The 51,199-nt window shown below is 43.4% G+C and overlaps 2 protein-coding genes across 3 annotated transcripts; one reads left to right on the top strand and one right to left on the bottom strand.

The window, feature by feature from the left end:
- Positions 1-5,806: 5,806 nt before the first annotated feature.
- LOC306939468 (complement component C7-like) lies at positions 5,807-16,491 on the top strand. Its single transcript, XM_079524055.1, has 16 exons — positions 5,807-5,820; positions 6,110-6,251; positions 7,701-7,845; positions 8,230-8,368; positions 8,486-8,614; positions 9,181-9,424; positions 10,297-10,410; positions 10,534-10,703; positions 10,899-11,127; positions 11,847-12,018; positions 12,214-12,301; positions 13,389-13,521; positions 14,146-14,340; positions 14,612-14,714; positions 15,556-15,734; positions 16,103-16,491. Exons 2-16 carry the CDS (start codon positions 6,152-6,154, stop codon positions 16,279-16,281), a joined length of 2,319 nt encoding a protein of 772 aa, XP_079380181.1. The 5' UTR covers positions 5,807-5,820; positions 6,110-6,151; the 3' UTR covers positions 16,282-16,491.
- Positions 16,492-18,705: 2,214 nt separating this feature from the next.
- On the bottom strand, positions 18,706-45,117 carry c6.2 (complement component 6, duplicate 2). Of its 2 annotated transcripts, none has more exons than XM_079524114.1 (18): positions 45,034-45,117; positions 37,471-37,629; positions 36,222-36,381; positions 34,641-34,785; positions 33,940-34,081; positions 33,149-33,308; positions 32,157-32,354; positions 29,463-29,703; positions 28,537-28,659; positions 26,761-26,927; positions 25,940-26,165; positions 24,243-24,411; positions 24,030-24,141; positions 22,923-23,055; positions 22,064-22,261; positions 21,490-21,577; positions 20,597-20,832; positions 18,706-19,622 (listed from the first exon to the last, which is right to left on the bottom strand). In XM_079524114.1, exons 2-18 carry the CDS (start codon positions 37,620-37,622, stop codon positions 19,444-19,446), a joined length of 2,829 nt encoding a protein of 942 aa, XP_079380240.1. In that variant the 5' UTR covers positions 37,623-37,629; positions 45,034-45,117; the 3' UTR covers positions 18,706-19,443. The 2 variants fall into 2 exon arrangements, with proteins under 2 accessions (XP_079380240.1, XP_079380239.1); XM_079524113.1 differs by lacking the exon at positions 45,034-45,117 and adding an exon at positions 38,480-38,618.
- Between the last annotated feature and the right edge of the window lie 6,082 nt (positions 45,118-51,199).

Raw genomic sequence — 51,199 nt, 5'->3', positions numbered from 1 at the left:
CAAAAAGAAACTTTATCAATAACTTTATCAATGATCAATCAAACTTTATTTATAAAGCACATTTCCAACAGCCAAAGGCCGACCAAAGTGCTGAACAAGAACAAATTAAAATACAACATGACATTGAAGGCAAAAAATAAAAAACTAGAAAAAGTGCCCTTCCGGGCACAGGTCTCCACCAGTGTGTGTGATGTTTGGCAAAATGTGTAGGAGTAATATATAAACGTGTGTGTGTGTGTGTGTGTGTGTGTGTGTGTGTGTGTGTGTGTGTGTGAGACGCGGCTTGGCCTGTTGTAGCGCCACCATGAGGCTGATTCGAAAACTGTCAAGTGGCATTTCTTCCTCAGCCTAGTGGGAATATGCATGCACAGTTTCACCGCAATCGGACGCTGCGTTGAGTAGTTGTGGCGATTTGTACAAAACGGGTACAAAGCAGGCTACTCCTGAAAAGTTTAGAAGCCAATCGTAGCCAATGAGGGTGGATTATGATAAATCAAACAAACCCGTCTTGATCACATGACTATGGAGAACATGTGTACTGATTTGCGTGAAATTTGGATAAAATCTGAAGGAGTAATATTAGAAAATGTGTTTTACATATGTCGGCCTCCTGGTGGCGCTATAAAGAGCAGATTTTTTCCTTGGCCTCTAGGGAGTTGGCATACAAAGTTATCCACAGATCCATGCAGTTAGAGGTAAAAACACTTTTCGGCCAGTTATAGCGCCACCATGAGGCTGAGTTGAAAATGTTCATGTGGCATTTCTTCCTCGGCCTAGTGGGAATGTGCGTGCACAATTTCACGGAAATCACATGATGTGTTCATGATTTGCAGCATTTTGTTTGAAACTGAGCACTCCTGCGAACTTTGGAAGCCAATCTTAGCCAATCAGGATGGAGTCTGAGAAATCTGAAAGACCTGTTTCGTTGAATGGCTCTAGAGAGACTGTGTACCAATTTGTGTGATGTGTGGACAAAATCTGTAGGTGTACTGTCCAAAAACTTGTTTTGCACAAAGCGGCCTCCTGGTGGCGCTATAACAGGCCGTTCTGGAAAATGTGGGGCAGAGGTTCATCGTTGGCATCCAGGGAGTGTGTCTGCAAAGTTTGGCATCGACCGGGTTAACGGTGCCGGAGATTAGCTGGTAACAGACGGACGGAAGGACACACACACGGACACACGGACACACACACACACGGACGGAGTGCAAAACATACTCTCTCCCCATGCCTTCGGCCTGGTGGAGACAACAATAGCATACGTAGAGCAACAATAAAAAGTAGAAAAGGGAACTCAAGAGCAATTAAAGGCAAGGGAGAACAGATGGGTTTTGAGTAGGGATTTAAAAACACCGATCCACTGGGCAGATCTGATGGTGAAATGCAGTGCATTCCAGCCGCAAAGGCACGGTCACCACTACTTCTCTTGCTGGTCGTAGGCTCGACCAGCAGCAGCTGGTCCGCAGACCGTAGAGCTCTGAGTGGGATGTAGGGCACAATGAAGTCAGAGAGGTAGGAGGGTGAGAGGTCATGTCGTGTTTTAAAAACAAATAAAAGAACCTTAAAATCAATTCTAAACTTAACCGGGAGCCAGTGGAGGGAGGCGAGAACTGGAGTCATATGGTCCCGTTTTTTAGTGCCAGTGAGAAGGCGGGCAGCTGCGTTCTGCACAAGTTGTAGGCGCCTGAGTGAAACCTGGTCGATGCCAGTATACAGGGAGTTGCAGTAGTCTAGTCTAGAGGTTATAAAGGCATGGATAACCATCTCCAGCTGTTTAGGGGGGAGGTTGGATTGCAATGACGCAGAGTTGGAAAAAACTGGATTTAACGACTGAGGTGATTTGTTTATTGAATTTAAAATCTTTATCAAAAATAAAACCGAGATTTCTGGAAGAGGGGTGGATGTTGGAATGTAGCGCACCCAGGGGGCTAGAGGATATGGTGGAATGGTTGTCAAAAATGATTATTTCAGTTTTCTTTTCGTTGAGGGTGAGAAAGTTTGTGTCCATCCAGGACTTGACGTCGTGAAGGCAGTTGAGGAAAGACTGGAATGGGTTATTGGAGTTAGTTTTGAGTGGGAAATAAATTTGGACATCGTCAGCGTAGCAGTGAAAGGCCATGTTGTGTTTTGCCAGTATTGGTCCTAAGAGAAGTACATGGCGGCTGTGGCTCAGGAGGTAGAGCAGGTCGTCCAATGATCCCTGGGTCGGCGGTTCGAATCCCGGCTCCTCCTGTCCACATGTCGAAGTGTCCTTGGGCAAGACACTGAACCCTACATTGCCTCCAATGAGTTGGTCGGTGTAAGCTTGCCACCATTGGTGTGTGAATGTGGGAAGTGAGGACGCTGGCGTCGACTGTTCGCCGCTTCACCTCCCAATGTATGAATGAATGAACCATTGTAAAGCACTTTGAGCACTTGGAAAAGCGCTATAAAAATGCAATTCATTATTACATAAAGGAGGAATAAAATGGGACTGATAAAGCAGCATAAAGAATGATAAAGCAGAGTAAAACAAAAACAATCATCGGGAGCTCTGGAAGCTATACTCAACAACCAACTAGGCTGCGGTCAGAAACTGAAAACCAGGTTTACAACCATCAACATCAAATTGAAGACACTCTCATCACTGACAAGCTTGATGTGGCCAACTACTTAAACATCATCTTTACAAACACAGCAACAACTCTGGTTAACAAACTGCCCTCAGACTCTGGGAGTTTTGTTGTAGAGCACATCAAAGCTTTCTACAGAAACCTATAGGTGTGATTTTAAACTGGTAAATGAATGAACTGGTAACTGATGAGGTACTTAAAAAACGTAGTGCCCTGCAACCCAACAAGGCCACTGGCCATATTCCCTCCACATTTCTCAGAGACTCAGCCATCTCTATAGCTCCAATCATCACCCACATAATAAACGTCTCCATCAAACAGGTCCCTCAAGATTTCAAACTTGCACCTGGCTCACTGATAACAAACTTTCTTTGCACCTGGAAAAACGGAATCTTTGGATCAAATAGTAATCTCTAGTAATAATTCTCAGTTAAAGTAGGTGACAAATTATTATCACACGAAAAGATGAAATCCTAGAGGCAAATCTTTCCGGTGATAAAATGGCCACCAACGAAATCAAAAAGTCAACCAAAGAACAAGATTCCTATACAGGATCTCCTCACTCACTGGTCAACAAAAACAAGACCCTAACAGCCCTTGTACAAGGTTTTTTTCAACTATGCATGCACCTCTTGGTAGCACAGCACCTCAAAGGCCCTTAAAACAAGGCGCCAGATGTCCCCAAAACAAACTGGCAAGGCCCTGCCCATTTTGAGGGATGGCTTAGGGTTGACGACAGAGTACAGCATCTTGTAATGGGTCTGGTCTACAAGATTTGCTACACCACCAAGATACCCATGTACCTGTCTAAATACTTCCTTAATATCAACAAAGTCCACACTCACAAAGTTCAACAAACCACGTGAAACCCAGATTCGACTCAAACAAGGGATTAAATTAATTTCGCTCCTATGCCACTAAAATGTGGAACGCCCTATACCAACAGCCATTAAGACATGTGAATCCCTTGACTCCTTCAAAACCTCAAAGAGCACCTACGGACAGCTGCAATTCAAAAATGGCTGAGCTCCCCCTACCCCTTTCTCCCCATACTGTACATTTCTTTTCCCTTTTTTACTTTTTTCATAATTTCCTGTTTTTTTAATATAGAAGTGTATATTTGTACGTCTCTAAATGTTCTAATAAATTGAAAACGGTGGGCCCTGTTGTAAACAAGTGTAATGCTATCATGGATCGTCCACAATGTAACAGTTTTTGTATTGACTTGCGCTTTCAGCAGGCGGTCTGGTGGTGACATCTATGGGCGCACTTTGGCCACAACCAATGTAAGCCATATTTATTGTCTCCACCAGGCCAAGAGTATATGTTTTGCACTCCGTCCGTCCGTGTGTCTGTGTCTGTGTCTGTGCGTGCGTGCGTGCGTGCGTGCGTGCGTGCGTGCGTCTTTTACCAGCTAATCTCCGGCACCGTTAACCCGGTCGATGCCAAATTCTGCACACACACTCCCTGGATGCCAACGGTGAACCTCTGCCCCAAATGGCCTGTTATAGCGCCACCACATATTTATTTGATATTACTCCTCCAGATTCTGTCCAAAAATCCCGCAAATCGTTACACAGTATCTCTATAGTCATGAAAATGGGGGAGAGAGATGGTGAGTGACACAAGCACTTATTTACCTCTCTCTAGGATAAAGGCATTATTACAAAATACAAGTTGATTATTCTGTGACTGACATTTGTACAAATAGTGCAAACTCGCCCAGGCGGTGGCGTAACCGTCTGGGCACCCGACTGGTAATCCAGTCGCAGTGTGCCGCGGGTTACTGCATGTCTTCCCCCATCTCTCTCCCGTTTCCTGTCAGCCTACTGTCTGTCCCTTCAAAAAACCAATAAAAAGGCGTAAGCCGCAAAAAAATTAAATAGTGCAAACTCAACTACAGCCAACAGCACATGGAAAACAGCTATTGCATAACTAGTCATGTAAAAAAAAAGGCAAGACAATTTCAACATAACTCATAGTCATGCGTAATGCGTTACACACTACAAACAGCGATACACTGTTGTTGGGGAAAAGTATTGATTATGGAAAGCAAATAACAACTGGCAACAGAATAGGGAAAAGGCACAATAAGAGCTCTATTTATGACTCAGATTGTGAATGGAGGCAGTATAGAACAGAATAGTACAGGATTTCTACACCGAGGACATTCCCGGACACGTGGTACTAAATGGAGCAATCACTCTCCACTGGTTATATCAACCAGGCTTGATAGTGCAAGACCAGAAGACAACATCAGTTTCTGAGCTGCACAACATGAAGGTAAGGTTCCATTGATTGTAAACGGTAAACCTGTGCTTTGAAAATTTGAGTAGTATGGTTTAGTATAATGGTTTGAATGAAAAGGTTATTGATCATATTTTGACAATGGGTTGCTTGTTAATTGTTGTGAGTATGATCGATGTTAGAAAGGTTTACGCTGAAGCCAGTTGAAGTACTACCCTCAATGTCTGTAGGAACAGGCCAAAGAGTCTACTCTATAATCTTCTTTTTTACTGTATATCTTTATTCAATTAAAAAATCTAATCTGTGGAGCCCAGACAGCCTTCATATGTCAGCATCTTGTAATTGAACATGTACATGTGAATATGTTTTTAATGGAGTGAGTGACATATAGGATTTGAGTTCTCTTCTTATAACAAGCTGCTATTATGTAATTCATGAATAAAAAAACCTCAATGCTTTGCAGAAAAACTGGCCCCTCATATTAATTTAATAATAATAATGCAATATGACATTCTAGAATATTCTATGGTAGAATATGAGATAAAGCCTTTCCCTAACATATCCCTTCCCTGATGTTTTGCTGATGTTTTGATAGGTCGACTTGGCTGTACCCCTGTACTCAATCATAGTGCTCCTCTGCACCTGCTTTCCTCTTACTCAGTAGGTGCATTGCAAACATACTGTACATGTGTGCTCTCATTCATTCATTCATTCATTCATTCATTCATTGCTGACAATGTTTAGTTTTGGCGGAGATAATGTGATACTTCTCATTTTGTAAACCTTTTATAAACTACAGCCAATCTACATTTTTAAGCCAACGATTAGTGCAAAAATAAAATCATAATGTACTGCTTGTTATTTCCCCTCTATGTCAATTATTTTCAGCTGTCAAACGCCGGTGAACTGCAGATGGGGGCCATATGGAGAGTGGTCTGAATGTGACGGCTGCAGTCAAACAAAGGTAGACAGCACGCACGCACACGCACACACACACACACGCACAAACACGCAAGCATGCTCGCATGCACACACACAAGCAAGCACACACAGGCACATGCATATTACGCACGTAACGCAATGTTGAATCACATTACATTACATGCCAAATAATGAGTTACCTTACATGCCAAATGTTACAATAAAAAAAAAATAGAACTGATTCCAGAGCCCTTTTAATACTTAATAAAAGTTAGCTAACTAAGTAAATGAAACAGATTTTCCATTATTCAGTTTAATCTGTTCCTGTCCAGGTTCGAACTCGGCAAGTGCAGGTGTATGCACAGTATAATGGCATGCCTTGCCAAGGAGCCGCCACTGAGAGTGTGCCATGCATTGCTGAAAAAGCATGTCCCCTGGACACCGGTTGTGGAGAACGGTTGCGCTGCACTTCAGGTATAAGACCAGAGCCCATTAAAGGGTTATTTCAGAAATGTAAGAAATACTTGCCATTAATATAGTGGTTGCAAAGTTATTCATTGATTGCCTGAGTCCCATGGTGGGGGTTCTGGTCTGGTTTTGGTGAATATATTAACACTAGGATGTCTGAAAAAAATGCACTACTAATATGACGGCTAACGGTCAGGCTGACCGGTGTTTTTCGTGCTATTTGATTGGCCATTGTCTCCCCCACTGTCTAATGATCTGGTCATTTGGTGGGGGGCACTGGAGGCCACATATTAAATATATTAAATATAAATGAATCCACAAAACTAGTGTAATTTGTACCATATAGCGCAACTTTCGTTCAACTTAGACCCCTCTGTCACTTGGAACTATGGTTTTGTGCTGCTGCTGGCATAGTGATACTGGACACAACGAACGAACGAAAGTTGCTCCAGTCTATATGGTAGAAATAGGTCAACAATACAAATGATGCTAGTTTTGTGGATGCCTCACACTAAATGAACGGAACTACTTAATGATTTCATTACGTCCATTACGTCATTGGCCATAAACCAGTTTTAATATTCACCAAAACCAGACCAGAACTTCCACCGCGGGACTCAGGCAATCAAACCTTTGCAGCTTTAAGTCCTTTATGCATGTAATGTCTTAAATGCATTTGTATTTTGTATTATGAATGTATTTTTTACAAGATTACACCTGTTTTTATTGTGCTATTGTGTTAATTTTTATTGTGTTGTGTTATATGTATTGTTTGTCATGAACCCCAGGAAGAGTAGCTGCTACTTCGGTGGCAGCTAATGGGGATCCATCTGAATAAAGAATAAAGAATAAAGTCCAAAACATTGCGTTGTTGACACCTAACCCACCCCCTAAATCACGTGACATCAGCCCCCTGGTCACCCCAGGCAAGCCCCCAGGTGCCCACTGCCCAGGTCATCGTGACATCACGTGACATCAGCCCATGTACGTATGGTGCCCAGGTCATTGTGACTAATTGGTCAAAGTTCATCCCATGCCAAATCGAACGCACTCACCCAGCAGTCTGACGTCACCCAGGCGGATGTGTGCACATCTGCCCCAGCAGTACGATTCATTGCAGATTCACTTCCACTATACATGAATGAAGTGTGTTGTATACATGTATACAACGAAACCAGTCACAAGATGTATTGGCCAGTATGGTCACATGACGTCTCACGTCGGTGCCCTAAACAAACATTAAAAGTCCATAGACTTGGCTGCCATTCCATTTTTGTTAAAAGTGCTCTAAACAAACCATAGACTTACTTGGCTGCCATATGACGCAATTTCAAAAGCCAGTCATTGGCTAGCGCCCCTCAAAAAGTGTCAATATATGTTTTAGTAGTGGATATATCCATCTGGCTGGGAACATATTTTGAAGAGAAAACATGACAGTGATGACTCTTACTGCAGGTCGGTGTATCAGCCCGTCTCTAGTGTGTAACGGGGACCAAGACTGTGAGGACGGCCTGGATGAGAGGAGCTGCGATGTGGACACCAGCCACCGTGTGTGTGACCTGGACAAAACCCCACCTAACTCTGCTGTCACAGGCAAAGGGTAAGTACAGTACACCGGTGTGGATTTTGTCGAGTAAAACTAAGATGAAACATGTTCGTTGACTACCTATTTTTCACTGATGAAAACGAAATAAAAACTAAGCTTGACATGACTAAAACTGAGACTGAATATATTGACAATGTCGTCAACAAATAAAAACTAGACTAAAATGTTGGGGAGAGACTAGTGGCGAGGGACTAGTGGAGTACTATAAAAGACAAGACAAGTCATTTTATGTTTGGTTGCACACAAGTCGCGATGTGAGCTTGTATTTTCATCGTATTATGTTATGCTATGCCATGCCATACCGTAGGTCATTTCTAGTTATTTCTCCTCTCCTCTCCTCTCCTCTCCTCTCCTCTCCTCTCCTCTCCTCTCCTACAGATATGATGTGTTAACTGGAAAGTTGAAGTTGGGGGTCATTGACACACTGAGATTTGGAGGCCAGTGCAGAAAGGTGTTCAGCGGAGACCATAGTGTCCTTTACAGACTGCCACAGAGCATCCTCAGATACAGCTTTGAGGTAAGTGACATTTTAGCCACATGAAACCACATGAGTGTCCCTATTTTGCGGCGAACATTCTGCAATGGTCTGATCCGAATGTAGGCAGTTGAAGTGTGGTCTCAATGCCCCATGCAGGTGCAGGTGAACAACGAGGAGAGTGATGAGACCTACGACAGCTCCTGGTCCTACGTTCAGCACGTCCAGTCCAATGCTCTGTTCATACACGACCGACGCACCTTCCACAAAGAGCTCTCTGAAACCAAGGTGAGCAGCATGCAAGCACACGTTACCGTGAGCTTGTAGATCGGCTGTCTTTCGTATAACCGGTCCTCACTAATGCTCATTATAATATGGTTACCATTTTTGTCTACCGTGTCTGTCTGTGTCCCAGTGACGTCGCCGATGGGGAATCCAATGTAATAGACATTGCAGGCTTTCTATTCCTGGAAAGTTAGAACTTTATAAATTGTTCTCCCGTTAATATAACAAAAATCACACCCGTGTGAAGTGACTAAAGTGAGGGGCGCTCTTATCATCATACATCATAATACATCATCTCATTCCGGCCAATGAGAATTTGTGTTTAGAGATGGTCCGATAATCGGCCACCGATCAGCCGATATTCACTCCTATCTGTGATCGGCTATATATATATATATATATATAGTATATTATGAATTTCTGAAGTATCCACAGCCCTCCTATATGAGACACAGTATCACCATGAGCATTAGTGAGGAACAATTATATAAAGATAGGTGAAGTCCTCCTTTACCGTAAGTATTCTATTCACTTGGAAATGACCATGCAGTGTCTATCCATCCCATAAGGCTCACAAGCTTCTAATCCTGAAGAACCAAGTGCAGCTGGCCCAGTTCCAGAACTCCGCTCCGCAGTACCTCCCGCTGGCCGAGGGCTTCTGGAAAGCCCTGGCTGCGTTGCCGCTGACCTACGACCTCTCGGCCTACCGGCGCATCCTACAGACCTACGGCACCCACTACATGTCCGAGGGCTCTCTGGGAGGGGAGTACCGAGCTCTGCTGGAGTTTGACCAGAATGCCATGCAGCAATCCAGTAAGTATGGAAGAATGTCCTCTTTCACATCATGAGCAAGCTGCACCCACATCGGCCCGGTCAACCTGACCTCCCTATTTTTGGCATGTCATAATAGGCGGAACGTTTTCAACATCTAGCAGCAGATTATGCGCTTTTTGACAAAATGGTCAAAAAACAAAACATGATCAGACCTAATCATCTGGCATCGGTATACCAGTGGACCTCAAGGAGATACATTTTTGTCTCCACCAGGCCGAAGGCATGGGGAGAGAGTATGTTTTGCACTCCGTCCGTGTGTGTGTGTGTGTGTGTGTCCGTCCGTCCGTCTGTTACCAGCTAATCTCCGGCACCGTTAACCCGGTTGATGCCAAACTTTGCACACAAACTCCCTGGAATGCCATGATGAACCTCTGCCCCACATTTTCCAGAACGGCCTGTTATAGCGCCACCATGACTTTTACGTGAAATCTTACGTGAAATTTACGTGAAATCTTTCACACATTTTCTTACTAGGCTGAGGAATATATCCCACCCTTTTCACATTGGCCTGTTATAGCGCCACCAACAGGTTGATTTTTGCAAAACACATTTTTGGAACAAAATGCCTCAAATCATCCAATTGCCATCAAAGCCGTATGAAGAAATGGCACCCTTTTCACATTGGCCTATTATAGCACCACCAGGAGGCCACAACCTGACCTGCCCTGGTGGAGACCTGTGCCCCGAGGGGCACTTTTTCTAGTTCAACTTATTTTAGTTTAGTTTTGACAAGACTAAACTAGCAGAGCGACTAGTGGAATGTGAATTGACTCCAGTTTGGTGCTTTGACAGCTATAGAGTATGAAGGTGTCATACTTCAACTTGCCTCCTCTCTCTCTTGTCCATTATAGGTACAACAGACACAGAATACAAACGGTGCTGGAGGAAGGTGAAACGTAGATTATTCTGGAAGAAAGTCAAAACGACATGTGAAAAACTTACTCAGGCTCTGAAATCAAGCAGTGGTAGGTGACCGTTTTAAATTGAACACAGTACCTTAGAGTAAAATCTGCTATAGATAGCAAAAAGATTACATCTTAAGCTAAAACTGCTCTGAAAACCACACGGTCACTGGCATCTTTCTGCAGGACATGACTCAAACCATCTGTCTGTGAAGACCACCACCATTGGTGGTGACCCAGCCTTCTCAGGAGGAGCCCTGAAAGTTCTTGAACTGGAGAACCCACAAGCTAACAGAGAATCTTATGACACATGGGCCTCCTCTGTCAAAGACTTCCCTGATGTCATCAACAAGAAGGTATCACGGATGCTGGACACTTTAAAACCTATAGCCTACCACTGTAACATCCTGACAGTGTTTATTTATAGATTTGTAACTCTAAAGGGCCATTCACACTGAGCACAACAACTATACAAATATCTTTGTAAGACAAGTGGTTCACACCACATATAAAAAAAGTGTCTATATAATAATAAATGCTGTCACTCACAGCTGCGTCCTGTGTATGAGCTGGTGAAGGAGGTGCGTTGCGCTGGCCTGAAGAAGATGCACCTGAAGAGGGCGCTAGAGGAGCTTCTGGCCGAGGAGCACCCGTGTCACTGTGGTCCCTGTCACAACAACGGCCAGCCTCTCCTGACGGGCACACAGTGCTCCTGTGTGTGTAGGCCTGGCACCTCAGGGCTGGCCTGTGAGAGGGGGACAGTCACTGGTGAACCCCCAGGTGATATACGCCACACACTTCTCCACCCCACGAAGGGAGTGACTTTCCCCTGAAGGGGCTTTCGCCTTATATAGATCAAGCTCATATATATCTTACAATCTTGTAAGACTCGTAGTGTGTGCAGGCTGGGTGGTGTGTGATAATCCGGTTGAAGTGTTCCTTTGGTACGGCGACTGCGGCGGCGGGCCCGGGAGAACAATAGCGCGACACGAGACAGTATCACGCTAAGGGTTCACAAAGTGTATTACACAAACAGGAACATATATAGTGCTGGATGACGTGACAACAAGATATGAGACATAGAAACGTGACATGATAATGGCTACTGCAGCAAGGCTGACCTTGCTGGCGCTGAGATGTCTCTTGTAGCCTATCCATAAAGTATGCTACAGTACACAATACATATCAAGTACACTGTATCTCAAGTTCAAGTACACATACTAAAATGTACATGGGCAACTCATGATATAACAGGTATTAGGAGATAACAGGCAAACGTTCAAATCAAAAATAACAATTCTACGTTCTCCAATTGTGTAGACTGCCACTTCTTGAAAAATAAGTAATGCAGATGTTAAACATTAAACAATCATTTTTTGAACTCTTGAGAGCTAAAATGAAACAGTGGACCAACTCTCCAAAATGTAGTTGGGGACCACCTGGAACCCCCTCAAGGACCACTGGCTGAAAACCACTGAACTTGGACATTGTTCTTTCAGGAGTGGTCCATGGAAGCTGGAGCTGCTGGTCGTCATGGAGCTCCTGCTCTCGGGCTCAAAGGTCGAGAAGCCGTAGCTGCAGTAACCCCGCCCCCAGCAGAGGAGGACAGCATTGTATCGGCCTGGAGAATGAAACCTCACCGTGTGAACACCCAGATGTGCACTACTTACAGTAAGGGAACACACGCACTCTCAAATGCTCGCATGGACACGTACGCACTCACAAAACAGAAGTGCTATACTGCATTCAGAGGGTTATATCAATTGTTAGAGCCAAGTATATCTAAAATACTACATAACATAACATGGAATTTTATGGCCACTGAATCTGGGATGTGTGTGTGTGTGTGTGTGTGTGTGTGTGTAGGATGATGGAACCACAGTGTTTTGGTCTTTCCGTAGCCCTACAAAAGACATGTGGAGCGCCTCCAGGCCTGAGGAATGGATTTGTTGTGGTAAGGAAAGTTTTCCCTGGGTTGTCATTACTGTCACTGCACTGCTGTACACAGTACGTGATTCATGACAATGTTGGAAACCATTAAGAAGAATTACAAAAGACCCCAGTGTAAAAGAACCAAATGTAGCAGTAGTCTCTAATGTATTATCAATTATGTTAGAATTGTACTGCATAGCATTGCATGTAGATCAGGGGTTCTCAACGTTTTTGGCCGGGGACCCCCGGAAATGCTTTGGCAATGTCTCGGGACCCCCGCCCAGCCCCCTCCCGACCCCCAATATAAATTGACTGCTACAATAACCTTAACCCATTTTGGGCGGGAACCCCTTTTGGTGTTTTAAGCATTATGTTATAATTTAGCTATTGAAAAATAGCAGATCTACAAGCTCATAGCGTGCCACCGAGTGGCGCTACGAGCTTGTAGGTCTGCTATTTTTGAAAAATCGTGAAAATAAAATGTATCTTTTTTTTTTTTGAAAATAATTTGGGGACCCCCTAAAATAATTTGGCGACCCCCCGAGGGGTCACGACCCACGGGTTGAGAACCCCTGCTGTATAGCATTGCATGTAGATAAACAAAGGACGAAGAATAAAAAAGAAAATGAAAGGAGGATAAACACTCAGAGCAGTGCACACAACATACCTAGAGGGGCGTCCATGTTGAGTGAGTGTGATGGATGGGGCAGCAGTGGTTCAGGGGGTATAGAGACTATATTGGCTTTGTGTCGAAGTGTCCTTGAGCAACACAATGAACCTCTTAAACTGTCATGGGACTGGAATCAAACCCGGGTCTCAGCACTAACCATCTGGGTGGGGACTCAAGTGTACAGACAGACAATTCAGTTCACATAATATAAAGAAAAGTTTATTACAGCAAAATGAAAACCCTTTGTAGTCCCAAAGAAGCAAAGCCCAGAAGATGAATCCAAAATCAAACGCTCAGAAGACCTAATCAAAAGTTCTAAAAAACAGGAGAACAAAACACAAGTAATCCAAGTGAAAAGTTAAGCAATATCCAAAAAAAGGCACAATTTCTCAGGTTAAGGCTAAAGTTGTATGCTGTGTTTTGTTGTGTTTCGGCTCAGAACCCCCAAGAAATCTACCTGGTGGGGAATAGAATTGAATACAGCTGCATAGACGGCCACTTCCTCAGTGGAGATGCTGTGGCTGAATGCACTGACAATCAGAAATGGACGACTGGACAAATGGTTTGCAAGAGTACGTGTTGCCACCCTCTCTCTCTCTCTCTCTCTCTCTCTCTCGATGTGTTACAGTGTAAGACCCTTTCATTAACCACTTAAACCCTATACAATGTATCAACTATATAATGCATTCCCCCTCTACACCAAATATGTTAACCAATCTACAAGCTCAACAATTCTGTTGCGATTCAATTCAATTTGATTAAAGTGTCAAATCACAACAAGTTGTCTCTAGACCGGTAGAGCAGAGAACCGACAGAGACCCCCACCCTGAGAAAGCAAATTTGCGACAGTGGTAATGAAAAACTCCCACTTAGGAAGAAACGTCAAGCAGAACCCGACTCTAGGGTGGGCGGCCATCTGCCTCGACCGTGTCGGGTGAGAGAAAGAGAGAGAGGAGAGACAGAGAGGAGATACAGGCAAATACAAGTAGTATTAATAACTAGTGTAATATAATATAATAATATAATTTGGTATAACAATGAAAATGATGTCAGATAATATATAGTGGTACAGTATATAAGAATGTTAAGATAAAACAGTGTAGTGGTATAATATAATATGGCAGTCCATGCCCATCATCAGAATAGGGATGGTTAAAGTGGCTGATGTAGGCTATTCCTGTGTCACGTTCTCCTAGGTGCAACATGTGGGCCTCCTCTACTCAGTGGTGATGACGTCACATTCACGCCCACCAAGGCAGCCTATCAGATTGGAGACAGGGTGACCCTGTCCTGCCCCGCGGGCGCAGCTTTACGGGGTCACGTGACGGAGAGCATGTGCAACCCCAGTCTCCAGTGGTCCCCCTCTCTGGAGGAGGCCAGGTGCATAGAAGGTACAGTGGTATCCATCTCTAGAGCAGGGGTTTTCAATGCTTTTGGCTGGGGGTTTTCAACCGCTTAGCCGTAGTCAGGTCGCGGGGGCAACAGCTAAAGGTATATAAACCTTGAGTGCAAGTAATGTTGAGTGCAATGTCAAAATAATGGTTAATAATAATTATATAGAAGCAGAATAAATCTCCGAATACATATCATTTTGGGGGTCCTTGACGTTTTAAAACCACTGACATTATCATCAACTCCAGTTTTTGTCCTTTTCTCCAACAGTGCCAAAAGTTGCTGCCACCCCTCCACCACCTGCTCTGAACTGTAAACCATGGCAGACTGCAGGAAAGGCTCAGTGTGTGTGTAAAATGCCATTCCAGTGCGAGTGAGTATACAGCGGTGGTTCTCAAACATCTTAGTCACCCCCTGTAAATAACTTCTTTCATCCATGATATACAGTATGTCACAAGGAAAACATGCAAGGATTTCAGTTTCCATTATTATGACATTAAACCACAGCATCCCTATTCTGGCAGGAACATTAGCCAAAAATAGCCTACTGTATCTACAAGCTCACAACGCATCATGTTCATCACAACGTACCGCGTTGTGAGCTTGTAGATACAGCATGATCTGCTATTTTTGGCGAAGTGATTTGGTGTGGACTGAAAAAGAACACACCAAGTACAGTGAAACTCAGGGCTGGTTTACAAAGTCAGATATTATCAAAGTATTCCGCGGCACCCCTGGACTTGCGTCGCGGTGATGGCACCCACTTTGAGAAACCCTGTTATTTACGTGTTGTGTAAAAACAAAACAAGTAAAAAGTGTTACACAAAAGACTGTAACCCATACAATTCGGTAATGGCCTTTCCGATCATACACCTGTAATGTAACATGCATTGCACTGCATTTCACATGCGTCACGTGATCGGGCATAGCCAATCGGAACACGCATTGCAGTGCATGACGTGTGCGTCACGTGATCAGCCAATCGGAAAAAAAAAATTACGGTGAGATGCTGGGGGATAATATTGGCGAAAATAAAGTAAATAAAAAATATGCAAGCACATTGAAGGTGGTGAAAGAAGCCTATATTAGTGCCAGAGCACAGATCAATGTCGCGCGAGGGGACGTGTAGCGCCGCCGCGTTTGGAGAGCAATGCTACGGAAGAGGGGGCGTGGAATGAATGCAAATGTATGATGTGTGTGTGTGTGTCTTGCAGACCATCAGTGAAGTTGTGTGCTAGACTAGGCTCCAGGACACGCCTCCTGGGCTCCTGTCAGCTGGGAGCTCTGCAGTGTGTGGGGCGGAGCTTCGCTCTGGCCAAGGACACAGACTGTGATTGGCCAAAAGAAACGTTCACTTCCTGCCAAAACTGCAACCCGGGGGAAAAGTGTAACGGTTAGTTTGTGTGTGTGTGTGTGTGTGTGTGTGTGTGTGTGCATGTGCATGATCATGAACTATGCATAATGGGTGTTTACTTGTCTGTCTGTCTGTAACAAATACATTTAAATAAATACCCAAATACATACTGTAGACATGCAACATACAAATCTGATTGGTCATGTTACCTTATTTTCAATAGCTAGTGCAACCCATGCACAATGCGTACACACAATTAATAATAATTATATTACATCACTTACTTCACAATATGCAATTAGATATTTTATTAAAACGGCTGCTTAAAAGCAGGGTACTATAGGGGGGCACTCTACGTATGTGTAGAATAGTTCAATCAGCTACGTTTTGACTGTGTTTAATCGCAGAATCAGCGACAGACTGCGTATGCCGGGACCCTGCGGAATGCCCCGAGGATTCCACTCAAATGTGTGTCACCCCGGAAGATGGGAGCGTCGCCGTGACGATGACAGAGTGTGAGCTGGGGGCAAGGAGGTGTGCTGGGGAGCAGGTCACAGTGGTCGGCCTGGAGGCCTGCCAGACATAAGGATTTTCTTCTGACTTTTGTTCCATTTACACCTGTACACTTCACAGTAAAAAGTATCAGTGTTGATTTCGTTGACTAAAACTATGACGGAAAATGTTCGTCGACTACCTTTAGAGGGCCGCTAGACCCTCCAATGCATGGCTTTTGAAATTTACGTCATATGGATATGGCAGCCAAGTCTACGGACTTTGTGAAACAAACATTGATGACGTGAGACGTCATGTGGCCGATATAAATACAGTGGGCGCTCACTCACTTCACACAAGTGTGATTATTATTTCCTCTAACGAAAACTAAATAAAAACTAAGCTATGACTGAAACAATTTCATCGACAAATAAAAACTAGACAAAAATGTTAGGGAGGGACTAGTGGAGAAGAGATCCAGTAGAACAGACTAAAAAACAAGTCATTTTATGTTTGGTTGCGGTTGATGTGCTCTGAAAATAGCAGATCTACACATTAACATTACACACAGTACAACCTTAACTCTGAAGAGTGTAGATATACAGTATGTAATATACAATGGAGTCCTTTGAGTTAACTCAATCGGCGCCACAGCACCACCACCACCCACCGCCCACCCCTTTTTTTCCCTTTTTACCTCCCTTATGATGAATTCCTGTTCTGTTCTTTGACTATACAGAAGTGTCTATTTGTACGTCTCTAAATGTTTTGATGAATTGAACAAGGTGGACCCTCTTGTAAACAAGTGTAATGCTTAATTGGGTCGTCCACTCACAGTTAACAGTCTTTGTATTGAGTTTGTGCTTGAAATGTACTGTAATTCTGCAAACTGTTAATAAATATTTCAATCAATCAATCAATCAATCATCTATCTGGTGGTTGGCTCAGAGCGCCGTCCATGTATTTAATAGGGCGAGACTCTTGGATTGAAAGCCGATTTGGCCAGAAACTACGAGTTAGGAAGTAAAAATCCACCATGTAATTAACGGCTGCCGCAAATGTCATTTAATTCTCCCAAAACATACTTTCTGTAAGCGAGGATCATATAGTTTAGAGAAATGAGCTGTAGATCTATAGCTTGTTTTGAGCCAAAAAGAAGAATCCGAGATATTTCGATTCTAAAATATGCGTCCTCATAGACAGCATAAGCCAGCGAAATTTTCATTTCCGTTTTTCTTTTACCGCACCGGAAATGTGTTATGAGCCGTACAGGACACAGTAATCAATTGATATTAAAGGACCTATAACATAAAATTCAACTTTTTCAATTTATTTTGTGTTTTTGGGGCTCCCATATGTGTTTTCTTTCCCCACAAATAACCAATTTTGAACAATCAGGCTTTCATATCATATAGGCGCTTTAATGGAATTGCTCTCAGGAACAGCTCAACTGATTTTGTCCTCATCGTGATGTCATCAATGTCACCCTAGTGACCCTACTTTGTATAATTCCTCCTCTTCAGTTCCAAATTTGCATTTCCACTTTGTTTACAATGTCCACCATTGTTGATTTTCCAAGCTGGCATGGAATGGAAACAAGCCTGGTTTTATCTAGCATCAGTATTATAATGACTCAAATATTAAATAATCTGCATATCAGCACCCCCACCACCTCAGGACATTGTGGTACTGCAGCTAAAACTGCTTTCAAAGTCCAGAAAGAAATGACAAGGACTGGTTATATCAGAGGCTCAAACCATTAGAAATAACTTTGAGGGACATAGACAATATGATATTAAATATTAAAAGCAGTTATAAAATGCATGTTATTTGCGCTTTAAAATAGGCACCGAAAGGCGATCTCGTCGCCTGGGCCTTTGAACGGGAGGCGTCAAAAGGCGATTTCGGTGCCAAATGAGTTATATTAATAACTCTGGATTTTACTGAGTAACCCATTGGCCTGAATATAAGACTACGTTCTTTTCCAATGGAAATATCCTAAAAAAATGGGGTCGTATTATAATCGGGACTGGACTATTTGACATTCAATGTTATTTTTCCACAAATGGGTCTTGAAAAATGGGGCTCGTCTTATAATCAGAGTCGTCTTATATTCGGGACAATACGGTATATGTACAAGGGTCTTTTACTATGTTCAATTAATTGTGTATAGAGAGAAATGTAAATATTTAAAATCTGCTTTTAGTATTGGTTCTGAAATGTCAGTGATGGATGATACTAGTCGATGAGAAGATATTACTGGCGTTGAGGTTTAACTGACAGGGTTAGACAATTGATGATGCTGTTGGCAAAAGCAGTCTGACAGACGCGTTTTATTTTTATGACAGCATGTGGACAAAACAGCAACAAAGTCTCAAGCTATTTCAAAAGAGTGCACTCAATGAGATTATGCAAAGTACATTACAGAATAGTGAATATACTTCTTCCATGCTTTGGAAGTAGCTAGAACTGGTCAAGCTATACAATAAAATGGTTTCTTATATAATATTTTTTAAAGTTGTATGTGGTTTTCTTTTCTGATTGTTTTTGATAGAAGCAACCAAACCCATTTGCAAAGATATATATTTTCTATTGCAGTACCAGTACCTGTGCAGTAATGCCTATCACAGTAAGACACTGGTACACCTTTATGTTGCATTGTTTACAATCGGTGGTTCCCAAACTTTTTAGCTTGTGACCCAAAAAATAAACTTGTCCCTGGGACCCAAACTAGTGAAAATAGCAGACCTACAAGCTTATAATGCGTCGCTGTTTTCACTACTTCTACATTTGCTTTCTAATTTATGGAATTTCTTAGATTTTTCTTTTATTTCTTCATGCAATTACTGAAAAAAGGTTGAATTTGTTTTTAATTCATGAAAAATGTTGCTTTGTTGGGGATTTTTTTTAAATTATTTTTTGTATGAAATAATAATTAAAAACAAAATGTAGATAACAAAAAAATAAAGGAACCCATAAAAAAACCCACAGATGGGACCCAACCCGAGTGTGGAAACATTGTGGTTTTCATTGTATTATCGGTCTAACCTTCTGGTCCAGTGCCACAAGGGTCAATGCCAATGGTCCCGCTGCATATAAAGGCCTATTCATACTCCAGTTTTAGCTGATAAGGTGACCACCGAGCGGTCACCGCTCACCCGATCACATCCCTCTGTTTTTTACTAACCACCGTTTCAGTCACCTTATCATCTAAAACTGGAGTATGTAGTATAATAGGCCTTAAGGGTCAAGGTGATCATCTAGCCTCACAGTTACCTTCGTGGAGCATCTCAAAGTCATAGTTTAAGCACTTGAGCGCGGCCATTTGACACAGGTTCATGTCCTTGTTTCTGTTGCGTAGCTTCAGGCAGTACATGCTGTCGTCCGTGCCTCTGTGGCAGTCCCGTGACGCTATGCACTCGCACGTCTGGCGCGCTGAGAAAAGGAGAGTAAATAAAACATAGAAATGAGTCAGAAGCTCAACGCAGCTAAAACATATACACTGCTACCGAGGTAAAGCAGTGCTTCAAAAATTGAAGATGTACAAGCTCACATATAGATTGTCTATTTTCGACGAAGAGATGGTGCTGCAGAGGGTGGAAAAGGAGCGGAGCAAACCATTTGAAACCATGAAACCATTTGGTTTATGGGTTGGCTTTATGGGTTGGTTTTGGGTCTGCAAGGCTAAATCTCATCAAATGGTGGTCCGCTAAATAATAGGCCATGATATGGAAAAAGGTTGAAAACCACTGCTCTACAGTACACAATTTGCCGAAAAATAGCCTATCTACAAGCTCACAACGTGTCGCTGAGTTTGTAGATCGGCTATTTTTGGTGAATGTTTCCCCCATAAGAGGGATGCTAGGGTTTCAGTGAGGAATTATTGTAAGTATTGGTTACATAAGTAATCTCTCAAGAACAGATCCCGAGCTGGGCTACAGAATCTGTCAGCAGGGGCATTCAAAGTGTCCTTGAGCAAGACACTGAACACCTAAGCGGCAGGGTTGGTGCCTTGCATGACTTCCTGAATATGTGAATGAGTGAATGCCTCTTTCCTGATGAAGACCCGGAGGGGGTCGAAACGTTGATTCCTGAGCTTAAGAACGGTGTGTGGACTTCCTACCTTCTTTCTGAATGAGTGAATTCAACACACATTGTAAAACGCTTTGGATAAAGGCGCTATATAAATGCACCATTTAGGCTAACATGCCTGTATAATTTCCCATTCAATCGTTTAATCTATCTGGCCCACTTTTTTGACAAGTTGGTGAGTGCTACATGTACAATATTAGTACATGTTTTCAGCGTTTAGCACCACAGAAGGCTTTAATTCTGCAAAGGCACATGCAGTGCACCATACTCTTCCTCTGCAAAGGATCGAGGGCTTACAGTACGTGGTCAACACTCACCAGAGCAGGTTTCCCATTCGTAACAGCGGTCCATTCCACAGGGCACGTCCGTTGAGCTGATGGTGGACATCTCGGCTCTGAACCGGGCCCAGTCCAGTTTGCTGTCATCACACTCGCCCTCGTTGACGAAGAAAAGGGGATCGCCGTGGCATCGGCCGGCGTGGAACGAACAGATGGACATGGGTACTGTGACGTTCACATCCACATTTAGCACGCAGATGGCTTCCTTAAACGAGCTGAAATCATATAATAGTGTCAGAGGTGGAAAAGGTACTCTGATTATTTACTTTAAAAAGGTATGGTAAGTGATTTTCTTTGTTAAAATGAAACAAGTGCTAAATCTCTATATTCTGATAGTACTCATTGCTATAGATTAGGGGAAGAGTGGCCGTATGGCAACCGGAAGGTTGAGCAAGACGCAAGACGCTGAACCCATAATTGTTCCTGATGAGCAAGTTGCCTTGCATGGTTTCCTCCACTATTGGTGTGTGAATGGGTGAATGTAATGCACAATCTATGTGAAGTGCCTTGGATAAAGGTGCTATATAAATGCACCATTTACTATAGAGTGTTTGTTCAGTAACAGGAGTGTCCTGTTATTCTGTCATTTTGTAAAAACAGAATGACAAATTTGTACTTTTATCTTAGATTTCCTTCCCCCCACAACTCAGAAAATACATAGCATAGTGAAGAACAAATGATAAAACTACACAGCGGAGATACAGTATGTCAACTGTAGAGAACAGTGGCTTCACTCAGCTTCTGAGCTCTAAGAAATGTCATATTGATATTATTTATATCCTTCCTATTGATGATGGACAAAGCCCTCAAATTCCATTGCAAATGTTCTTGCAATAAGACCACTGATAAAACCAATATTGAATGTCACTTACAGGCAGCTCTCACGTCGAACGCAAACACACTGACCGCCCTCTAGTGTCTGTCCCGGGTCACACTGGTCCTGAGGAATATATGGATTTTCTAGACAAAACACAACAATATTAATTTGTTTGATTCAGATTTTGATATACGGTACTGTATATCTTACAGTATTATTTATGTTGTCTATAAAAAAAAGAAGAAGAAAACTGTATTTTGTATATATGGAGAGCATATTTCTATCTTTCTTTTGAGAGAGAAAAGCTGCTGTGTTTTCAAAGTCCATGACTTTTCCTAGTGGTGAACCTGTACAACAATCCTGTTGTGTTCAATTAGGATTGGTACACAGTGAAAACCCTCAGTGTTCATTTATCAATTTGTAACTCTGTAAATGTAACCAAATGTCAGAGTTAAATTAATACTAAGGATTCCCCAACTTCATTTCATTGATGAATTGAGTACAATGGAATGGAAACAAGTTTTTTTTGTGTTACCTTTTAGCGTAAACCTTGACTGTATTACCTGTACTGTTAACAAACTTAATAATAAAGTAATCAATCAACCAAAAAGAGATGAGGTTTACTGTACCATCGCTGCAACGTAAGTCAGCAGGTAACGGCGGCTCCCAGGTGAGTGCTTCGCTACAGGTGTAAAAGCCTCGTGGAATTGGGGCCAGGCCCGGCTCCTTACAGTTGAGGCCAAAGGATTCCCTCACGCGGTACACCTCTTTGGTCGGGTACAATGTCATCGACTCGGGCACGTTCTCAGGAGCAAAGCACAGCTTCTCTGAAAGACAAGGAGAGTAAGAGGCTGACTGATCTAATTGTTTGGGGGTGCAACTTCAGGGTGTATGAAATTCTATTATGTATTATGAAAGAATAGAAAAAGCAAATCCTAGTTTGTTTAAAGAGAGACCAGTGTCGTCACTGCTGTTGTATCCTAATTCCTACTGACAAATATCACCCTCCCTCCCTCCCTCTCCGGAACACGGGACAATTGTATTCATATGGACGCTCGACAAAGCCGTATGCACGGCGGTGGATTCGAACCTCCAGCCTCTGCGGTGGACGGTGGTAGCTCATTTGCATATCCATTTATACACTCTCAGAGTTAAATTAACATTGATTTTATATTAATTGAGGTCCCAGAGACAGAAATGCCATGGGGGTTGGAGGCCTATTGCGTGTGTGAAATTGAGGGTCCTTGAAATTAAAATGGTTGAGAATCACTGCTAGAGCTGTAAACATCTTCTCTTACGGGGGTCCCTGGCTTATCATTTCAAATGGGGGTCTGCAGGCTAATATGTTTCAATTTGGGGGTCCTTGACATAAAAAGGTTTGAGAACCAGTGCTTTAGCCCTTACTGATGCACGGTCCTCTTGGCTGAGTCCAGGTTCCATACTTACTGATGGACCGTCCTCTTGGCTGAGTCCAGGTTCCATACTTACTGATGCACTGTCCTTTTGGCAGAGTCCAGGTTCCATCAGGACGACAGTTGATGTACTGGAACCCGTCCAGTTCGAAGCCTGTGAAACACTGGAACGACTCGGCCTCTCCAAAGTCATAGTACGGCTTGGCTTTCTGACGGCGTGAGAAAAGGAGGGGGTTAATATGGAATAATAGGCCTACAAATAAAAATATAATACCAAAGAAATAATAATAATATAGAATCAAAAGTGTTTAATCTGTTTTGCCCGTTTAGACCTGGAACCCCTATACGTAAACCTTTCAATCCGTTGCAATGTAGGCATCAGTATATGGCAACATCATTGTTTTTGTAATTTTTGAATAAATATTTGACGTTTTTCTGAAAACGTAGGTCAGGATTTAGAAGGAGTTTATAGAATCGGCCTCAGGTGTCAGGTCTAAATGGGTTAACCCATTGAGACCTGGAACACATCCATGTCACGTTAGCGTTTAACCACATTAACCATTAACCACTGAAACCCTAAATATGTACAGTACATCCACTCTTTGAAAATAGCCCGTCTACAGCTTTAGGTCTGCAATTTTGTGAATATATTTTCCAAATGACCACAAATCTCATATGGGAGTCCATATGGGCACAAAATATTTTCAAGCGGGGTTCCACGGCACAAATACATATTCCTTTAGGAGATCTTGACATGAAAAGGTTTGAGAACCATCGGTCTAGTACAGTGGTTCCCACATGTTTTAGCCCGTGACCCAAAAGAGAAAATGTATGTCTCCCCGGCATCCAAACTAGTGAAAATAGCAGATCTACAAGCTCACAACGTGTTGCTTCACGCCGCGTAGTGAGCTTGCAGATCGGCTATTTTCACTACTAGTTAAACATTTGTTTTCTAATTCATGGAATTTCTTTAAAAATCTTTGAATTACTTTTTATTTCAGCAAAAATCTTGCTTTTTTGGTAAGTGAGTGTTTTTTTAAATGTTTTGAAATAATATAATATATAATATAATAATAAATAATAATAATTAAATGTGTCCGTGACCAACAAATAGGTCTCAGTGTTTTGGTGTGGTCCAGTGGTCCACTGTAACATGCTGGCCACAGGCTTGTTACAACGTTACCAGCAGATAACTGTTGCCTGGCCTCGTGGGTCTCAGGCAGCCCTGCACACCAGGAGGCAGCTCATCCACCCAGCCCTCTGCGAAGTCATCGTCATTGTCACAGGTGTCTTGTCTGTATAGGGAAACACAAACACACAGGGCCTATATTGACACAGTCTGTCTCCCTCTCTCTCCTACTTTCACCGTCTCCTGTTTATTCAGCGTTCCTCTTACTTTTCAAACAGAGATATGTGGCAATCCTCCACCTCTTTGCTGAGGCCCGGGCACGGCTTGCCTCCATTCATGGGACGAGGGTTGTCACACTCTCGCGTCCGCTGCCTCTTCAGGACAGCTGAACAGCTAGACCAAGGCCCCCAGCAGCTCCAGAAGCCATCCACCGCCTCTGGACAAACATGCACCAAATATGGACACAATGTCACATTCATTCTGTGTGCCTGTATTCCGCCATACTTAATCCATTGGCGCGTAATTCCGGCCGCATGGTTTACCCAAGCCCCGCAATATACATCAAAATGTGCAGCTCGGCCGGGACAAGTGTGCTTGTCAAAATGTTTGCCTCTTACTTATATGATTTGACAATTTGGCCAATGGTTGATCAGTTTTTATAGTATAGTTTGTTGATTACTTTTGATGCAGTAATGTTCTTTTTTTTCTGTTGGGACCCACATGTTGAGAACCACTGACTAAGTAACACAACTGTGATGGTTGTTTTTATTATGGTCGTGTTAAAGTTTGATCGTGTAGTAGGGTTTGGTCTGACCTCTACTGGTTGACAAGTGGTACTGCATGAAGGGCACATTCTGTAAAGTATAGTAGCTGGCTATGCTCAGTGGTAAGAATGGAATGAAACCATACATATTCTGGGAAAACTTTAGCACAACATAGCACAGTGCTACTCAACCCGCATGCGTCCCTGCTTAATGAACATATGTATAATGAACAGATTATCACAGGTGAAAAAACCTGTGATAATCTGTTCATTATAATGTTCTCTTCACATTTTGTGAAGGAAGCCTCATTTTGTAACTTCATTAATCACAATCTTTTTGTTCATTGAGGTTTGGCCTTATAGATGGAAATGTGGCTTTTTACTGTGTGTTTCCTTAATCTTTAGACTGACGTCATGTAGTCTGTTACAAAATAAATTTGTAAACGTTTCAAAATAATACTGACATTTTTAGCTTGTGGCCCCTGAGCCATCTTAAGTTGAGTAGCCCTGATATAGCAGATCGATCGACTTATATGTTCAGCGTGTAGAGCAGTGGTTCTAATCTCAACCTATGGGTCACACGATTTTTGCGGGTCCCCCGATGACAATTTAAGGACTTTTGTTTTATGGCTTTCGCCGCCCTAGAACATAGAGCGAAAACATCACTAATATAAATTTACAATTTACAATTTACAATTTAGGCATTTAGCATACGCTCTTAATCCAGAGCGACTTACATTAAGCAATAACAAAAGCATGGCATACATCACATATATAAAAAGTAGTTATCATGAATCATGCGTAAACTAAGAACGTAACAGTGGAGTATCTATGTAAACTATACATACTATACTATATAATATATTATACATGTGTACTATAAAGTGCTATGACTACATAAAGTGCAGTTCTAGAGCTGTCTACGTAACAAGCTATAAGTCTGTTTAAAATACTATCTAAGTCTACATAGTGTGCTATCTAAGGGGCTAGGCTAGGGCAAGTGCTACGGGCCATGGTGGAGTCTGAAGAGGTGGGTTTTGTAGGTATTGAGCTGTGCTTTAAAAATGTGTACAGTCGAAGATATCGTGGGAGATTGTTCCACGCCGTCGGCCCGTAAGGTAGAAGCAGAAAGCTGCTTCACCGTGTGTTTTAGTTTGTATGGCTGGGGATGGTCCATGAAATTAAAACGACAACCACTGACCTGAAGTATAGTCTGGGGCTCTTTTCTCACAGTTGTCACCAAAAGTGCCGGTCTGGCAGATGCACTTGCACTCGGTGCCAGAGAGGACCGCCCGGGCGTTGTTGGGACAGGGAGCACACTTACAGGAGTCGAACTCCTGCAGGTACTGCAGCAACGCCGTCCGCAGGTGTCTCCGTTTCGTAGCGGCACACGGGATCCCCCGGACCAGATTAATGATAGGCCGCAACTAGATGCAAATACACAGACAAGTAAGACTCTGAAATACGTTGAAGCATTATAGTAAAACAATAAATGTTTTTTTAATATTTTGCGCCCCTGTTAATTTTTGAGTGGTGTAAACCACTCCTACAACTGGCTTTGTTAGTGCAGAAAAACATAGCATGGTTGCTATGTTCACCCTGTTCACCCGGGTGTGATTTCATTCACCCGGGTGTAAACCACTCCTACAACTGGCTTTGTTAGTCTGTGCAGAAAAAATTAGCATGGTTGCTATGTTCACCCTGTTCACCCGGGTGTGATTTCATTACGTCAGACATGATTTCATTACGTCAGACAGGCTATATTACACCACTCAGTTCACACGGGTGTGATTTCTTTTTAATCTGTGGTTGTTGCAATTATCAAAAATAGTCGATCTAGCCGCTGTGAGCTTGCAGATCAATTATATTTGGTGAATGTTCCTCCCAGAATAGGAATGCTGGGGTTTAAGAGGTTAAACGCCAAGTATAAAAGTTATTTTCAGTCTGTCCTAATTGAAACAAATATTCTCTCCAATGTTCCTTGTAGCATTGTATCTCTGGGGAACCTCAGCCCTAACTAACCTCATACTCCACCACAGCAGGGTTGACTATGAGGGTCTTCAGCCAGTCCTTGTATGCATCTGAGCTAGGCAGGGTGCCTTTCCTCTCCACAGCCAGCCTCGTAGCTGGGCCCGATAATCCTCCTCTCACCATGGAGAAGGACTTCTCTGATGAGCTGACGTAAGACCCTGACGATTGCACACATTATAACCCATTAAAGACCAGAGGTCGATTCTACAAATGCCTTCTAAATCAGTAGTACTCAAACATTTGTCGAATATTTTCACAAGATTTTTCAAAAATGTTTAAAAACAGCAGATGTACAGTACAAGATCGCAGCGCGGTACAAAGTGACGCGTTGTGAGCTTGTGTATCTGCTATATTTGAATGCCCAACGCAAAAATCTAAAATGACACAGCTGGATTAAGTTCAGCTTAACAGTTAACAGTAACAGTTAGTAACAGTTAATCAAAAATAATCATTGAATCAATTACAAAAAGAAAAGAAAATAATGGATTTTATTATAAATAAATAAAAGTACGCTTCTCGATTATTTGATTAATCCAAAAAGTAATAGAAATAATAATCACAAGGGAAATAATATAATATGATATAATGTAATAACTAATAAAATAATATAATCAATATATCGTGTTCGTGAGTCCCAAATCTAAAGTCCGAATCGAGTCTCAAGTATTCTAAGGACGTGTCTCAAGTCACCGTGTTGTTCACTTGAGAGAAACTCAAGTCCTCATCTCTGCAACGCGCAACTGTAACTGTGAATGTGCTCTGCTTCCAGGATTATTTCAGCACCGCATTTGCCAAAGTGCTAAATATTCTTTGGATTTCTTAGTGTTTGAAAAATAAAAAGGAAAAAAATAAATCTGACCGTTTTTGTATTGTAAACATTGCGAGTGCAGCATTATCCAGCATATATCATTATATTATTATTATATATCATTATCCAGCATATAGCATTATATTATTATTATTATATATCATTATCCAGCATATATCATTATATTATATTATCATTATATTATATTATTATTATTATATATCATTATCCAGCATATATCATTATATTATTATTATTATATATCATTATCCAGCATATAGCATTATATTATTATTATTATATATCATTATCCAGCATATATCATTATATTATATTATCATTATTATATATCATTATCCAGCATATATCATTATATTATTATTATATATCATTATCCAGCATATATCATTATATTATTATTATTATATATCATTATCCAGCATATATCATTATATTATTATTATTATATATCATTATCCAGCATATATCATTGTATTATTATTATTATATATCATTATCCAGCATATATCATTATATTATTATTATTATATATCATTATCCAGCATATATCATTATATTATTATTATTATATATCATTATCCAGCATATATCATTATATTATTATTATTATATATCATTATATTATTTAGGAATTGTCCGTTTTTTTGTCCAGTTGATGTGCACAGTACAGTATGTTGCCACGGTGAATAACCATTGTGCAAAATGTCGCTTGAAAAGAAAGAATGACTCACGTCATAACTGCAAGGTGCAGTTATGACGTTATTACATTATATCATATTATATTACTTCCTCATTATGAGATTTATCTCCCATTGGCTTAGAGGCGCTAGAGGCAGCCAATCATGAAAAAGTGTCCACTAGGTCCTCAACTAGTCTCAACATCGACAGTAGAGCTAGGTTGCACCTGGCTAAAAAAAGCCATAATTGTTCTAATTTACCTGCATAGTTCTCCGTCATCTTGTTGGTACGGCATCGTTCGGAGTGGTCGTGTCGATTATAGATAATCAAGATGACGCGGGTCTCTTTTTTAAGACAACCTGCAGTCTGCTCTAATGTTTGACCTTGGAGGAGAGGAAGCAAATCACATGTTATGATCCATTCATTTCACTCAGTCCTCATGCAGCACATTGTGCCACACGCATACTGTATGAATACCAGTGGTAGAAATAGTATAGGCATTATAGGGGTTACCCTCAAACAAATTGCAACAGAAACTTCAACTTTTTTTGTCTCATAAATATGTTAGTAACAACATATCAAAAGTCCTAAGAAATTCCAGTAGGGTAACATATTGTAAAATACTAAAATAGGTGATGGTACCATTAACAGTATGTAAGGCAAATTTCTCAAAATTTCATTCTGATTTATGTAGCATGTGACGTGTCAAACTAGGGGGCTTTCATGATTCTGAATCCATTCCAAGCATTAGTTTTGCACGAAAAACACTCCTGGGGCTAAAAACAGCCATAGCCACTTGCCATTTGTGATAACCATCACATTTTGTGAGGACGACTATGGCCATTTTTTTGCCCCTGGCACAAAATATTTTCACATGGGGGTCCGTGGGCAAATGCACATTCAGTTTGGGGGGTCATTGACAGGAGCACCACTGCAGTATGGTTGCACAGAATCAGAATAAGAATCATCTTTATTGTCACATTTTAAAGTAAAGTAAAAAAGTGGGTGAAATTAGTTTTGTGCATAGTTCCCATCGTGTTGTTTTTAGATCAAGGCAAGAAAGAAAATAGTGTCTCTCCTAATAACAATAGCCTACAAGAAAGGGGTTTCCAGAAATGTACAAGGTTGTTTCACAAACGGCACAACCGTGGGGTCTCTCTCTTATCTCATTCACAGGCTGTTGCACCTGAGGTTTTGAGCTCCTCGCGGCTGTACTGGTAGAGCAGGTCATAGTGTCCTCCCATGGTGCCGGAGGCGTAGTGGTGCGTGCCGAAGCGCTGGAAGATGTCCCGGTAGAGCGGGTAGTTGTAGTCCAGCGGCAGCGCGTGGAGGAACTGGAGGAAAGGCCCGTCCAGGATGAGATCGTCACTCCTCAACTTGAACGTGGACATTGGCAGGATCAGATTCACCCGGATGAACGAAGACGTCTGTAGATTATTACAATTTAGGGCATTTAGCATAGGGGTGTGTTGAAATATCGATATTGTAATATATATATCGATACGTCCTCCCGCGATATCGATTATTAAAATATCGATATCGATAAATAAATAAAATAAAATAATTTTGTTCATAATGAAGTGATGAACAACATGTTTAGAAAGGGAAGACATTACAGCTAAAATAAAGCATAATAAAGCAAATTCCACTCTCACATTCCACAGCAACCAGAATGTATGCAAACATGCAGAATGCATTTCCCCAGCAGTGGACAAGTCCACTGACACCAGTGATAATGGTCAGTTGGTGGTGTTTGTGAGGTATTATGATGATACCAGTGATAATGGTCAGTTGGTGGTGTTTGTGAGGTATTATGATGATACCAGTGATAATGGTCAGTTGGTGGTGTTTGTGAGGCATTATAATGATACCAGTGATAATGGTCAGTTGGTAGTGTTTGTGAGGTATTATAATGATAATGGTCAGTTGGTGGTGTGTGTGAGGTATTCTAATACCAGTGATAATGGTCAGTTGGTGGTGTTTGTGTGGCATTATGATGATACCAGTGATAATGGTCAGTTGGTGGTGTTTGTGAGGCATTATGATGATACCAGTGATAATGGTCAGTTGGTGTTTGTGAGGTATTATGATGAGGGTATGAGTCAAAGGGGGAGTTTGAGTATTAATTTAGTGTTTGAGTCGTGCAACCACTCCTATAGACAGCTATGTGTGTGTCCCTCCCTGTGTCCGAGCACAAATATCGCAATATATCGAATATCGTGATATTATCGTTATCAAGGGCCTAATATCGCGATATATATCGTATCGTGACGTACCCATATCGTCCCACCCCTAATTTAGCACAGTGGTTTTCAACCATTTTGATACCAGGGCCCATGTTTATTCTGCATTTTAGCCACGGGCCACCATTTGATGAGGTTTAGTCTCTCAGACCCAAAACTAAAGATCTTTGTTTTTGTCCACAATTCCATGCTGTATTTAGGAGAGATAACAGTCAAACGTTGATCAAAATAATTGTGTAATTGTGTGGATTCTTGAAAGTCAAGTAATTCCGATGTTTAATAATAATTTAACTCTTGGGAGCGTGAAATGAAACCAAATTTGGTTTCATGTTATGCATTTTATGCATTGTTTTACGCATTGTTTTACGCATTGTGAGCTTGTAGATAGTCTATTTTCAAATGGCCGAAATTAAGTGGTTTTATAATAATAATCAAAATCTACAAAGTAACCAGTAAAGTTTTCAAATAAATGTAGTATGAGTAAAAGTACAACATTTGGATCTGAGATGTAGTGGAGTAGAAGTAAAAGTATTGGAAACACTCCATCAAAGTAAAAGTTACCTCAAAATGTTATGTACTGTAAGTACAGTACGTAGTTTTCGCAACCATACCCTATGATTGGGCAAGGGCTAAACGTAATATTCCCAATATACATTTTCCATAAATTATGAAAAATGAATTATGAAAATATTTAAAAACAAAAATACATCGCATGGATGCACCTGGGACGTATCCTCAGTGATGTATCCCAAGGTCATCAGGGTTTCGGGTCTCCCAACATCATACCCCTCACTCAGGTGACCCAGCCGGGGTGATCAAGTCCCGACTTACGTCCCAGTAGCTACCCTCGATCAGTCCCATTAGGGAAAAACCAGGGCCACACAATCCATTCCTCCTGAACTACTCTGCCGGGACTGGGAGGTACCATTCTGGCGCGTGGAAGGACTAGGCTCTGTGGGTTGACTCCTGTCCGGGCCCCTTCTACGTCTCACCAGGTCCACTCCTGCTCTCACCAGGTCCAGCCCGTGTGCGTTGCACCAGGCACTTTATTCAGGAATGGTGGATTCTCGAGCCGCAATGGTTCCGCAGGCTCCACCTTGCCCTTGGTGGTGCTGCAGGCTCTGCTTGAGGCTTGAATGGCCCTCCTAAAGGCCTCACCGTGGGTTTGTTGGGCTTCTTCCTCACGGAAGACACAGGCTGGGGCGCCAACCCATACTGCTCCCGGGTGCCGTCTACATTCCAGCTGCCACCCGACTCTCCGGTGGTCACCAGACTATTCCTGGTTGTAATCCACATTTGTTGTTATTCAATTGTGCTCTTGGTCAGAGCCAATTCTGTGACGCGATGCGCATTCCACACAATGAGAGGGGAACACCCATGTTTCCAGTGACGGTGCTTTATCAAGACTTCTGTCTATTTTACGCTGATGGATGCTTTGGGTCGTTGGGTCGTTGGGTCGTTGGGTCGTTGGGTCCCCCCCGTGCTTCCTTGTAGATTGGTATTTGCAAATGATATAGGATACATTTTTGGGGAACCATGTATTGACTGCGGGCATGGCTACAAGTACTAGAGTTATACAGTTCTAGTACTAGTGAGAGACAGAGAGAGAGAGACAGAGAGAGAGAGAGAGAGCTTGCCTTGGTTTTTGAGGACTTGAAAGCGGCGTCGTACTTCCTGGAAGATTCCCTGCTTCCGCTGCTCCTAAAAAGGAAAAAGAAGCCCCAGTTGGCTTGCGAGCCGCTGCCGCTGCTCTCCGTAGGGTGGACCACGTTGACGTCGACGACCTGAGATTCCAGCGGCCGAGGATCTATGGAAAAGTGCTCTGGCTTTCCCACCTGTAAGACAGCAAGCAGCATGACATGTGTCAACAACACCGTACCACTAACCATAAAGCTACTACTGTAGCAGTACTTCTACTATAGTACAATTCAATAAATACATTCATAAATAAATAACGCTAGCCTTTCTGTGGAGCAAACATTCAGCCAAATATAGCTGATCTACAGGATCATCTAAATACATCTGAATGTTTAGCACGTTTAGTTCCGTAATATAATTCAAAAGGTGATACTGTCGTAATATGCTTTCGATTCGGGGGGGACAGTGATGTCACTGTTATGCAACACGGAAGTAGTATGGACTTGAAGCTGTTTATAAACCAGTCAGTCAGTGACATCACTGACGAATCCTTGGTGTTACTCTTCCTGCGACCGATAGACCCTGAAACCAGGCTTTCACCGTTATATATATATATATATATATATATATATATATATATATATATTAGCTATAACATGAACTGTATATACAGTATAACTATGAATATGAAGCAGTCATTATGTATGTATGCACAGAGAAAATAAAATAAGTCGTGTAATTAAAACATTATGCCTAATTTTATTGTGATGCCCCACTGGATGCATTCATAAAGGTTCTCCAAATAAAAATAAAATGTATCATAAATTCGGGAGAAATCTTAATTGATTAAAACAGATTAAAACAGACATTAAAATCGATAACGATATTTTCCCGACATTACATTTTTATGCGCATCCCTAATAAACAAATAACGAACGGTGATTAGGAAGAATTATGCAAATTAGGGAATGCAAATTGAAATGCTTAGTACCTTAATCTCGAAGCGTTCAAAGTTGTAGGGCACGCGATAGTAAATTAGTTGTGGTAGCTCTTCCGGCTTGTAGTTTCTGGGTCTCTCTCGAACGCACCTGCCTCCCAGGAACAGGTTTCCCAGCACGCTTCCTCTGGGCTCCTCTGCGATGGCATCAAACCTGGCAACCCAACGGTTCCACAACAAACAACATCAAACCTGGCAACCCCACGGTTCCACAACAAACAACAAAACCTGACTTAACCACTTAACTACTTGAAACCTAAACGGACAGTTCACCCAACCTCCAAAATGACTTGTTGAGTGGTGCAACCACTCCTATAGAGCGTCGCAGTCCCGCCCTCTTTCATGATGATGCCAGGCCCAGGAAATAATTCCCAATGCATTTTTCCCATAGACTTCCATCAAAAAGTATTTATTTAAAGACCTTTTAAGCGTCGTACAAAGCCAACTCGAGTTGTGACAAATCATGACAACAAACGCAATTTTTTGGGCCGAACAAATAATTAGAAAGAAGAAGAAAACGGCAGGTTACAACACTTTTTTTTGGGGGTTTTCTTCTTTGTAATGATTTATTTGGTCCAAAATATTGTGTTTGTTGTCATGATTTGTCACAACTCGAGTTGGCTTTGTACGACGCTTAAAAGGTCATTAAATAAATACTTTTTGATGGAAGACATAATATGTAAGCATTCCATCTTTCAGTAAGAACTTGGTTAGTAGTAAAGTTGCTGTCATACACTGTCTATAACTCCTACGGCATCCCCACTCCTTCATTCTACAATGCCTACCCGAGTCCTATGAGTTCAGCTCCAGGGACCACCCCGCCAGTTGGACACTCTTCGCCGGTTGGGGGGCCACAGTTCCTCTCGTCCGAGTTGTCTCCACAGTCATTCTGGAGGTTGCACGTTAGTGTCTGGTTGATACAGCGTCCTGTGATGGTAAGACAGAAAACAGCTCAGATCGGTGAACCAATAGGATCCACCGCCGTGATCTCGCCGGCACCCGCCCCTCTAGACTAGAAATCTCACACGCTGGGCTAGACTTGGGATATATCTGACACTGAAGTGTTTTTCTTGTTTACTTTCCCTCTCTATTTGTTCTATTTTCATCATGAATTGTTCCAAACTGTGATATTGATATTTTTTATCGATGTTTGTTCCACTGTTGTTTGTCCGGCTGTTTGAGAGTTGAAAGACAAGCCTTTGTCTTTTTTGTGTCTCATCCATTATTTGCTGCTTTAAAAATCATCAATCAAATATTGCATCCATCAGTCAATCAATGCCCTTTCGTGAAAACTGCAAATGGTGGGAGATTGTACAAACAAAGAATTTGTTCACACCTGTAAACATGTGATGTGACAATAAAGTTTAATTTAATTCACTATATATACTGTATACTTCTTTGACAAATAGCTTGTAGATCTGCTATTAGTCCAATCACTTAGTTTCAACCAGGTTGCCGGGCTGAACGTGATTAGAACATTACATACCATTTTCGCACTGAAACTTGTCATTGCAGTCCACCGCAGGGATCTTGCATTCAGTGGAAGGATAACAAGGCCTATCCTCTTTCAGCACCGGGTTGCAAGCAGCACCTCCAAACTGGGACGGTGTTCGGACGTAGCGGGTTCGAAGCTACAGCGGATAACAACAGCAGCATAAAATACAAACACACAGTTCCACAGTAAAAGAGAAGGACATATTGAAAGGTGGACAGTGTACACTACAGCAGGGGTTCTCAACCCGTGGGTCGCGACCCCTCGGGGGGTCGCCAAATTAGTTTGGGGGGTCCCCAAATGTTTTAATTTTTTTTTCACGATTTTTCAAAAATAGCAGACCTACAAGCTCGTAGCGCGCCACTCGGTGGCGCGCTATGAGCTTGTAGATCTGCTATTTTTCAATAGCTAAATTATAACAATGCTTAAAACACCAAAAGGGGTTCCCGCCCAAAATGGGTTAAGGTTATTGTAGCAGTCAATTTATATTGGGGGTCGGGAGGGGGCGGGGCGGGGGTCCCGAGACATTGCCAAAGCATTTCCGGGGGTCCCCGGCCAAAAACGTTGAGAATTCATGTTCTGATGATCTGTGTGTGTGTGTGTGTGTGTGTGTGTGTGTGTGTGTGTGTGTGTGTGTGTGTGTGTTCTTAAACATTTAAGCCGTTATGCAAAATGAGTGAAACTGATCTACAACTTGCATATCTGCGATTCCATTTTGTCATTTTTTAAATGTGAAAGATTGTGAACGCCTACAATGGGGACGAAAGGGGTTAAGCTTTGAAAGTCTAAATAAACAAATAAAGTAAAGAAAGAGATAACTTGTCCAGCCCTTCGTAATACAAACGTTCAGATTAATAATGGCAGTATAGAAATTCAGTAATTCATTGTATTTTGTGAACACGTGCGTATGCGCACGCGCATGTGCATGTGTGTGTGTGTGTGTGTGTGTGTGTGTGTGTGTGTGTGTGCACATACATATCCCTGCTGTTGGGCAGAAACCTCATATCTCAATCGTGAATTACCGATCTACAAGCTCACGCATTGTGAGCTTGTAAATGTAGATGTGCTATTTTATTTATACATTTGTAAACTTGCGAAACAGGACATTCTGCATAATGAGTACTTGCTACTTGTGGTACTTTGAGTGAGTAGTTTGATACAAATACTTTTGCACTTTTACTCATGTACATTTAGAATTCCAGACTTTTAATCCATTGAGACCTGGAACGCATCCATGTCACGTTAGCGTTTAACCACATTAACCATTAACCCATTTTGGGGCGGGAACCCCTTTTGGTGTTTTAAACATTGTTATAATTTAGCTATTGAAAAATAGCAGATCTACAAGCTCATAGCGCGCCACCGAGTGGCGCGCTATGAACTTGTAGGTCTGCTATTTTTGAAAAATCGTTAAAATGTGCCTCAAATCTTTCCGAAAATTGTCATGATTTAGAAAACTATTTTTTTTAAATTTCGACGTCAGGCCTGAATGGGTTAATTGCAACGGAGTATTGATACTTTTACTCAGGTTAAACATTTGAGTACTTTTAACCACCACTGCATGCGAGTCCTTGCCTGTTTCTTGGCACACGGTGAGCAGGCCGACCACTCCCCATACTCTGTGAGCACACAGTTGATTGGACAGAACTGCTCGTTACACGCTCTGCTGCTCTCTGATTTGCACAGCTGCCAGCAGCTGTTCTTCCAGTAGTAACCGTCATTATAGGCAATATTCCTGCCAAAAGAGATGCGTAAAACATAATTTACACAACTTGCATGCCTGAGACGAGAGTTACATTTGTTGGCATGCCGTGTTGTGCGGCCGAAATAGCAGCTCACCAAGCTCCCAACGGGCCGCAGGAGTGTTAGTTTAGGGCCAACTATATGTATTTATCACCTACAATATGTTTGCAGATCATGGCAATCGTATACAATAAATTGTTCTTCCTTACTTTGCATAAAGATAGGTCTCTGTATAGTGTACTGAGGTGATGTCCATGAGAAACCCTACCTACAGGCCATAGTGCCAAATAAACAGGGTTGTTATGTTGAACATTTATGGTCACTACTCTCAGAACAGAAACGAGAAGATGTTTTTCTTGCCTTTCCACAGCATTTGAAAATGTTGCCACTACTAGCACACTAGTACAATTAATAGTACTACTACTCCTACCAATACTAATACTTAGTTTGTTTGGACATTTTCAGTGCCCTATGGTGGACGAATGTAAAGACCGTGACAAGCATACTGACACAGAAAGACAGCTGGCTCATCATTATAGTTTTGCAGCTAAAACAAACAAAAAGATCTAACAGAAGCTACAAATAGCACATTAGCATAGTTACAGAGTGCTATTTAGAATTATAGGCCAATGTGTTGGTAGCTACAAAACAGTGACAGAAAATGTTGATAAGGGTATTAGTCAATGAGGAAAGGCAGACCTAATGATACATGCTGTGACACTCTGATACGTTGCCATGGTTCTCTATTTAAGTAGTATACAATTTAAGGAGCAGTGTTGATTTCGTCAACTAAAACTATGATGAAAAATGTTTGTCGACTACCTTTTTTCACTAAAGGAAACGAATAAAAATGAAATAAAAACAGACATGACTACAACTATAGGCCTACTGACAATTTTGTCAACAAAAACAAAACTAGACAAAAAAGGTTAACCAAAGGTTAAACATTTTAGATGACTAAAATATTTGATTTATTTAAAAAGACGACTATAAAACTAAATCAAAATGTGCTGTCAAAATCAACACTGCCACGGTGCATGCATTAAGCGTACAAGGTAGGTAGGTAGGCATAGGTACGTACCTGCGTCGATTTTGGTAGCCATTGTTGCATGTTCTGGAGCAAGCAGACCACGGTCCCCACGCGTAGCGATCGCAGAAGCAAGCCTGGACGAATGTCACCCAACCCAAGACCTGCAGTACCACCACGAGGAGGAGGCTGCTGCGAGGAGCCATGAGTCCACTGGAAAAATACTCACATCTGTTACTAGGCCGATAAAAAAAAAAAAGGCTTCTAAATCCTAAAAGTTTTCACAAAAACCTGTTTCTATCTCAGTGGTGAAAAATAGTAGATCTACAAGCTCGTAGCGCGGCACTTGGTGCCGCGCTATGAGCTTGTAGATCTGCTATTTTCAATAGCAAAAGTAAACATAATGCTGAAAACACCTACAGGGGTTCCCGTCCTGAATGGGTTAAGTTTCAATACTGCACTGCAGAAATACTCTGAAAGTCCAGAATTCAAAATGTATTTTACTAAAATTACAAAAGTAGTGGCATTAAAATGTACTTAAAGTAGCAAAAGTAGAAAGTACTTGTTATGCAGAATGTCCCATTTCAAGCTTCCAAATGTATAAAACCCTTTTGAAAATAGCAGATCTACAAGCTCACAACGCATCCCATCGCAACATATTGTGTGCTTGTAGATGGGTGGTTTATAAATGGCCTATATGTATAGGTCTGAAGTGGTTAATGTATGTTTTGTAATAATAATCTAAATCTACAGTTCTACACAGTAACTAGTATTGCCTCTGAGATGTAGTGGAGTAGAAGTAAAAGTATTGGAAATTGGAATTACTCCAGTAAAGTAAAGAATACCTCGAAATTGTAGTTAAGTACAGTACTTGAGTGCTGTACAAAGTTACTTTCCTCCACTGCTAAACAGTGATGTAGTCCTGTCCCACACAGCAGACCACATGGCCAAAGACAAACCTGTGTGGGAGTCTTTGCTCAACTATATTATAATGAAAATACAATTAAAAAAAAAAAAGCATGCAACCAAAGCATGTTTTCAGAAGATGCAAATGATGACTTACCAAGTAAGTTAAACAAAACAGAATCAATCTCTGCTGATGTCCTTCCCTGCAGGGATAAACCCAACGGTCAGTGTGTGGCTGACTGTGAGCAGACAAGAGGACCGACCCCCAAGTATGACCTCTCTCACTGCAATCTCATGCCTCGATTAAATAAGCCTAAGTACTATGAAGGAGGATACTCCCCCTTAAATGCCCCCCCCCCCTCCCCCCTGCCCAGGAAATTAAGCATTCACAGTGCTCCATCAGTCAAGTTGTCACAGTTGAAGTTCCATGGAAGTCTTACACAACCTCTGAACCCCATGTCTTTACGGGAAGTAAGACCCTCCGGAGGACGTTTCCCAGCACCAAATACATTCACCAGATGTGTTCCGTCACAGGACTTGAGAGCTGAAACACTGCAATCGTTGAGACTCAAAAGTTTTTTTTGTATGCTCAAATCTGTGTATGCAAGCATTTGCACACTGCAATAATTATAAGCTCCAGAAATTATACCTATGTTCTTTGAATTTATTTTATTTTTCTTCCCATTACAATTTATACTTTCACATGGCCTACTTAAATCAATAGTTTTCCTGGGGACTCGAGTGTTCAGACATTACAGATGACCTCAGCCAGTTGCTTATGACAAATCTTCAAGAGACTGATGTTTATCACAAACCCTTGGGTGAAACCAGCTCAGTGGCCTTGTGGTTAGAGTGTCCGCCCTGTGACTGGGAGGTCGGGGTTCAATCCCCGGTCGGGTCATACCAAAGACTGGTATGACCAAAAAAAATGGGACCCAGTGCCTCCCTGCTTGACACTCAGCATCAAGGGTTGGATTGGGGGTAAGTCCCTGCAACATACTAGCGTCATGTCCAGGGGGTGTACTTGTACATCAAGCTGCCTCACGCTACAGAAACTGGAGATAGGCTCCTGCCCTATGGGCCTCATGGCTCGGCAAGGCTACTTACTTACTTGGGTGAAACACTATTGCATAAATTAATTATGTCTAAGTATAATTATGTAATTATGTGACCATACTGGAAGACGAGGAGGCAGAAGGGGCTTGTGTTGGTGTTAGTATGAGGTCAGATCCTATAGGGCTGTCACCATTACAAATTTAAGTTCACGATTAAATATCACGCAAATAATAGCTATTAACGACTTAATTGTGCCTTTGTCATTGAACACACACACACACACCCACCCCCCCAACCCCCGAATGGGTGAATGTAATGCACAAACTATGCAAAGCACCTTGGATAAAGGCGCTATATAAATGCACCATTTGTGTGTGTGTGTGTGTGTGTGTGTGTGGGGGGGGGGGGGGGGGGGGGGGGGGTATAAACAAGTAGGCAAACTGTTGTATGTATCCCCTACAAGAAAGCAAAGTGGATCATGATGTTTACAAGTGTCAGGGCATTTATTTTTTCCATAACATCAAGCGTTTCTAGGCAACAGTAAAAGACAGGCTCAGAAACAGTCGTTAATTTAATTGTATGCAAATCTTCATACAGCTCATAATATTAATAATACCGTACCACAGACAAACTCCATGAGTGTGAAATACCAGTTTGAATTAACTTGGTGTACAGAATAGCTACTAGGAAACAAACGTGTGTTTCACCAACACGTTCAACTTCTCACCCCAAGGTGTCATATCATATTTGACTGCTTGGTCAAGTGCCCCAGGTATATATCCCTTTCTGAGTGATTCTCAAAACATTTTGAGGAGCGCTACCCCTCCGACGTCTGGATTTCCCCCGTGACATCATGTGGCAGCCAAGTCTATGGTCTTTGTGCATGCCCGAAAGGCGCCCCTCACTTCACACATGTGTGATTTTTTTTTATTTCAAAGACCCTCACTTTAGTATGCCATATGCCATGGACCGCCATAAGTCACAGAGTTACAGACCTGTACGCGTCCAATTGTTTCTAGCCAGACAACAATTCCACTATATGCTGTCTGGAACTACACCTCCCAAAATCCGAGCAAGGAAGCTGCCATTTCTGTATTTTATAAATACATTTTTATTATATATAAATTGTATTAATAAATAAATAATTGCAATTAACAATGTATTATTTCTGTTTGCCTTTTAGGCTTTGTAATCACAAATTGCACAGGGCAGATATGACAAATAACTTACAAAATAAATGACAAAATAGCGGAAATTGTTGATTTACACGCTTAGATTTGCTATTTCTGCTATTTTTGAAAAATGATTGCGATCCATTGGGATCATTCTCTTGCCTTTAGCATGGGACATGAAAAGCACTTGACCAAGCGGCAAAATATGACACCTATTAGTGCATCATCTGACCTCTTCTTTGCTCCTTCCTAACAAGGATGTCGCTGTTCTATTTCGTCCCTGCTTCCAGCACCGGCATTCAACTGCGGTTATGGAAGGGTCTTCATTTCCCTCCCCTTGGGAACGAAGGTAAGCTAAAACAACCTGTTAGTATAGGCTCGCGCCGCTTCCCTGCTACATTCGGTTGCGTGCTACGAATGGTAACCTGAGCGTCCCGTTCAGCACTGGTTAAAGTCAAACGGATAGTTTCGTTCCTCTTTGTTTAGCTTACGCTGCTTTTGTTTCCCATTAATGCTGTGATACAGTGCTAGTGACGGCAAGCGTTAGCGCTGCCCGCTCCCAGCAAGATGTGACATTCTCGTCAGTCGACGCTATTATTGTGTCTGCGACGCTGCACGCTCCAGCACGGTGTAATTCAGTTGACACTCGTTTCATACAGTAGCCTCTGCTACTGCAAGGTATACATAGGGCAGCTTTTTCCTCTCTTAATGAGTTTACGCTGTCCAGTTATATATCGGGGGAATGGCGACTCCACCCAGATGTAGTGCACACCATCTGGGCCCGCCTCGGGCCTCAGAGGAGTTGACCCACTGCCTCAGAGGAGTCGACCCACCATTACATCGGCAAAGCGCGTCAGTGAGCTGCACGCTCTGTCAGTCAGTGAGTCAGGTCTGAGGTGGAACGCAGATGGCTCAGGGGTCACACTGTGGCCAAACATAGCGTTCCTCCCAAAGGTCCTGTCGCAGGCTCACCTCAACCCCCACCTGGGGAGGGGACAGACAAGCTGGAGCTGTTGTGCCCAGTCCGGGCCCTGAGAGCCTACATTGGAGCTACTGCACACATCAGGCGGGCAGAGCAGCTATTCCTTTCCCATAGTGGCGTGAACAAGGGCGGCGCTCTCTCCACGCAGCGCCTGTTCCACTGGATTGTGGACACAATCAGCCACGCCTATGAGGTAAGTAACCTTCCCGTACCATTGGGTGTACGGTGCCACTCTACAAGGAGCATCTCCACATCATGGGCTGCCATGAGAGGGGTGCCCCTGGAGGACATTTGTGCCGCTGCCTCATGGGCTTCAGCGGGCACATTCTCAAGATACTACAGGGTGAATGTTGCCTCTCCCCACTCGTTGGACGCGGTCCTCTTCCCCGAAACCTCCGATTCTACTCTTTAAGGTTTGTAATCGGGATTCCTCGTGACTCTGCTGGTATTGGTCATTCAGTGCTGGAAGCACCGCCTCTGGCGGTCAGCAGGGACGAAATAGAACGAAAGTTGCGTATGTAACTACGGTTCTATGAGTCCCGAATGACCGCCAGAGCACTCTTGTCACTCAGAATCCTTGTGTTCTCGCGAGAAGATTCTGTAGGGACTGAACCCCTGGTGACCGCCGGAAGGTATAGACTACTCCGGGTCATCACAGGGTCAAAATTGACATTGTTGGTATAAAATACTCGACTGCGCATGCGCGAAGGGATGTATTCAGTGCTGGAAGCACTGCCTCTGGCGGTCATTCGGAACTCATAGAACCGTAGTTACATACGTAACTTTCGGTTTATTTTGCGGATGCTCTGGCATCCGCCTCTCATTAATTTCCCTTTGCCTCGTTTCACCGCACATTAAAATCCTTCATTTTGACTTTCTCTGAGAAAGTAAATGTCAGGATTCTGCGCTGTATGTACTCAGTCAATGCAATGCGTCCATAGGGCAGGTGTACTGGTCCGGGTCATACAGTCATTCTGTACACTTGTACAATTCTTTTAACACAAGCTTAGCACTTTTCATTGTAACACTTCTTAAAAATACCACCAGCGTTTAGAATTTCAATCAAAATGCATCACATTGTTCAGATTGCAAACACACCAAACGGTCTAGGAGGGGGTCCGTGAGTCCAGGGCCAATCTCACACAACATAATTTGTTCATGTTTTTCCGCTTCAACACTTTATTTTGCACAAGATGTAGGCCTACTGTATGTCCTCTGCAGTGCATACCCATCCCAAACAGCGTTGCCATGTCTGGTGTGGTCATGGGCGTGTTGGCATGCTTTCCCCTAAATTGCCATTTTGGTCACACACATTTGGGAAGGCGCATAGTGGAGTTTGAAAGCACCCGTAAGCCCTATGCCAAAATAGTTTGGTATAGAGCGGTGCACGCCGTGCGCCTGCAATGGAGATGTCCACGGAGTCAGGCTGCTTCATCTCTCCTTATGTTCCTACGCATCTCTTTGTAATTTTCCTATAAATCAGCAGAAGTGTGTGCCTGTCACTTCCTTGTGTCCATTGTGTTCATAGTACCACAGACGAATAACAGTCTAAGTCCACACTATTGATCCATAATATATAAATGATAGATAAGGGTTCAGGACAACGAGGCCTTTTCGTGGAGGGGTCAGTCTGAAATTTGGACTTAGACTGTTTTTCGTCTGTGGTACTCTATTGTCTAGTCAAAAAGTTATTTGACTTGTGCCAGCCATTGTGTGCGATTCCATTTGCTCGTTCAGTTTCATCACCCCATAGCGCAGCAAATGGGGTTTAATCCTTCGCTTGATGCCATTTCGCAGAGACGGCACGATCTATATATCAAATGAAAGCTCAAAGTTCGTAAATCACATAGCACTACTTGGAAATGTGAGTGTTCTTGGCTCTGTGCGCGATGGGAAAAAAAAAGAAAAACGGCAAAGGGGGAGAGGGGGGAGCAGCACAAGTAAGATTTCAAGGCATCACTCTTCCATGGGCTATATAGAATTTATATTGGGGGTCGGGAGGGGGCGGGCGGGGGTCCCGAGACATTGCCAAAGCATTTCCGGGGGTCCCCGGCCAAAAACGTTGAGAACCCCTGATTTAGGGGTTTAGACAGGTAACCAAAATAGCCACTTTAGTGCAGGAACGCCTCTTCCCCAATGCTAAATCCCCAAATAGTGGATTTAGGGTCTTCAAACGAAAATAAAGAGCCCGAAGTGTCCTTGAGCAAGATGCTGAACCCCTAATTGCTCCCGCTGTGCAGGCTGGTGCCATGCATGGTTTCCTCTGCCACCGGTGTGTGAATGTGTGTGTGTAATGTGCAGTATATGTAAAGTGCTTTGGATAAAAAGTGCTATATAAATGCACCATTTACCATTTACTGGCCTGTGCAGACAACCACATGTCTTAATCTGACGCATGGAGGCACCAGCCATTTCTTTTCACCTGACAGTGAGGAGTTTCACTAGGAGAACGTAACACATGCAGTCCTGCTGAGCAGGTTCCCCGATCAAGTACAACCCTGTAAGAGTCACTAGTACAGTAGCCTCGGAAACCCAGACGTTTTTATTTCCAGGGAGGAAAAAAAAGTCTGGGACCGAGTCCACTTCAATTCGGCATAGAGTAGCGCAAACGTCGATCACTCTCTGCTGATTTCTGATCGTCTGCACCTTTGTTAAATTGACGCGCACACACGCGCACGCACGCACACGCACGCACGCACACGCACGCACACGCACACACACACACACACACACACACACACACACACACACACACACACACACACACACACACACACACACACACACACACACACACACACACACACACACACACACACACACACACACACACACCTCTCTCTGTCGCTCTAATTAATTAGTCTCATGTCGCGCAACTGTGTCTAGATTCTCCCGGCGGATCCTGCCGGGAGCTGCCCATGTCATAGAATGCATAGGTGGACCCCAGACTACTAGTACAGTCACAACGAGTACCCTCCTCAAACCGGCTTCATTCACACCCACCACGGAAGGGAGCCAGAGGCACTGTGGATAATTCAAATCCCAGTCAGGAAGGACAGAAACCTCCCATGGAGCAGAAGGGCAAGCCCACTTGAGCTAGACTTTCAGTATGAGTAGAAAGTAGAAAGCGTGGCCTCACGATCCTTCTGGCTTTTTGTGTTTTAAGCGGGATGTGTCCGAAAAGTCACCACCGGTAAATTTGTGATACAGAGTCGGGCAGGCACACTGCGAGCTAACATCCTTGTTAGTTTATTTTCCTCCGCTTAGTAATATGCTTATATTCTGCGGGTCCTCTTGTCTGATCTGAGGTCGTTGGTAGTTGGATAAGGATCGTTGGGCAGGAACTTCACCACTGTGCCACTATGGACTAGGACAATATTGTTAATCATTTCAAGTGAACCGAATTACGAGTTGAATTAATTAAAACTGCTCCTCATTTTGTATTATTAATGCCTCGTCCGGGGGTCTCTCTCCAGAACCCCCTAACTTTAAAAAACACACCTCTGCGCCGCGGATCGTCAGCCCGTCATCACGAGAAGAAGAAGTAGAGGAGGAAGCAAAGCAGCAGGAAGACCAGGATCCAGTTGACCGAGTGGATGTAGATGACGACCAGGTCGATGTCGAAGAGCCATCCTCGCATGTCGGCCAGGTCCAGAGCGTCCAGGGTGAAGCCCCCCGCCATCTGGCCCATGTGCCAGCGCCGCCCCCCCGCCGCTTGTCTCTGGTAGCCTGGAGTCACGCACAACAGTGACATATGAGGTTAGAGTGAAATACAAAACAAGAGAGTATCGCACTGCCCCAACACCGAAGACTCCTGGTGCTCCAGAACATACTGTAAGACATCTGCCAAGATTTTAAAATCACATCTAACCCCAGAAGATCCGGAAGCGTTTCCGACAGCTGGGCAGAGGCCACTTGGCACAGCTGGCTTTCTGGAAGGTCTGCTTGCGGACATTGTAGATCTTAGGGAAGAAGGTCTTCACCGTCTGGTTGAGGTCTGAAAGGGAATGGAAACAGTCTCATTCACAGAACGTCCAAACTGATAATTAATTCCATAGATATGAAAATATTGATCGCTCATAAAAACATAAATCAGTCATAACTAAGCACTTACACATTTACTTCTGTGTTAAAAACCTAGTGAAATGAAAAATACGGAGTTTCACTCTGGAAAGCTGTGTGATTTTGAACCAATCAGAACATCGCATCCCTCCAGGGTATTGGACGGAGCTCCGCTACATGCGCGACACGTGCATGCGCGTGCATATTTGTTTGTTTACAAAGTAACAGAGAGACGGACAGCAACGCTCGTGGCTTATTTCTAACCTATGATGTTTTCAGATACATATTTTAGCGTGATGATTAAGTTTAAAACGAGTAATACACTAACGATGTCATCTTGAATGACATCTTGAATTAAAAACGGAGTAATTCTGTAATCAGAAGCAACAGTGTTTGGACGGACACGCAGCAATGGGAATAAAACAGCATCACGTTTTAAAATTGGATTTTTATGGACTTTTGATATAAAAATACATAAAAATTGAGATTTTCCCATTGTTTTGGCATCCATTGTTAGGTATGCTCATATGATGACCCTGATATGGTCTAAAAGTGTGAAAAACGTATTTTCCATTTCACTAGGTCTTTTAACAGTCACTTAATTTGCTGTGACGCTAATTCCTATAGGCTGTTTCATGCCAAGGACCGCCAAATGGTAGCCTGATTATCAGACTGTAGCTTTCTTGAAGCTTCAGTCTGACATTGTCTCCTGTCTGAGCGATTTCAAGGGGGAGGGGATTAGAATTTCCCTCAACCAGTAGCCATTGGTGTTGTTTTTCCCTCCTTCCTCTGTGTGTTGCGCTGCGTGACGACGCTGAAAACGGGACTCGGCGCTGATTGGTTGTTCGTTAGACCCACCCCCACCACCGATTCTCATTGGATAATACATTTTTGTACCGAAGAAATGATAGGTTCACAGTGCAACACCAGACCAAGAGACTCAGTCCACTCAGAGAGTGGGCGGGGTCTTTGGGCTGGATCCAGGCTAGCCAAATGGTAGACTGTGGCATCCCTACTGTAAAATGGCGAGGAGCCACCACTGGGAGGACGTACTGTTGTATCCTACTGGCTCACCTGCCAGTGAGGAGCCACCACTGGGAGGACGCACTGTTGTATCCTACTGGCTCACCTGCCAGTGAGGAGCTCCCACTGGGAGGACGTACTGTTGTATCCTACTGGCTCACCTGCCAGTGAGGAGCCCCCACTGGGAGGACATACTGTTGTATCCTACTGGCTCACCTGCCAGTGAGGAGCCCCCACTGGGAGGACGTACTGTTGTATCCTACTGGCTCACCTGCCAGTGAGGAGCCCCCACTGGGAGGACGTACTGTTGTATCCTACTGGCTCACCTGCCAGTGAGGAGCCCCCACTGGGAGGACGTACTGTTGTATCCTACTGGCTCACCTTCCAGTGAGGAGCCCCCACTGGGAGGACGTACTGTTGTATCATACTGGCTCACCTGCCAGTGAGGAGCCCCCACTGGGAGGACGTACTGTTGTATCCTACTGGCTCACCTGCCAGTGAGGAGCTCCCACTGGGAGGACGTACTGTTGTATCCTACTGGCTCACCTGCCAGTGAGGAGCCCCCACTGGGAGGACGTACTGTTGTATCCTACTGGCTCACCTGCCAGTGAGGAGCTCCCACTGGGAGGACGTACTGTTGTATCCTACTGGCTCACCTGCCAGTGAGGAGCCCCCACTGGGAGGACGTACTGTTGTATCCTACTGGCTCACCTGCCAGTGAGGAGCCCCCACTGGGAGGACGTACTGTTGTATCCTACTGGCTCACCTGCCAGTGAGGAGCCCCCACTGGGAGGACGTACTGTTGTATCCTACTGGCTCACCTGCCAGTGAGGAGCCCCCACTGGGAGGACGTACTGTTGTATCCTACTGGCTCACCTGCCAGTGAGGAGCTCCCACTGGGAGGACGTACTGTTGTATCCTACTGGCTCACCTGCCAGTGAGGAGCCCCCACTGGGAGGTCGTACTGTTGTATCCTACTGGCTCACCTGCCAGTGAAGAGCTCCCACTGGGAGGACGTACTGTTGTATCCTACTGGCTCACCTGCCAGTGAGGAGCCCCCACTGGGAGGACGTACTGTTGTATCCTACTGGCTCACCTGCCAGTGAGGAGCCCCCACTGGGAGGACGTACTGTTGTATCCTACTGGCTCACCTGCCAGTGAGGAGCCCCCACTGGGAGGACGTACTGTTGTATCCTACTGGCTCACCTGCCAGTGAGGAGCCCCCACTGGGAGGACGTACTGTTGTATCCTACTGGATCACCTGCCAGTGAGGAGCTCCCACTGAGAGGACGTACTGTTGTATCCTACTGGCTCACCTGCCAGTGAGGAGCCCCCACTGGGAGGACGTACTGTTGTATCCTACTGGCTCACCTGCCAGTGAGGAGCTCCCACTGGGAGGACGTACTGTTGTATCCTACTGGCTCACCTGCCAGTGAGGAGCCCCCACTGGGAGGACGTACTGTTGTATCCTACTGGCTCACCTGCCAGTGAGGAGCCCCCACTGGGAGGACGTACTGTTGTATCCTACTGGCTCACCTGCCAGTGAGGAGCTCCCACTGAGAGGACGTACTGTTGTATCCTACTGGCTCACCTGCCAGTGAGGAGCCCCCACTGGGAGGACGTACTGTTGTATCCTACTGGCTCACCTGCCAGTGAGGAGCTCCCACTGGGAGGACGTACTGTTGTATCCTACTGGCTCACCTGCCAGTGAGGAGCCCCCACTGGGAGGATGTACTGTTGTATCCTACTGGCTCACCTGCCAGTGAAGAGCCCCCACTGGGAGGACGTACTGTTGTATCCTACTGGCTCACCTGCCAGTGAGGAGCCCCCACTGGGAGGACGTACTGTTGTATCCTACTGGCTCACCTGCCAGTGAGGAGCCCCCACTGGGAGGACGTACTGTTGTATCCTACTGGCTCACCTGCCAGTGAGGAGCCCCCACTAGGAGGACGTACTGTTGTATCCTACTGGCTCACCTGCCAGTGAGGAGCTCCCACTGGGAGGACGTACTGTTGTATCCTACTGGCTCACCTGCCAGTGAGGAGCTCCCACTGGGAGGACTGTTGTATCCTACTGGCTCACCTGCCAGTGAGGAGCTCCCACTGGGAGGACTGTTGTATCCTACTGGCTTACCTGCCAGTGAGGAGCTCCCACTGGGAGGACTGTTGTATCCTACTGGCTCACCTGCCAGTGAGGAGCCCCCACTAGGAGGACGTACTGTTGTATCCTACTGGCTCACCTGCCAGTGAGGAGCTCCCACCGGCGGGAGGACGTAGAGAGCCTCCGTCCCACACCAAAACCAGCATAACAAATATGCAGTGGTGGAAAGTATGTACTTTACTTGAGTAATTCCAACTTCCAATACTTTTACTTCTGCTCCACTACATTTTGGATCCAAATATTGTACTTTTACTCCACTACATTTATTTGAAAACGTTAGTTACTTCTGCATAGCGAGTACTGATTTACTTTTGGTAATTTAAGTACAATATTTTTGTACTTTTACTCAAGTACATTTTGAATTCCGGAGCTTTTACTTGTAACGGAGTATTTCTATATTGCAGTACTTTTACTTAAGTAAAGAATGCGAGTACTTTTTCCACCAATGCAAATATGTACTTTCCATCGGTCCTAGAGGAGGAGGATGCTGACCTTTCTGGAAGAGGGTGCTGGAGATGAGGGTGCGACACAGCGGGCAGGGGGTGTTGGCGCTCCGGTTCTTGGCCAGGGTGCGGAGGCACTGCTCACAGAACACATGGCCGCAGGGATGGCAGCTGTACGGGCTGTAGTAGACCTCCAAACACACGGCGCACGTGTAGCCTTCTCTGTCCTCCTCTTCGCTGTCAGTCAACAAGCTATTCTGTGTATCACACACACACACACACACACGCACGGACGCACGCATGCACACGCAATGGTATTAACAAACAACACTCCACAACAGTCAAGTTTACGTTAATCACTTAAGCCATATATAATTTGAATACCAAATAGTCATGGTGTGATGCTTTGTGAGCTTGTAGATCTACTTTTTTTGCTATCTTTTAAAAATGTATCAAAAATAAATACCATATGACATGCTCAAAATAGGGTATGTGGTTGAAAATGTCATTTTGGTTGTCAATTGTGGCTTAATTGTAGCTACCTTTTTCAACATTAATAAAGGAATCTACCAAGTTAACGCACCAACAGCTCTAAAAGAAGGAGAAGACATTGGAGCAGCTCGGACAATTTAAGCCTTTTATTTAGGTGCTAATATAAAATAAATGACTAACGTGTTGACCTACAGTTGGAGGCCATCGATATTGTCCTTTTCTTTTTGCTGAGGTTTGCGTGATCTGCGCAAAAGGACAGTTAACCCATTTTGGGCGGGAACCCCTTTTGGTGTTTTAAACATTATGTTATAATTTAGCTATTGAAAAATAGCAGATCTACAAGCTCATAGAGCTTGTAGATGCCAAAGCTGGCGCTTTGGCATGGGGGGGGTCAGGTCAACTTATGGAATGAATTCTGTACTGGCCATATATGGAGCATCTTGAGTATACAGGGTTTGATGAGGTCAGATCAACAATCAATATGGAGGTCTAAGGGTGGCAGCTGGGGCAATGTCTTGAGTGTACAGGGTTTGATGAGGTCTGGCCAAAAATGGAGCGTGTCTTGAGTGTACAGGGTTTGATGAGGTCACAATCACATCAACATATGGAATGTCAGAACAGGTCAGCTCCACATATGGAGATCTAAGGGTGGCAGCGTCTTGAGTGTACAGGGTTTGATGAGGGCCCAGGTAGGGTCGGGCCTTCATTTTCAGGCCTGTTGAGAACTCTAGTTTTCGCCGGCTGCCGGGCGAGGCTACACTAATAACTTTGGGGCAGGCCCGTCTAGAGTTTGAATGGACAGGTATCAGTCAAAAGGGAGACATCGAAGAGGAAGGACGGGTGGGGAAACCTAAACCTAACCTCAGTAAAACTATAACGGACTGACGGCCATATATGGTGGCGTGACGGACGTATCGACTGACAGGTTTTTATAGTAATCTGTGACCTACAGTCGCAATGACATGACTCTGATGAAGACCGTATAGGTCGAAACGTTAGTCATTTCTTTTTATACTAGCACCTAAATAAAAAGGCTTAAATTGTCCAAGCTGCTCCATCGTCTTCTCTTTCTACAATAGTCATGTATTGTATCTACACTATGTTCTCTGTCCTGCATGTACTCTCTACTTAAGATAAGTATGTATTTCCAACACAAAGCCCTTGACAACAGGAACTCTGAAGGAGTAATCACTTCACAGGAATTCCCGTCTCTGAACGTTTAACCACACCCACCCTGTCGGCACAATTTTTTCAAAGTTTTCAGAACTTTTCTAAAATTTTCAAAACTATTGTCAGATGCATTAACAACATTAATTTACAAGTTAGTAGTGGTGCTCCGGCACAAGCTCACAAAACGTTGCATTCAACACCAAAAATAACAACAATTACCACAGCGTTAATAACTTTGACAAAAGTTTGAAAACCTCTTAGTAGTTGGCCACGAGATTCTGCAGCTGGTGTGTTTATGCTATCTATCTAATATCTAT

The sequence above is a fragment of the Electrona antarctica genome (assembly GCF_951216825.1).
Source record: "Electrona antarctica genome assembly, chromosome: 16".
In the NCBI taxonomy this organism is placed as follows: Eukaryota; Metazoa; Chordata; class Actinopteri; order Myctophiformes; family Myctophidae; genus Electrona; species Electrona antarctica.
This window is presented reverse-complemented; position numbering and strand designations above follow the sequence as displayed.

Coding starts and splice junctions, on each gene's coding strand:
- LOC306939468 (XM_079524055.1), top strand. CDS start 6,152: ATGCCTTGCCAAGGAGCCGCCACTGAGAGTGTGCCATGCATTGCTGAA. Junction 7,846..8,229: donor TCTGCTGTCACAGGCAAAGG/GTAAGTACAGTA, acceptor CCTCTCCTACAG/ATATGATGTGTTAACTGGAA. Junction 10,704..10,898: donor CTGATGTCATCAACAAGAAG/GTATCACGGATG, acceptor TGTCACTCACAG/CTGCGTCCTGTGTATGAGCT.
- c6.2 (XM_079524114.1), bottom strand. CDS start 37,622: ATGGCTCCTCGCAGCAGCCTCCTCCTCGTGGTGGTACTGCAGGTCTTG. Junction 34,082..34,640: donor CAAGTTTCAGTGCGAAAATG/GTATGTAATGTT, acceptor TTACCATCACAG/GACGCTGTATCAACCAGACA. Junction 23,056..24,029: donor CAGGCAACAGTTATCTGCTG/GTAACGTTGTAA, acceptor TCACGCCGTCAG/AAAGCCAAGCCGTACTATGA.